The sequence below is a fragment of the Ruditapes philippinarum genome, unplaced genomic scaffold (genome assembly GCF_026571515.1).
Source record: "Ruditapes philippinarum isolate M1 unplaced genomic scaffold, ASM2657151v2 ctg3815_1_1_1_1, whole genome shotgun sequence".
In the NCBI taxonomy this organism is placed as follows: domain Eukaryota; kingdom Metazoa; phylum Mollusca; class Bivalvia; order Venerida; family Veneridae; genus Ruditapes; species Ruditapes philippinarum.
Window position 1 is genome coordinate 29,228 of NW_026867207.1, and position 72,089 is coordinate 101,316.

Here is a 72,089-nt window from a genome sequence, read left to right on the forward strand (position 1 = left end):
ACGTCTTACATCATTAGTAGGTTTATGTACATGTAGTTCTGTACTTTGCATTAAAATGTAACAAAATCAGCGGAAAGTGGAGTAATGATACGGCACAAAAATATTAGAGCAAAACACAAAGTGTTAATTTTATGTATTCATTTTCATTATATAAACTACCACATGAAAACAATATTAACAAAAGATGGTTTCAACAATGAATAACTCAAACGCAGCCAAAATTCTCTTCTTCAGATGTGGACTTATTCACTTTTAGTGTTGGAGAATTTAGCAATAAAAATTGAGAAGCTTATAGAAGAAAGACTTACCTTGTTCAGAAAGTTTTATTGTATTGTTAAGGGGAAACAATTTCGTTTGCACTTGCATTCATTATGGAACTTTAGGGTTAAAAGTTGTTATTAGAAAACCACATCATATCTTACCGCATAATCTTCATCTGGCCACTGTCTTTGACTAACACTTTTGGCGTATTGAACTTCTCTGTAAATATTGAAATGAACTTTCAATAAAGACAGGATGTTCTAGTATCGTTCTACAACAATAGTTTTCTGGATGAAAATAGTTAAGCGACATACAAAACTTGAATGGATATACATTGTTTAGTCAAAAACATTGCTCATTTCATGTTTTTATTTTGGATTTTTTTTCAGATGTATTAATGAATATTTCCCAATCTCCTGGCTAGTGCAAGGGATAGTAGGGAATTGAACTTAGTTTGTTTTTTAACCTTTTTCTTGACACTGCCGAGTCAATATGGCGTTGTTTTTTTTTTTATTATTTTTTATTTTTTTTTTATTTTTGTGCCAAAATAGCGAGGGATAAGTCAAACTTTCAGTGTGAGGAAATGCAGCAGATTTTTACTATCTGACCGTTCCCAAAGAGAACTGTGGTTCGGGTGTTTAACAAGAATTTTAATACTGAGGAAGTCAAATTTACGATCTGTTCCCCGGGGTCGGGCTGATGCGTAACTTCGAGCTAATCTATAAATGATCCGACATGTGCATTTGTATTTCTTATATTTTACTCGCAGTTAAATTGTGCTTTACAGATTATATTCAATAACTAAACAAATATGACTTAAAGTGCAATTTTGAAACTTACCTACAAGGGTTGAAACAAGTACATGGAATTTCATTCATTACAAAATCTCGTTTTAATGCTGCCATACACTTTATTTCTGCAACATAAACGTAATAATCTACCATTTTTGAGTTATATTTATAATTAACATATTTCACCAGCATATATTTTTAATGTATTTTGATTTATTGAATTTGTTTGGAAATGGCAGATTCAAATTCAAGGCGTTAATAAAACAGCTGTTATATAGTTATACTTGCCAGTATGATTTCGGCATGATCTAAGTCTGTTACTTTTACTCATTGCCAATTCCTCAAACCGTTCGTCGTAACAGCGACACATTTCCATTATTTTGTCAGTCAGACAAAGTGATTGACATGCCTAGAAAATACTATAATTTTAGTTTAATTCATTATTAAGACAGTCAAAACAACTTGATTAAATATTACAAAGATTTTCCGATACAAATTCAAAAACTGTGCAAATACAGAAACTTCTGTTTTGATATATCGAATATTTGTTCTTAGACAGCATGTCTTAATCGTGCAGTTTTCGTCTTAAAGGCTGAACAACCATCCTCAGTTTGAGAAATGGTTTGTCACCTACAATGTCACACCAAGACATTAAAGCGTCTTTGTGACCCAGGGTGGCACAATTCTAGTCACTGAAGCTTTCAAAATAATCTACCGCCAAGTTGATGTGAATCAGCTGGGTAACTAAATACATCAGTTACCTAAGAATTTTTTATAACATGATTGAAAGGAAAATAGTAGTTACAGACCAGTTCGAGCCCAACTCAGGTCACAACCACTTTTTATATCATACCAGATTCTTTGAGATCCAGGTAGCTAACTAGGGTGTGTTATAACCAAAAAAAGTTTAATTTCACAATCGAGCTTCAATAAACAATGTTTATTCTGGAGGAATAAGATTGTATTTTCGTACCGATCTTGTATATTTGTACGTTGAGGATTTTTCCAGAACCTTTCCATCGTTACAGTCACCGTAAAGACCGCCTTGTCTTGAAATAGATATCTGAACAATAAAATGACCAGTGACTTACAATTGTATTTATGAAAAGATATGCTGTCAGTCGCCGAATATTCATAATAAGTCTTTATCCAAAGATTGACGGAAAGTACCGAGAAGTTGCGACTAGATATGCTGCACGAAAATGGACAGAATGGCGTTTGCTCTTCAGATATGGAAGACATTGAAATTACATCATAGAAAAAGACTTGTTATGCAGTAAAAAGAATGCTGCCATTTATATTAATTAGTGTAATTTTTCTTCGAATGACAAGCTTTAAAACTTTTCCCATTACGGGCAAGTTTTCAGTCGAAAGAGGATAGTTTTGAAAATACTAGTAGACCCGCTTACAAATCTAAATTACCATTTTTAGTCCAATATTTGTCTCCATGGAAGCTGGAATAAACAGCCCTTCTTCTGTTGGAAAAGGATATGTACGTTGTTCTTGAATCTGAATTCTAGCACCGTGCCCTGTCGTCAGACCTTTTAGATAGTCTGCAACCTCTAGATATAACACTAAAGATAGCCCTGAAAAAGTAAATATTATCACTATGATAGTAACTTGCATAAAATGGTTGTTTCGTTAACATTACAACAACTTTGTTTCCATATGTGTACATCGGGCAACAAATTTTGAAAAAAAAGACTTACTTTTGTAACTTTTTAGGTTTAGAAAAAAAAACATTTGCTTTAATAGGTAAGAAACTGTTTCGTGATCTTTATAAACATATTCGCCGCTTTCGTTAGTTAAAAGATTAGTTTAAAGTTGTAATACAAATAATTTTCAAATTTTAAGTTATAACTAACCCATTTTTTATGATTATCACTGACATAAACGTCATTCTAAGTATGACATAATTTTATAACATATGAGCTGTTAGTAAGACAGTGAAAACAGTTGACAAATTGTAAAATGTCACTCGAAATCCATGACAAATATATATAAGGCCAACGCATTATTTTGAAGGCAAAAGTAAGGTTTTAAAAGTGTATTTTTTGAAGTTATGAAAATACTCTTCCACGCAATACAAATGTACTTTAACCAAGATATTGTTAAATGATAAAAAAAAGGCTAAGGCTATGATACACTTGGGTTCCATATCAGAGTACAGTATGGTCGACAACGACCTTCAGCTAATAAATTCGCGTGAATACCTTCCATAGTTGTGAAGATTAATCCCACATCAAAATTTTGTTCCAAGAAATTTTCAAGCCAATAAAGGGGCTACAAATCAACACAAATCAATGACAGAGTATGTAGACTTAGTAGATAATAATATAATCCATAAGTGAAATCCAGAACACATCTTTGAAGTTTCATGTGAAAAAAATCCAATAGTGGTAGAGATGGACCTTGGACGCAAACTAGGAGTTTGTAAGCTAAATAAGTCTTTGGGTGATAATTGTGGCATAGTTCATGCTAGAGTTATGGGTCTTGGAATATGAACTTCAAAACACTATGTGCTTCATGAGATATGAATGCACATGTGAAGCAAGTTATACGCCGACATCCACGCATGGTTTAGAACAGGACCACGATTCTTTGAATAGTCTAGCTTAAATATATTGCCAACACGTTCTCGTCTACAAGTCTGGCCACATTTTACCGTCAGTTCGGGTGAAATCTTAAGAATCTTTCAAACACAAGGAAACAGTCAAATTTTATTCTCAGTTGACAATGTCTAACTTTATTATAAGAAATAATTAATGATATTTCTTTTTGAATCAAATTTACCTCCAGATGGTCCTGGGTGTTTCACTTTAAATTTGTCAGAACTGATTGACCAGCAATTACCATATTCTGTCGTCTGATGAAGTTTGAACATCCTGGAAAAAAGTTTTATATGTTTCTATATATGTAAATAACAAATAAAAACTAAAATTACTAATTTATTTAATGCGCAGCATAACATGTATGTCGATGAAATGAAAATATGAAATATCAACAGAAATGTACTCGTTGTAATGAAACAAACAACACTCTGAAGTCTAGAGTAAAGTTTAGTAACACAGATAATAAGCATACGAATTATACTTTATAAGTAAAGTAACACAAACTTCAAAGAGGACATAACTCTTGAAATAAAGATGCCAAAGCTATGAACCTTATCATACAAGTCAGAGAAGATGATACGGAAAAACTGTTTCAAGTGTGTAAAAACAAGAAAGATAACGGTTGAAAATAACAATTTCAAGTAATGATTTTAATGGTACCAGAGTGATTTACCTTCACATACATGATGTGAGCGACAACAAGGAACATGTATTTGAAGGTTGAGAAGTAAAACAAGTTTAAGAAAAAAAGATTGAGATAAGTTTTAGTAAATTAAAGTAATTTCTAAGCCTTGTTTTAATTTTATTTTTTGACTTATGAAATATATCAAATTATATTTGAGAATGATAAAGAATATATGAGCCGCGCAAAACCAACCTAGTGCGTTAGCGACCAGCATGGATCCAGATAAACCTGTGTATCCACGAATCTGATCAGGATCAATGATGTTCGCTTGTAATAGGGTTTGTAAACGAACATCATGGTCTGTATCCATGCTTGTCGCATACGCACATTGTCGATTCTGTCATGGCGCGGCTCATATATGTAAAGCTACATGTCTCCAGATCAGCCAAAATATTTCAAGAAAACCAATCTTGAGAAAATGTACTAACTTAAGATTTTAAGAATCTTTAGAATAGTCATAATTCAAGAATTATTTTACATGTTATATGCAATAAATGACTGATTTTGCAGTTTATGTCAGCATATTTCTACTGCAAGGGCTTATTTGCACATTCTGGCCTAATTTGTGGTAATTTCTTTTTGTATTTTTTATGTACAATGTGTAAATAACTTTCTTCGTTCGCTTGACAAAATTGCACTTTTAAATACATTTTAAAAAGCAAAGTTTTCATGAAAAATAACATGAATCTGGATGCATGCTGCTTTAAAGTTTGAAGTAAATCCATTGAATAAGAAGGGATACCTCTCCATATATTAAATGTTACCAAAATAAAAACATGCAAAACACCACCTTCGAAGAAAACCATACTTTTTTCTGTCGCTTTACGCTGGTGTTATATATATATATAAATATATATAAATTGGTTTTATTATATATTGGTTTCCCTTAAGATTTAAGAATAATTATCACGTTAAGTTGCGAACATATCATTTTGATGGACTACGTGTCAACAAAGTCCACTTTGTCATTTCTCTCGAGCGGTACATAAAGACAGGTGTGATGTTATAGTATAAAACTAAATAGCTGAGTTATATTCATCTTTTACCTTTAAACACTGGATATGTGGAATATATCTCATTTCATATTCTTTGTTTTTATTCCATATCCTTGAATTTTATTTCATATTTACAATAGTACATCAGTAAGATCGCATAGAAACAACACATGGTTCAACTTACCAACTTTTGAACTAGAAAAAAATTAAAGTTTCTGTACTATCCATTTTAAAATACAACATAAAAAGGTTACGATAAGAAAATGTGATAACTTCTAACAGGTCTTACTTTGAAGAGCACGTCCTCCCATTAAATGTACAGCTAATCAGCATGTCTGTTATATTGTGGCCTAGTTCAGCCCTCTCCCGTCTGTTCAAATGCAAAATATATATCTCAGGAATTGTCTTTTGATTTAAACATATAAAATGCTCTTTGTGTACACATGTATAACTGTAACTGCATTTTGTCAAATTATTTACAAAACAAGAGCTGTCGGTAGGACAGCAACGCTCGACTATTCTTAGTGCTTGATAGTAAAAAAGCCTTGATTAAAAGGAAAAATTTTCTCAGTAAAGAAAAAGACATTTTTTTTTCTTTAAATCCATATTACAGTTATAGGCCTTGAAGAGAGTCCTATTATGCTCTCAAAGAATAGTATAAAATTTCAACATGTTTCAAAGCTTTATGTCAATGAACTTTGAAAATATTTGAGGTATAACAAAAACTTTAACGTAAATTCTAAGTCGAAAAGGGGCATAATTCTGTCAAAATGCTTGATAGAGTTACCTCCTCCTGTCTACAGGTTGGGGTCATGATGGTGAACAAGTGTGCAAAGTTCCAAAGCCATATGTCAATGGACTTTGAAAATATTTTAACATAAGTGGTCACGCGGACGCGGACGCGGACGCAGACGCCGACGCCGACGCTCGGGTGACTACAATAGCTCTACTTATTCTTATCGAATAGTCGAGCTAAAAAGTAGCTAATGGGTTGAACCACGATCAGTAATCAACTTTTCCGGAAAATGTCAATCATTTCTTTCATTCTGACTTTGTAGTTTCTTGCTATAGGTATTTTAACAACATGAGTTGGAATATATGTCTTTATAGGACGCCATCTTTGGAGGAAGACAGCGTTGTTTCCTTCGAATTCCCGCGCTATTTAACGCCGTTCTGAAAGGTGGGAAAGGCCAGAAATGCCAATGATATTTAATACGAAACGATGGGCAAGATAGCGGACAGACGGAGAAGATAATGGTGTCAATTTGTACAATTTTCTTACGTGTAATTTGTGCTCAATTATTTCTTATCTGAAAACACTAACATCCCAATTCGTATTTGAACATAATTATCTAGAAAATACTGAAATATGTTTAAATTAAATTACAATTATGACTTATTTTTCAACTTACTTAGGGATTGACATGAACAGCCATTTAAATAGGTCTTCAAGCTCTGTCCTAAAATCTACCTCTCCATCAAAATCATTTTGATCTTTTGGTCCTATTTCTCGAACATTTGGACGTTCTTTTCCATCAAAACGGGTTTTATTGAAGCTTTTATACTTGTCAATAAATCGCTTATGTCTCTGTTGTTGATTAATGCGGAAATATATTTACATGAACATGCACTAGACAACAGATGACACACAAATTATTTCTTAACATTTTCCGAAGAAAGTTGAAAAATAAATAAAAATAAACCAGGTACATATTAACTTAATTATGGACAAATCTCTTATGAGACAAAACGATAAAGATATAAATTAAAGTGTTAACATTATTAAAAATCTTCCGCATTCTGTGAAAATGTTTTACTTAAAAAATCTGTGTACTGTTTACTGAACTGTTTAAAATACTTAAAAAGGCTCGACAAAGATGGACAGAAAACGCAAAACAAAACATTTCATTTACAATTGCCGTTAAGGTCTTATTTCTTGAAACAATTCCGTTTAATGTTAAACATTGCTTTCATAAGTGATTTTATCCAACATAACAAATTGTAAAACATGAAAAATAAAGTTTTGTAGAATATAATTGTAAAAATATAACAATTCTACAATAAGTGGTTTTTGCGGACCAGAAATACTAACGCTTTGTTGACCCCCTTGAAAATTTGATTCGCTCGGAGGTTGGCTAGCCAGTCCCTGGTTAGCATCGCCTTGTTGTTTCCCTGTAGACGGACTTTTTGAGGCGTATAAAACATTGTTTTGAAGATACTGATTTGGTACAAGGTTTTCAGGGTGTAATTCATCAAGAAGTTCCTTTAGTTTCTCAGCCTTCTTGTAGTCGTCCAAACGCCGTTTGTTTATGATATTAACGTTACATAAAGTAACCTCAGGAAAATCAAGAGTCTGGAATCCCAACGAAATTTTTGTCTGTACAGGATAGTCTGTGTATTGGTCAATAAGATACCAAAGGTGCAAAGACATTGCGGCAATAGCAACAAGCAACATAAAACACCAAATCAATCTTGCCCACCAAAACTTTGCATTATTGATGTAAGGGACGCCTGTCATCGATGTTTTCTCGGCGAACCTGATAATAAGACGCCGGAAACTCTTCTGTTTCTCCGTAGAATCAAATGACTTTATGCTGCCTTGAGCGTTCCCGGAGTCTTGGGACTGGTTTTGGACATCCTGTACAAAAATATAGATTTTGTTAGGACTACGATATATTCTTGCACTGAAGTAAAGTAATTTCAAAACATCTTAACAACCTATTTTCGTAAGCATTGCAAAAAAAGATAACGAAGTGTTAATACGATCAAATACGAGTTTATGGTCTAAATGATTAACACGAATCAATAATAAAATATGCCACTGAATAAAAGATAATTAGTCTTAAAATATGTCAACTTTTTTTGTGTGTTTAAAAAAAAACAAACAACAACAACAACAACAACACAGCAATCAGCATTTTACCTTGACTTATATTTTTTAATTTACATCATTTAATCGGTATTAAGCATAAAATAAAGTTATTCAATACTTTAACATTTGAAGTCATTGCTAATTATTTATTTACATTTAATTTTTTAAACCAAAACGCAATACGTATCCAGTCGGTGTATTCCTGCTACATGTGGAAAGGGCCGAGACGTTTAATTGTTCTATCAATGTATAACGAAAAGTTGAATTTCGAATCCTAGAAAAAGAATTGTTTAACATCAAGCAACTCCTGTCCATTATTTAATTAATTAAAACTATAAAATAATTATTGTACCTACATTTCGGACAGTTATAAAGAGAATTGTTATTTTAAAGTCTTGTCGAAATTATATAATACAATCATGCCATTAAAATATTTGTTATATCTGCATGACAAACAGACTGTTTGTATATTAGAAAGATATAAACCAGAATAATGCCATTTGTAAAGGCAATGCGCATTATGCAAGGGTGGAAATCGAATTCCTTACAACTTGTAAGAAGTTGAAATTTCAGTTTTTTTATTGGGATAAAACAATTTAATAAAATGTCTGTTCTAATTCATTAGGTATACTTATAATTAAAGTGGTAGTCTTTTGAAAAATAATGATCGCAAATAGTGAGGATAACAGATAGATATATCTTCTGAAAACTCTTTACGCATTCTTTTCAGATATAAAACTTCCGTCTGCAGTATAACGTATAAAAACATTAAACGGAACCATTTGAGCATGATTTTACGTTTACGTCGTATCAACTGGAATGACCTTTTTATATAACACGATAAAAATTATGAAGGCTGACGTCCTAGAGCACCTATGTCATTACACAGGCGATGATACATATTTTCCATTTATGTACATTGTACATGTATATAAGCTACTTGACCGTGAAGAAACAAAATAAATATTAATATGAGAAATATTATTTATTTATTTATTTATTTATTTATTTATTTATTTATTTATTTATTTATTTATTTATTTATTTATTTATTGGTTGATTACCTTATTTTTCGTGCTGATTTCTTCCTATTTATTTATCAACTTACTTTGTGCGCTGATTTCTTTCCAGCATCTTCTTGCATGACACTTGAATTGTCGAAATTGGAACCAGTGTAAAAATGATAATCATTTATCTTGGTGCGATTATCTATGGGTGAGTTTAATCCTCCGATTTCGTTGTATCTTTCACAATTACTCCGTGGTAGAGAACTATCACTCTTACGCCCCCGGTAAAATTTAACTCCTTTCATTTCTTCCATTACTTAATTTTCTTTTTTACCTTAAAGATGTTTTAGCAAGACTCCATGAATACTAAAAGTCCCACCTTTAAACAGAAAACACGCCACAGACATTGCCGTTGAGGGACATCACAATATGATTGCGTAATTCTAAAGAAATGATATAACTTTCATACAGTATTTATGTAGTATAATAAATTTTTCAAACTGCCTGAGGTAAAACATAGTTTATATAACATAAGCGTGCTAAATGTGTTCTGTCTTCTGTTAAATTAATGTTGCAATTTTTTAGAAAATATTTTTTATCAAAGCAGATGAGTACACATCTTTTTACCCAGGAAGTACTATTCAGTATATAATTATCTTAAATAAGTATTTTTTCAGCTAATATGTATTTGCAGGGACGATAAATTGTCGACTGGCAACAGATTTTTATTTGTGCTAAACTCTAAACAAAACTTAATAAGTTATTTTAGTTCATAATAAAATGCAGACGACGTAGAATTTTTTTTTCAAACTGTTTATGACATAAACAAAAAAAAATATTTTTCGAACTTCAAAATACAGTCGAACTTGCCTGAATAGGTCATTGGATTTAACGACTTCATACCACACATAATCCTTTTTAATATAAAACCGCTAAATGCCAATTTCTATTTAAAGTCACTGCATTAAACGACTCCCTGTCTTGTACGATAAACGACCGGGATTTTACTTTCCCGTGACGATTATATGGCTGCATTTAACAACTTTATGCATTTTCTGTCAAAACTTAATGATTCAACCTTAATTGGCCAAAATGAAGTTCTTAATATAAATCATTAATCCATAAAACTGGCATAGTGATCAGTGACCTGAGGCAATAATCATCAATTAACAGCTAGATCGAGTCGACAACATCATTGATAATGATTGTAATTAGTATATTTTTCTTATTACTAACCTTAAAAATTTCTTAAACGAGTAACATGGGTAACACGGTCAGTTAACGGACAAAAATGTTTTATTGCAAACCAAATTAAAAGAAACGAATAAACCCATACACCTGCTATGGTATTATGCTTTAACCAGCATTACAAATACTTCTACTTTTTAAGATCATCTGCGAGGATGACGACCTTTTTGAGGGCGACTTTGTGTGTTTCGTCGATAATAATTTAATAAATACAAAAGCACATTTGAAGCAGTTGGTATACCTTAGACATTTGCAAAACAACTAGTGCCATATAATTCTAAAAAGAGGCAGATGAAATACAAAAGCGGGTACTTTTTGGAAGGTGATATCGCTTTAATATGCCGTCATGCTTACGCGCCAGTTCGATGCTATTTAAGTAAATCAGAAGAAAAAGAGCTTTCAGTAATATATAGAAAGTTATGAATGTTTAGATAAAATTTGATTTTTTAAGAGTTTTAAGTTTTTTAAAACTGCTATTACTAAAAGATTTATTAGTTTTCTTTTATAGTTTTACGTCTCAGTCTTTTCAAGACTATAAATGTTTATATATATCTCTTGTAAGGTTTTCAAATAATAGACACGTACACATATGATGCATTATGGATTAGATTAATAATGCAATCAAAATGAATCTTGTCTTTGATAAAATGGATTTATATAGGATAACAAAATGATTGTTCTATTAACAATTGTTGTATTGGGAACTGTGGACAAGTCGCTGCCAAGGGTAGTCCAATATATTAGACGCTACAGGCGTGTTATTGTTTATGTCGGTCAAGCCTGACGTCATATAGTTATTGCTCAAAAACGCATAGCATCATAAATCAAAGCACAGAAGGCGCTGAATTTGTTTGGGTCTCAGAATGTCAGAAAGGTGAAGGTTGTGAGATTATAACCAATTTGTTTTTGTATAGTGCCACCAATGCTTTCCAGTGTTCTAACTGTAGTAAATTGGCTATAAGACTAACTGCAACACTGATATTCAATTCAATGTTTATTTGACTTAAACAATTTGAAAAAAAATGAAATGCCTTAACTAGGATTTGAACTCAGACCTCTCGCTTCCTAAAGGAACGTGCAAACCCCTCGGCCACGGTGAAGTTATATCTTCTTTTCTTTCAATTTCATGCTCAATCATACACAAAAACTTTCAAACAATGTACTTATCAATCTAAAATAAAATATAAACATCAACCTATTTTTGTCTATCAGCCATACTGGTTAAGCAAGGTGCTTTACAGATTGATTCCAAATTTTTGAACGGAAAAATATATTCGAACACACTGACGGTGCATCGGCAATTATTTCGTTAAAAATATTCCGTTAGAAAGTTCTGACTCAGTGAAACGCTTGCATTTGAATTAGCCAATCAGATTTCGCGCACTGTATGGCCGCCATTTTTTTATCGGCTGTAAAGGAATCTAAATACATGAGAGGATTTAATCATGATTTTTCGGATGTGACAGTTTAATTATTTTAACATAAGGAATTTATTTTTTAGTTTTGTTCATAAATAGATCAAAACTTATGTAAATACACGCTGTCTTTATTCTTTTTCGTTCCGCCCGATTTTCTGGCGGAACATGCTATGGGTTTTTGAGCAATTTCGGAATGACGTTGCTTTGTCCAGAAGCAAAAATATTTCAAAGCGACGTCATATTTATAGGACTATGCCAAGGGGTGTTGTGAATCACATTGTACACTGCTAAACTGTTTCACATGTACATGGATATTTTGTAATTAAAGTCCCTTATATTAACCATACTAAAACCAAATAGATAGTGTCTAAAAAATTTAAAAAAAAATATCACAACGTTCTTTTTCTTTTGTCTTTACTCCTTAGTGTACCTTGATATGCTTACTTAGTTTTTGCCATTTATTTCAAGCAATAAGTTAAAGGCTTTATTGATTGAATATGTTTTTATCGATAAATATATTTATATCTCTTATATCTATACTTCATATTCTCATATTCTTTTTCAAATGCCCTCATATCCAATCAGCACGAAACTCGACATGTTTCATAAATAAACTTATTTGAGAACAATCTTATCAGATAAGCTTTCGTTTTAATTTGAATATATGATTTGATTTGCATTATAAATCTGTAAATGTATAATTCTATATGTGTATATGTATTCAAGTATAAATTCGGGCAATTAATAATGTTTAAAACTTTAGTTGAAAAGCAAGACTATGACGATTGTAGTTGCATGCAAATAAATTTTCAGCTTTCACAAAATAAGGTTTCTAGCTATATTTTTTATGAAAATATGACGTCAACATTCACACAAAACAAACGACTAACAACGTTTAGCTATAAAGCGATTTATCGATAAAACAAAGTAACATTTAAAAGTAATATGACGATAAAAACATTATATGTTTTGCGATTTGCTCAGATTATATACAAAACTGTATTAACAACATCTATTACTAAGAACAAAAGCGGCTTGTAAGATTGATTTTGACGTTTAAAATGTTAATAGATGATTTATGTGTCCTTTTTAAAAATGTATACACACGATCCAAATTTTTCTTTCAAATGAACTACAAAAGTAAATTGAGATGTCCATTCAAATAGAACTACAATATCATTGTCAAAGACGTGGAACGCTACTTAAGATACCATATCATCAGTGCCTTAAATATGAGTACTGTGGTTTGTTATCAATTTCCGTACGCGGACGGTCATACATGACGTCACTTCCGGTGTACGAATATTCTTTGGAGCTATCGTTTGGCTGTCTTTTTGGCAAATCGACTGGAGGTATAATTGTGTCCGGGTCAAAATTGTTTCCTGACCAATCATTTCGATGTTTTGAAGTACCGTTGGCAAGGTTTCTTTTACCTTTCCGACGTTGTCTTCTTCCTTTTCTTTTTTCCTTAATTGTTTTATGTATACCGTAATCACATAACTCAACAAATAGTTGGACAAGTTCACAAAGGCTCAGTATTGACAGACCTATCCATAAACCAATAGCTCCGCCCACGTCAGAAAGAAACTGCTGAACCTGAAAGTAAAATGGCATTTACAAAGTTTACCTCAAACATACAATGTATTATGTATAATATACAGCTCGGCAATGTTGAGCACCACCCAAAAGCTATAGGAAAATGTAAAATGTAATATCAAAAAATCAAATTCTAGTATCTTATCAAAAGCCCATTTGTTTATATTTTGCTACTTTTATGACCAAAATATTTTCATTCCGATGAAGATCATCCAATATGCTTTAAATCCGATATCAAAACATGATTTGACACGTGTCCTCCTCAAAAAAAGGAGATCTAATAAATTATTTTTATAGGCTTAATGTGCCTTTAATTAAAACACTGGAAAAAGTGTGATCCCTCCGAAGCGCATTAATTGCATAATATAACATGAAAATTCCAGACTCGGTACATGAGGGATAACGAAAAGGTGTCCCCTAGCACCGGCTTGAGCGGTACTCAATTTTCAACACTTTAAAGAGCCGGAATCAATGATTCCAAAGGACCAGAAAAATATAACAACACTGTTCAGTGAACCTAAACCTACTAATTGGAGATACAATGTATCAATATAAACACGTTTGCTGATCACAAAACCTACTTTTACATAATAGTGAACGTCTACGAATTGAAGATCCGATGCCCCGATAAAAAATATCTACGTCAATGACATCGTTCATTATCGGCTAAAGAAACATTTTAGAACATGATTCCTATGAAGTTTGATTTTTCATACACAATTCTTATTTTCTATTTTTAGTTAATAATCTTTGTTTGCCAATAAAAGTCATATCAAAGTTAAGAAATGCTTTTACACAAAGATCTAAGTTGCAAATAATGTCAAAACATTTCTTGATAAATGACGTCATCAATCTAAGTATTAGCAATAATGCTACATCATCTGTAAAAGCCAAATTTTACCTCTATTTCCGGAACTTCTGTGAGATTCTCATAGTTCAGATCTTCATAATATATATTAAGCTTCAAGAAGTTTTTACTAAAATAGAAAAATGTAGATATACATGCATCACCATACATACATACTCGTCCAAAAATCGTGAATAACGTTTTAAAAAAGCTGTTGGAATTTTGCAAATGATTTAGAAAAATGTCAACTAGTTATCTGCTCTTAAGAAATGCATTCCAATTTTGTTACTGAACAAAATTTTCAAGTTTGAATAGGTAACATTTATATAGTTGTTTAGAAATAGACATAAGCAAAAAAATTAAAAAGTGACATTTTTCGATTATCGTCCTTTTTAAAATGGTGTCATATTTTGATAGTAAACATGGCAAAGGGTGATCCTTCGGAAGCATTAATCACAACAACATCACATGAAAATTGAAAACTCGGTTTGATTGAGTCTATACATGAGGGAGAATGAAAAATGCAACATTTATCACTCCCCCTAGCATCGGCTTGAGCGGAATTCAATTTCTAACACTTGAAATTGCTGGAATCAATGATCCCGAAGGACAAGAAAAATATAACAACACTTAGGTACGGGGCAACTTTTTAGCAAATTTGCATTGGATAACTTTGATACTTTCTAAATATGATCTCTTGTGTAAAGCATTTTAATATTACACTTGACGTAAAAGTTGATTCTAGTTTCTGGAAAAAAAGCCATAAAAATGAGTTATCATTAAAATTTTATTGTCTCAATATTATTATCCATTTGCTTCGTACGGCCATGTACAAAGACATATTAAACGAAAATCTCTAGGTTTAAAAAATGATGTTTTACAGTCTATAATCAGTTAGAAAAGTATCTAGGAGTACATATACATGTTTATCAATTTGATATACTGCTATACTGGTATTTCATTAATATCTATATCATCAAATAAAAAAAGTTATTTACTTCATTTTTACTGGATTATCAACAAATGTTCTCAATAAAACGCATTCATCCGGGTCTTTGTCGCATATTCCTTGCAGTAATATCATCTGAAAAATAGCACATTGTCAATAAGAGTTTCTATAATATGCCCTATCCAAAGCCGTCACATTCCGGCAACTTCGTTAGGTACCCTTCACATTTGATATCGACTTAAACATTAGTATGTTTCTGCCGATGCTTACGGAAAGTGGCGGGTATTGCCGAGTTTTAACGAGTTAATGGAGAGTGGCGTATTAGTGAACGTCCAAGTATAATGAAAAATCTTGTTTTTTGTTTAAATTTTCAACTGAAACTACTTTGCACGGGAGCGACGAGTACCTAAAATTCTATAAGGGGGTTTTAATGAAAATGTCCAGTTATTTTTTTTTTTGAAGATTTAATTTTTTTTGCTTGTTTAAGGGAAAAGTTTTATAGTGGGCCCAAAAAACCCAGAAGTTAAATTTCTTTTGTGATCTCACCTGAACTTAAAAATGTGGCATTAATTCGTACAACCCCTTTTGGGTTTTTTTTTTTTTTTGGGTTTTTTTTTTTTTGGGTGGTTTTTTTTTTTTTTTTTTTTGTTTTGGTTTTTTTTTTTTTTTTTTTTTTTTTTTATTTTTTTTTTTTTTTTTTTTTTTTTTGGGAAATTGTGCTTCCCCCCTTTTTGTCTCTCCCCCTTTTTTAAACTTTTGTATTGCTTTTAAAAATAAAAAAAATTTTTGTTTTTTTTTTTTTTTGTTTTTATTTTTTAAAAATTTTTTTTGGGGGTTTTTTTGGGAAGACAAATTTTTCGGAAAAAAAACCCCTTTTCCCCAAAAACGCCCCCCACCTTATAGTCCCGTTTTCGGGGGGGGTTTAAAAAACTCTACGAAAAAATTCCTTCTTTTAAAAAGGGGAATATCTTTTATTTTTTTTTTTCTTTTTTTTTTCAGAAAAATTTTAAATTTTTTAAAACCAAAAAAAACGACTGCGGTAAAAAAGCCGGGAATTTTTGGGGTGGCCCTTTTAAAAAAAATTTTTTTCCCTTTTCCTGGTTTTACCTTGGGAAAATTTTTTTCCCCAAAAAAAATATAAAATTTCAACATGTTTCAAAGCCTTATTTCAATGAAATTTTGAAATATTTGAGGTATTACAAAACTTTAACGTAAATTCTAATTTCGAAAAAGGCATAATTATGTCAAAATGCTTGATAGAGTTACCTCCTCCTGTTTACAGGTTTGGGGTCATGATGGTCAACAAGTACATGCAAAGTTTTAAGGCCATATGTCAATGGACTATGAAAATATTTGAGGTATTACAAAAACTGTAACGTAAATTCTAAGTCGAAAAAGGGGCATAATTCTGTCAAAATGCTTGATCGAGTTACCTCCTTCTGTCTACAGGTTGGGGTCATGATGGTTAACAAGTGTGCAAAGTTTCAAAGCCATAAGTCAATGGACTTTGAAAATATTTGAGGTATTATAAAAACTTTAACATAAGTGGTTACGCCGACGCCGACGCAGGCGCCGACGCTCGGGTGACTACAATAACTCTACTTATTCTTATCGAATAGTCGAGCTAAAAATTAAGTAACGTTCTTGATAGAAATAACTGAGTTCATTATTATTAAGAATGATTTAAATACAATATTGAAACTTACCTACAAGGATTGAAACATGTACATGCAACTTCATTTTCAACAAAATCTTGTTTTAATTTTGCCATACACTTAAGCTCTGCAATACAAATGAAATAATCACTAAAAAAGATACATCTACTGTAAAAGTGGATTGGTCTATGTTGTGAACATTTTCCATGATTTTATACAAGTATTGATAAAAAAATTCCAAAAACAACCATATTATTTAGATATTGTAGTGAAACAATACTAAGGGAAAACTGTTGAAAGTTATAAGTGATATAGTGTGAACAATTTATACATGTAAGTAATATTTCCTTTTGGTTCTAAAACAGTTTATTATCTGCTATGTACATGTATAGACATGTAAAATAAATCATGTATCTCACACTTACCAGCAACATCCAAATATAATTCTTTCGGGGTGGGTTACTATGAATGATACTAAATACTTTTAACATGCATGTAATTAATTATGGTATAACAAACGTTCTATATATAGTGACCAATTTACTTTAAAACATTTTAAAGTGCGTATTATTTTATTATTGAATTCAATTTGGTTTAGGATCCCATATGAATAGGATATATAAATAGATTTTAAATATACTTGCCAGTCTGACTTCGACAAGGTCGGAGCTCATCATTTCTACTCAACGCCATTTCCTCCAACCTTTCGTCAAAGCAGCCGCATTTGTCAATTATTTCGTCAGTCAAACAAAGGTACTGGCATGCCTAAAATACCCGTAATTTTGGATCAATTAAATAAAATAAACCTTTTAAACTCGTTCAAACTCATTCAAACATTCGTCATGAAAATGTACAGAATTTTGTTCGATAAAGAAATCTTAACTGCAAATATAAAAATGATGAGTGACATTCTACATGGATGTTGAGAGATCTTTAACGTAGGTTATAAGGTGGATTTCATAGTCTGTATCAAATATATTTGTACTACATTAATACAATACTTTAATCTTGCAATGCTTTATATAAGGTAAAACAATTATCATTTGTTTGCAAAATATCGGCATATTTCGTCACTTTCCGTATCAAGATATTCAAACGTCTTTATACTGAAATAAACTTCATTTACCATATTGGATGTCAGAAATATACATTTACACAGTATAGCAAATTACAATGATTTTGTTTACATCTTAAAACACGTGGTATAACTACTTTCGTACTTTCGTACTTTCGTATTAAGTCTGAGGTTATTGTCAACAATAGCCGAGATGTTACAATTGCTGCCGAGCGTTTGGTCTAAAAAGCTGGATGTCTGGTCAAAGATTATCCTATACTTACCGATCTAGTATATTTATACCGTGTAGATTTCTCCAGCTCCAGCCCGTTATTACAGTTTCCATATAATCCGTTTTCTCGTGAAATTGATCTCTGTTCAATAACAAAATAATGTGTTACTTATATATTACATGTAATTGGCAAACACACGGTGCGCTGCTTTTATCCTGCATGCTCGTAATCAATTATTAAACATTATTAAACACATGTTTGACATTTCTAAAGAATTGGAAAAAATCATGATGCATAATGTGCTTTTTAATGTGTATTATCACTTTGTGTCACTTTATCAAACACTAACTTCTTTTCCAAAAGGACAAGTATTTATTTTTTCAGTTCATACACGTAGGAGGGATATCATAAAAAGATTTTCCTTTAAATAACATGTAAACAAATTTACCATTCTTAGGCCAATATTTGTCTCCATGGAAGCTGGAATAAACAGCCCTTCTTCTGCAGGGAAAGGATATGTACGTTGCTCATGTATCTGAATCTTAGCACCATATCCTGTCGTCAGACCTTTTAAATACTCCTCAGTTTCAAGATAAAACACCATTGTTAGCCCTGAAAATAACAGTTAATACGCTAATATAAATTCCATAGCTCCCGTTTATCTTTTGTAAGTATTTGTGAGGAATGGTTTTGCACTGGAATTTTCTCAATTCGCAGAAGACTGTAAAACAATCAAAATCTATGACAGTATTTATGGAACTTTGAGAGTAACTTTCACTTATCATTTGACTACAAATGATTACATATTCAGTAACAAAATGTAAACAAATCGTGATGATGCAGTCGCAATCCATGCTAGAGTTGTGGCCCTTTGACAATGGAAATAAAACCCCTACAGTGGTTAATAACATGCATGTATACATGAAGTTGCACGTGCAGTGCCCAAATATTACACCGAAATCCACGTACAAATGAGTACAAAATAGTCAAGCTTACACGCCTTTCTTCATATTATTTACATATCATGTCACATTTTATCAACAAAATGTAGAAATGCAATTTATGACAAAAACAAAGGTATACCTCCAGATGGTCCAGGATGTTTCACTTTAAATTTGTCAGAGCTAATTGACCAGCAATTACCATATTCTGTCGTCTGATGTAGTTTGAACATACTGCAAAAAAAATTGTTAAAAGAATTTATACGATAAATTCAGTATAGCTTGGCATTTTGAATATAGAGGATACTCAATGTATGTAGGTTCAATTGAACGAGTTGAATAAAATCATATGAGCCGCGTCATGACAAAACAACATAGTGCGTTTGCGACCAGCATGGGTCCAGACCAGCCTGCGCATCCGCGCAGTCTGATCAGGATCCATGCTGTTCGCTTACAAAGTCTATAACAAGAAGAGAAACTGATAGCGAACAGCATAGATCCTGATCAGACTGCGCGGATGCGCAGGCTGGTCTGGATCTATGCTGGTCTGGACCCAGGCTGGTCGCAAACCCATTATGTTGGTTTTGTCGTTACGCGGCTCATATTATGAAAGCCTCTGGCGGGCATTATATTATTTTATACAACTTGTTCAATATATCACTATTCAAGCAAATAGTAAAGAATATTATATTCTATTTATCACTAGCCGAGTAACAACTTGCTTCTTTACAGTCATTTGTAAGAACGCATAGAAGCAACATTGATTTTGCTTGTTGGAGTTTTAACGTGAAGAGTTTGGAATAATATTTTGCCAAAATAGGCAAGGATGGGGTAAGAAGAGAGGATATTTGCTTAACACATAAAAAGGTCTTACTTTGAAGAGCACATTCTTCCATTAAACGTACAGCTGATCAGCATATCTGATATATTGTGGCCTAGTTCAGCTCTCTCCTGTCTGAAAACAAAAAACATTATATTGTATTAATATCGCAGAAATTATATTTAGTTCCCTCTGGGCTTATTTTTCATTTTGTCCTCATTGACATTTCTCGCCTAGCATTTTAAGAAATTACACAAGATTACTAAATGATTACAGATATATATGACAATCAGAATTGACTTTGGGATACCCCTTGGCATGCGATTTATCAAATCTGTACCACCACCAACAGGATTGTCATTTGTAATGTCAGTTTGTAAAAAAAATGATAAAAATCTAATAAATAATGTTCTATTTACTTTTAAACGTATTTATAAATTTACTAAAAACACTTAAGGTCGTCTGGCATGCACGTGACCAATTGATCACAGAGCATGCAAATATTTAACTGAAGAGCTGGCTGGTAGAGTAATACTTTTTGTGGGGCGGTCAAAGGTTAAATCACAATACAGCGTGGTGAAATAACATCGACAGTATAAATGCAAATAAACGTTTACATTTCCACGTAATTATAGATTAATAGAACTATTAATATATACAAATTCATTTTTCTTAACTACGCTATGCTGGCAATGATATTTCTAAACGCCATGTATGAATATTGTTTATCTATGCACATAACGTTTATAAACGACTTTTTACGTGGTTATTTAAAAACTTTTTGCAACTTACTTGTTAATTGACATAAACAGCCATTTAAAGAATTCTTCAATCTCTGTCCTGTGATCAAGTTCTCCATCGAAAGCATGTTTATCTTTCGGCTCGTTTTCTCGAAGGTTAGGACGTTCTTTGCCGTCAAACAGAGTTTTATTGAACGTTTTGTACTTCTCAATAAAACGTTTGCCTCTCTGTTGAATAAAAATTGAATTGATTCTAGAATATAACAAGTTAAAAAACAAGTTAAAAAGATAACGATTACATATTTATTTTCTTTAAAGTGGACCTTGATCCATAATGGAAGGAATGCATAACAATAAATTATTTTCAAGATACATTTGAAGCATTTAGTATTACTAATATATTAGGTAAAAGGATTATCTATAGATGTTATTGGTAAGCCTAAGATACATGATCTGATTTGACAATATTTTTATAAAGCAGATTATAAATAATTCTAGAACAAATTATCATCTTCTTCGTCTTCATTATTATTGTTATAACACTCTCAAAATCATTAAACTTTAAATCACACAGCGTTGTGCATGAAGAACGGAAAGATATGTCTTGTGTGCATTCGATTTACATTGTTTGTATTTGGATAAATGAAAAACACGTGGTAGTCAAGCTTGTGTCGAACACAAAATGAAAATATAAATCATAGGAGTACACAACGACGGCAATCGATAAACGCCCAGTAAAACTGCTGGTCCACCGGTAAAGATGGCAGTAGGGCATCGAGCAGAATGAGGCAAAATGCTCAAGAGGATACGGCGGACGGTGTACGGCGGGGGAAAAGTAGATGTTTAGCAACATAATAAAGGAAAATCTTATAAGATTGAATGTGAGCAAGAAAATCAGCCACAACATGACGAGAATTAAAACACTGCATGTGCCAGTGCAGTATGGATCGTATTGCTTCACAGAATTCTAGATAATAACAGATTTGTTTATAAAATAGAGTAAAACAGAATCCCTAAAGAAAGTCCAACACAACAAAATTGAAAATGTTGCAGGCTCGGATGCAATATATGCAATGTAGTGTATTTAAAAATATGTTGATTTATGATAAAAAGATTATCTACAGATATGAAAATAAATGATTACACACTTACAGATGGTGTTTTTTGAGAATCAGAATCACTACCGCTTTGCGGACCCCCTGGTAAATTCGACCCTCCTTGTGAAGGTCCGTCCTTTCCCAGGTAATCACCGCCTTGTTCATTATCTGGAGGTGGGCTTTTCGGTGCGTGTGGATTATAGCTGGGATCATACTGATCAGGTACAAGGTTTTCTGGATGCAAGTTTTCAAGAAGCTCTTTTAACTTTTCAGCTCCGTCGTATTTGTCTAAATGCCCTTTGTGCATGACATTTGCGTTACAAAAAGTAATCTCGGGAAATTTCAGAGTCTGGAATCCTAACGAAATTTTTGTCTGTACAGGATAGTCTGTGTATTGGTTAATAAGATACCAAAGGTGCAAAGACATTGCGACAATGGCAACAAGCAACATAAAACACCAAATTAGTCTTGCCCACCAAAACTTTGCATTATTAATGTAAGGGACACCTTGCATCGATGTTTTCTCGGCAAACCTGGTAATGAGGCGTCGAAAACTCTTCTGTTTGCCGGTAGAATCAAGCGATTTTATGCTGCCGGAAGTATTTTCTACCTCTCGCTCAGTCTGTAAAAATAATTGAAGATAAGTTATTTTAGGACCGGGGTGTCATTTAAGTAAAAATTCAATAGCATCTATAGTAATTGTAATCGCATCAGAAAAAAAATCATTTCATGTTAAAACTTAAACTTTATATTCCAAGCCAAAAAAGGCATGGATATATATCTGTGAAAAGGGATACAAATTACGATTGTATAACAAATGAATTTCATTGTAACCTGTCCTACGAAATAAGATTGCATTTTGTCAGTAAATAAGCATTTTTCAAGTTTGAAGTGAATATCTTCTGCGTTTTTTTTTATAAGGAAAATATTCAAAGTAGAAATGGAAATAAACAAAAATGAAAAATGTCCTAAAATAATTTAAGTCGCCAACCAAATAGAAGAAGGGTAATGTTTTAAGTTAACGTGTATAAGAAAAAAACAAATTTAACTTACTTTGTATGCTGTTTCGTTTCCAGAATTTCCATACATGACGCTGGCATTATTAAAGTTAGAGCCATTGTAAAAATGACAATAATTTATCTTGTTATGATAATCTTTGGAGGAATTTATTTCTCCGATCTCATCATATCTCAAAGAATTATTCCGTGACCGAGAAACGTCACTCCTGTGACCGCGGTAAAATTCAACACCATCCATATTTTTGTCAAAGTGAGCCCGAAAGATAATAAATTGTTTTATTAAAACAGATATTTTTTTCAAGAACTTTGATATTTATGTAGACTAATAAAACAGTCAAGTTTTTTTTCTCTAGTAAACGTTTTTAGCAAACACTGTCACACAAAATGATAATTTTAATAATATAAGTTATCCAGTATATTCGTCTTTATCTGTTTATATTAAACTATGACGGTCACTTTAAATATGATGAAAACAAAATCGTGTTGTTTTTTCTTTATCTGACCAGAACTTATACTTCTAACTACATTGGCGTATAAAAATAGTTGATAAACCGTTCTATTGTGTAACAATCATCACTTAGTGTCGAAATAGAAATGTGTTTTCATTACCATTGTTGTATTGTTCCTTTCACATAAGCTTGTTTCGCACCTTCTTTTTAGTCCTTTTTATCGATAATTTTCACAAATACGCAAAACTGCCTTCCGGGAGTTAAACGCCGCAGACATGTAACTGTTTCTATACAAGTTACGTATTAACGTTAACTTCAACTTCAAAATTTTATTGCATTAAACAAATACATGTTTATAGCAAGTACAAAATATATAAACACAAACAACACAAGTACATGGATTTTTTCAGAAGAGCCTTACAATCATATGAATAAAATACAGATCACATTTGATAGGATTAATTTCTTAAAGTGTTAGCATGATATATAAATTTGCTTAAACCATTAATTACAGTTAACGATGATTCAGACATTAAATTGATAAACTTTTGCTTAGTCGGCCATGTGTAGTAATACCGTTTAAGATACTTTTTTCTCAAATCGGAGAACTTCGGGCAAATAAGTAAAAAATGATATTCATTCCCTATTTGATTAAATTGACAATTTTCACAAAAACGTTCATTTCTTGGAATATTACGATATCTTCCATATTCTATAGCTAAATTGTGTGACGATGTTCTGAATCTAGATAAGGCTATTCTATACTTTGGTTCTTTAATTACACTTAAGTATTTTTCTAAATTAAAGTATGTTTAAATAAACTGTATGTATCAAGACGAGGTGAATTATTTATCAAGGTATACCATTGTTCGTAATACAAACTAAGAATTCTGAATTTAATTGCTTTAAAATCTACCTGTATGCTATATTGGTTTTCCCATACAAATATTAATCCAGATTCATCTAATATTTGTTTAATAGTGTAAGCCCAATTTTTACCATTATAAGATTGTCCATTGTCAGCATCAATTATTAACATAGAATATGTTTTAAAAAGGATAGTACTTTCTTGAAGCGATAATAACTTAATCCAATATTTAATCATAATTATTTTCCGTTGAATATGCATAGGTGTTCGACCAAGTTCGCCATATAACGCTTCTCGGTTTGTGGATAATTTAGTTCCTAAAATTTTTCTACAAAATTTACAATGAATAACTTCGACAGCGGGTGTGATGTGTGATCCCCATACCTCCGCCGCGTAATTTAAAGTTGATGATACGAGAGAATCAAACAATTTTATTTGCTGTGAAACGGGTAAATCTACTTGATTAAAGATAATAAACAAATTATGAGGAGCGAAAGACGCATGTTGTGCTATACGTTCCTGCGTTCTATTCCATTGTCCGTTTTTGAATAGATGTACACCTACATATTTAAAGGATTTGACAACTTCGATTTTTGTGTTATATAAGTAAAAATCATAATTTGTGTGACGACCGTTTTCAAAAATCATTATTTTTGTTTTATTAACATTAAGTTTCAAATTGTAATTATTACAGTATAATTCTATATCGTTTAATAATGATTGTAATGTTTTAGGGATTTTAGAAAAAATCGCAGCGTCATCTGCGAACAATAATAGAAATATTTGCATATCACCAAGATTAATTATTCCGTCTAAAATATTCCGTGTACTTTCCAAAATATCATTAAGGGAAAATAGACACAATAAACTGCTTGACGGGTCTCCCTGTTTAACTCCAACGTATGAATTTATTGGAGTTGACTTGACATTATTATAACGAACGGAAGATTTAACAGAGGTATACATAGACCTTAAGGCAACAATAAATTTAGAACTTACATTAGCATTCAAAAGTTTTTGCCATAGTAGTACACGGTCAATTCTATCAAACATCTTTTCCCAGTCGAGAAAAGCAACGAACAATTTTTCTTTATTTGATATAGTTTTTGCAATAAGTGAATAGAGTACAAAAATACAATCGATAGTGGATTTATTCTGTTGAAACCCGTATTGATTGTCTATTAATTTTTCATGCTTTTTGGCCCATTTAGTTAACCTACTTACTAAGAGTTTTGAGTAAATTTTCGACAAAATGTTATTAAGTGTGATGCTCCTAAAATTTTTGACTTCTTGACTTCCGCCTTATTATGGGTATAATTAGCCCTTCAGTCCAGTTAACTGTTGCTGACATTAAGATTAAAATACATGCAGTAATTCTAAAGAAATTACCTATCATATTTATGTTAACAGACACTTAAATCTCACCAAATTACCGGGTTACAATTAAAACCATTGTTGAAATAATTTCAACCCATGATTGTTAAAGTGTATATTGCTCTGTCATTAGCGAAACAGAGTGAATTTATATTTATAGTCTCTGTATTCAATATTATTTTAGTTTTCATTGCGCAACATTGCTGTTCTTCTGTATGGAATAATAAGGCTTGTATTTTCGTTGTGCTCGTGTTGGCGATAGTTTTGGCACGCCTCTGTCAGGTATGCTGAAAAATATCTGCGATTCTGACCGTATGGCAATGTAGAAATACAACAGCATTATTGCTTGCTTCATGTATGCCTTAATTTGCAGGATAAAATCTGCTGTATTTTGTGTCATCAATTTAAATTAGGGAATAGATCTAGATATAAATAGAATGTTTTGTTAGAATAATGCACGGTTCGTGTTCAAATGCATAGGAATGTCATTACGAAGACCGATAGGTCTGGGTGATTCATTACAAAGCACATTGATGAAACGTGCATTATTATACTTAAGTGCAAGTAAAATTAATGAATAAAATAAATTAATATCTATTTTCTTTCTACCATTCTAATGTAAAGGAAAATTGATAAAAACATATTGAAGTACATTGAGCGTAGAAGTAATTTTACTGACGTCATTGGGTTCATTGACGTCCTATGACGTGTAAGCATTCCGTTTCATGCTGTACGTGTACCGTGTAATAATGTACCTGTTCGAAAGTAGGAATTTTGAAGCGTGTTAGAATGAAATATAACGCATGCAAATACTGTTACTTACTCATATGACGTTAATTGATATATATACAAATGTATATGTAACAAACTTCCCTAACATTCTGTCATAGACTAAGGGTCTTGTTCAGAGCACGGGTTAGTTTCTACGGTGATTTTCAAAAGCACCAGAATGATCTGTTTAAGTGGTAAAATGCCAAACCTGAACCAATAATTTTGCCAAATTGACCGAGCTTTTAAATGGACTGTCAGAGACGACAGACGTCAATTTTCACAAAGATTTAGTGAGATCGGTTCAAATTTTAAACAAAACAGTTAATGTTTATGCAAAAAAAAGAAACGTTCTAAATGACGTATGACCCGACAAGAGGGAGACATCAAAAGAACGGTCTGGTAGGTTAATGGATCCACCCTGTGGTTCTGATCTTGTCATGTAAACTTTTGTTGCTATTTCAAATAAAAAAAAAATCCCACACTAAGGTTTTTTGTTTGATAGGGTTTTACGTCACACCGACACAATAAAGGTCATTTGGCGACGTTTCAATCACTAAGTCAAGGACCATAACATTGTCATTAAAAAGAAAAGAAATGTGAACTCCACACGCTAGTGACCCTTTGAAGGAATGTGATTAGGCTAACAAAGCACAAATACAAATGAGCCGCGTCACGACAAAATCAACATAATGCGCTTGCGACCAGCATGGATCCAGACCAGCCTGTGCATCCGCGCATTCTGATCAGGATCCATGCTGTTCGCTTACAAACTCTATTACAAATAGAGAAACTGATAGTAAACAGCATGGATCCTGATCAGACTGCGCGAACGCGCAGGCTGCTCTGGATCCATGCTGTTCGCACACGCATTACGTTGGTTTTGTCGTGACGCGGCTAAAATGTTATTATGATAAAACGCAATACCAGGAAAAAAAAAACAACGTGTTCCGTGTCAAGTGTCATGTTTACTTGCCATTGCAAAATAGTAAAACATACATATTGAGTTATTTACTAAAAAGTCTCTCTTAAGAATTAATTTGAAAGACATTTGCATGTTCTATGGAGATTAAAAAAGAATCAGAGAAATGAAAGAACTGACATGTATTTTCAGTTTTACCGTAATACAAAGTAGTTCGTTGGAACTTGATACTGTTTACTATTTACAATAATGGGTCGTTAATATATAGTTTAAATATCAATGATAGAAAGATATTGTTCATTAAACCAAGAATTAAGTTATTCCGGTAAATTTTACGAGAACTCACAAACAAACATGTCTGCTTATTATATTTTTTTTTGATAAACATTCACGTTACGTTAACAACTTTTATTCTGCGCGTTAGTTTTTTTTTATATTTTAGTATGTTTCCTGAAATACGGGCATTTTTAGTGCATAAAATTTTCTTTTTTTCTTACCTAACTCTATATTTCTCGGGTCCTTCACTGATTATAATTCATACGTCTGCCATCAAAACCTATCAATAAATCAAATTAAAGAACGAATATTTCAATGCTTTCAGGTCAGTGTCTCGCATTGCAACATGGCCAGCGATTGGCTGGAAAAAGTGTAGGGAAAAACGTAAGATTCATTTGGACATGAGGTGACTGGATGAAAATGGGGTACATGTATTTTTAAGTATGAAAACTAATTTAGAAACTAGAAGTATATTGTTTCTGAAGAAAATGAAATATTTCAGTCTCTATGACAATTTGTGACTTGGATATTTGCATTTATAAAAAAGTATGTCAGTCCTATGATCAGCAGAAAATTTCATTGAAAAGGGGGTGATCTTCTTTGAAGTCATTTTGCCAAACATTTGGTTGGCTACCCCTATATAAAAGGATTTTTTATGTGTCAGGCATTTCATTATGCTACAAAAAATCACCTCTTTAGCACGAAACTCAGTTTTAAGGTAGGATTAGGGACCATTTTTTCTCATGTAAGTCTATGGGAAAAATCAATGTGAGTGTCTGACCTTCAGCGCTTTCATTTATACTGAAATTGTGTGTGCATGTGTGTATGCGCGCATGTATGTGCGTGCGGGGTTGTTTAGTTCTTGTCTTGTTGTTGATGTTCTTTGTTGACTATATATGTGCTTCGGAGGGGAGGTATATAATTATCCTAATTGTTTCTCAAATTCCGAAGTTGTCTCGAATTCTATAAGGAGCTAATTAACTATATAGTGACTAAAACATTTCTATTGAACTATTTTTTCAAAAAATTTATTAGTTTTCCAATTCATAGAAACATACAGATATACAATCAATGCTTTGAGCATCATAAGAGAATTTGCCAATTATATATAACCTGAATTTCATGAAAGAAAAATGTTTTCATTAACATAAATTACATTGGAAAGGGGTGTTAAGAACCTTAGTGTCAATGGGTTGTTTATTGTTTGGGCCTGTCTGGGAGATCACTCGATATGAGACCGTAGTACCGGATACTGTTTCTCAAAGTATACCGTATGGTACATACGTTTGTTAGGGGGCAGGGGACATATTCGAATGATGGCCCCGGGTCAAATTTACTCATAACTCAGACATGTTGCTTTTAAGGTTCTGAAAATTTTAATATTTCTCTGTCATTGTAATTCTTTCATGTTTGTGAATTGTAATTGAGTAGTATTTTGGTTTTTTTAACCGAAACTAAGCACTTTGGTAGCTTTTATGTATTTTTGACTCTCAGAATGGAGGTGAAAAAGTTAAAAATCAAGCTTTGACAGTTGGCGCCACACAAGTAAGAAACTTAAGATAAATTTTGTGAAAAATCTAAACGTATAACAGACACTTTATTGGTCATTTTTGAACTTGCCATCGATCGCACTGTGTGTAAGTGAATCGGGCGAATTCTAGAGTATGCTGCACCTTCATGAAGATTGCCCACATTAGTATATTTTAGGTGTGATTTTTGTTGGGTAGGGGTTAATATATATTGCTGGCAGTCATTATTTTTTAGGAACAATGCATGCAAACCATTATTTTCTTCAATGTATGTCATATCCTCGAATAATGCTGGCAACTGATTATCTGCCTAACAGATTTTGAAATATTTGGAATAGTGTTTGTTGCCACACTGAACTACAAAATTGTTATTTTAGGTCCTCTGCCCCTTACGAGTGTTCATTCAATGCGTCACTTCCGGTAAGAATATTCTCTAGCATTTCCGTTTTGGAGACCTTCTGGAAATTCGGTTTCAAATCTTTTATTGTCATAATCATTGCTAAAATATTTCCTTGGCAACTTATCTTCATCTTGTGCTATTGAAGTACTTTTTGCAGAAGTAACAGCGAGGTTTCTTCTAGCTTTCCTACGCTGTCGCCGCCCTTTTCTAGTTTCCTTAATTGTTTTATTCATACCGTAGTCACATAACTCAACAAATAGTTGAACAAGTTCACAAAGGCTCAGTATTGACAGACCTATCCATAAGCCAATAGCTCCGCCCACGTCAGACAGAAACTGCTGAATCTAAAAGGAAAATGGCGTTTCAAAGCATGTTATAGAAAACAATCATGCAGTTCTACAACGATGAGCAGCGTTTCAAAAAGCTGACAAAATAAAGACATATAATCTATAGAGCTAATATTTGTAATATCTTATTATTAGTTTTCCTAATGCATTTGAATTTGAATTTTGAGTTTTCCTTCTGCATAATCATAAAACATAAACATTGTCTAGATTTCTTTTAAGAGGCCAATCTGTTGGCGGTGTGATGATTATTCAATTCAATGCTTTATTACAAGACATTTAGTAAAATAAGAGAAAGATAAATAATCCCTAAAGAATAGCCAAAACCGCAGGTTTTTTTTACTTTAATCTTTAAATACTAGTTAAAGTCGTATAGGAAATAGATATCAATTTTGAGTGCATTGTTGTAGTTCAAGCTCAAATGTGCAGGAATATAACCACGAAGACCGATAACTTAATATAAGATGTTATAAGGCATATGAGTCGCGTCACGACAAAACCAACGTATTGCGTTTGCGACCAGCATGAATCCAGAACAGCCTGCGCACCCGCGCAGTCTGATCAGGATCCATATGCTGTTCGCTTTCAAACTCTATTACAAGTAGCGAAACTGATAGCGAACAGCATGGATCCTGATCAGACTGCGCGGATGCGCAGGCTGGTCTGGATCCATGCTGGTCGCAAACGCACTATGTTGGTTTTGTCATGACGCAGCTCAATTATTAGTTAATGTTTAGTGGTTTCAAAGCATAAACATACCTCTATTTCCGGGACCTCTGTGAGATTTTCAAAGTTCAAATCCTCATAATAAATGTTCAGCTTCAAGAAATTGTTACTGAAACAGAAACATGTACTTGTATCAAAATACACTCTTTGGTCAAAATGTACGATGTTGTTGATGTTTTTTTTAATCATAGCCTTTGCAAGTCTTGTAAGTCCTGATGTGATTTGCGCCTCACCGTTACAGATTTTGTCATTTGTAGTATATTTTCTCTATTAGAATTATATCTGTATGTGTATATTTACTAGTACATGTACTTGAAAATAATTAAAACTAATTTGTAATATAACAATGTCAAACAAATGAAGAATTACAAAAGAATATACAATATGAACTTTACTTTTGACATTTTTGACATTTTTAGCTCGACTATTCGATAAGAATAAGTAGAGCTATTGCAGTCACCCGAGCGTCGGCGTCGGCGTCGGCGTAACCACTTATGTTAAAGTTTTTGTAATAGTTCAAATATTTTCAAAGTCCATTGACATATGGCTTTGAAACTTTGCACACTTGTTCACCATCATGACCCCAACCTGTAGACAGGAGGAGGTAACTCTATCAAGCATTTTGACAGAATTATGCCCCTTTTTCGACTTAGGATTTACGTTAAAGTTTTTGTAATAGTTCAAATATTTTCAAAGTCCATTGACATATGGCTTTGAAACTTTGCACACTTGTTCAACATCATGACCCCAACCTGTAGACAGGAGGAGGTAACTCTATCAAGCATTTTGACAGAATTATGCCCCTTTTTCGACTTAGAATTTACGTTAAAGTTTTTGTAATAGTTCAAATATTTTCAAAGTTCATTGACATATGGCTTTGAAACTTTGCACACTTGTTCACCATCATGACCCCAACCTGTAGACAGGAGGAGGTAACTCTATCAAGCATTTTGACAGAATTATGCCCCTTTTTCGACTTAGAATTTTCGTTAAAGTTTTTGTAATAGTTCAAATATTTTCAAAGTCCATAGACATATGGCTTTGAAACTTTGCACACTTGTTCAACATCATGACCCCAACCTGTAGACAGCAGGAGGTAACTCTATTAAGCATTTTGACAGAATTATGCCCCTTTTTCGACTTAGAATTTTCGTTAAAGTTTTTGTAATAGTTCAAATATTTTCAAAGTCCATTGACATATGGCTTTGAAACTTTGCACACTTGTTCACCATCATGACCCAACCTGTAAACAAGAGGAGGTAACTGTATCAGGCATTTTTTTTACTATCAAGCACTAAGAATAGTCGAGCATGCTGTCCTACCGACAGCTCTTGTTTATACATGTAATAATTGCAATACATGCAGAACAATTTATCAATAAATAATTATTTAGTGCATTGATGATTTGATGTTTAAAATATTTTTATTTCATAACAGAACTCGGGACAAAAAAGACAGAATGAATCAGTACGAAAAGATAGAATGACAGAAGATTCATGAAATTGAACGAGAAATGAAGCAAAGAGTCTATGACAACCGGTGCCAGGGTGCACGCCGAAACCAGCAACAACCAAGCATACAGAGGTTTATTTATTTTGAACATGCAAAAATGATTTTTCTTTCCCATACCCGCTATGTAAGAGTATAAGCAAAACTTTATGTTATAAATTTTAGAAATGCAAGAAATAATTTAAGAAGTGCGAAAAGGCCCGTGGCGTACAAATACGCTATAAAAAAAGTAGACAAAATAATTCCATACCATGAAATTATATCTTTTTTTTTAACATTAAAGTATAAGTTTCCTTGTCATTCTTACTGAAACTCCTATTCTAATAGCATCCAACTACGCATGCATTATATCATTATAACCATATGATCCATAATGGTTATAACGATAACACATATGTATAACAAAAACTATTACTTACGCAATCACCCGGTTTCCTCTATGGAAAGAACGAAACAACAACATTAAATATATTTTTGAAAATACACTTTCAAGAAGTTTTTTTAATGTATCAAAATATCAGAGTTATTTGTAACAGAAAAAAGCATTTCCGGTTCACTTAAGTAGTATATACTCACTTCGGTGCTTCTCGTCTATTATTCAATAAAATTTCGACACTTTATTTCATATCCGAAAGATGTTTTGAATTACACGAATGTCTTAATAAATAATATGATAATTGATAAATGAATCAGTCTTAACCGAGCCGAGTTTATATTCACCAAAAGTTTTAAACTATAAAATTTAAGGGTTTAAATTTTTAATATTGTATTCGCCCTGTCTTGATCGGGGTGCTACAATTTGACAGTGCTATAAGTTATTGATAATAAGATATAATTTACTTCATTTTTCCTGTATTATCAATGAACCCTCTCAATGATGCGCAGACGTCCGGGTCTTTGTTACAAATGTCTTGTAGTAACACCATCTAAAAAAGCAAAAAAGGCAAATGAGCCGCGTCACGACAAAACCAACATGATGCGTTGGCGACCAGCATGGATCCAGACCAGCCTGCGCATCCGCACAGTCTGATCAGGATCCATGCTGTTCGCTTACCGACTCTGTTACAAGTAGAGAAACTGAAAGCGAATAGCATGGATCCTGATCAGACTGCGCGGATGCGCAGGCTGGTCTGGATCCATGCTGGTCGCAAGCCCATTATGTTGGTTTTGTCATGACGCGGCTCAAATAGATTATTTGAATAGCTCGAACCCATGATCCCTCCAGCACCACTCCAGTATTCACAGGACAAAGCACTTGAATAACTAAATGCTAAAATCTCGACTTTTCATCCACCGAAATACACTTTAATTCATCTCGTCAAATTGATTTATATGCAAAAATGAATGAAAAAATGTAAGAATCGGCAAAAGAAGACGACATTTTTCTACTTTAAGATCATGATTTCTGCAAGCGTCTAGAGGTATTGCTCCAACACTGTAGTTAGTTAAATCTTTTGATTTTTACTTATTCTGTTTTAGATATGAATCTGTTCATTGTGTAATTAAAGATGATTTCACTTTCAAATACGTACTAAAATTGTACTTCCATAACAATAAAAGCGCAACCGTGTAAAAAGACCTGTATTAAAGCACAAGGTTTGGGGTTGGGTCATTCGGAAATTTAAAGTATTATAATGTATGAGATTGAAGTAAATCAAATACGCCCAAGTCCCATCATTGAACTATTACCATATTAAGTTGTTACTATTAAAACACAATATCTTACCGCATAATCGTCGTCTGGCCACTGTCTTTGACTAACAGATTTAATGTATTGAACTTCACTGTAAATATTGAAATGAACATAGTAAAATTATAATGTATTGGTAGTATTGGTTAGCCAAAAGGTATTGTAAGATTCTAACTATCCTGATATAAACTTGAGACATGTAAAAGTCAAAAGTCAAAGTCAAAACTCCGCTATTCCCCTCCCCCCATAAAATAAATGTTATCCAAACTCGACATATGTGGTTTTTTTCTCAACATACTTTTATCATTTTAACTTCATGATGTACTTTTGCGTGCCGACCATTGAATAATTTACACGTTGCACTTTTTATCGATTTACATGTACATTGATCAAGGTTGGTTTGTACCCAAGGTTTAGTTGGGGGATACCTCACACTTGCCGAGATCCGGGATATCTCCATCAACTGGTTATTTTACTTATGCTGACAATTGTGGTAACATGTAGGACTGTATTTCTAATATTCTATTCCCAATTTAATTTCTGAATTGGAGCACGGCTTTGCAGTAATTGGAGACTCCAACAAACTCTACTACCAGTAATGAAAATAAATAAAAATCATGACAAATTCTTCTTATAATATTCCAAACATTTTGTAGACATGACATCACCGTTTAAATACTTAACAGAAACATGTTCTATTTCTAAACATACCTGCAAGGGTTGAAACATGTACATGGCACATCGTGTTTCACAAAATCGTTTTTTAATTTTGTCATACACTCTATCTCTGCAACAGAAACGTGACAAATGCTAATATTCCTCAATTTTAATAGTCGCATTTAAACATTTACTACTAAACATAATTTAAGTAAGAAAACTATTACACATGTTTCTTAAATGAAATATTTTATGTGTATACAAATGAATTTAAGGCTACTAGGCACCTTGCTCGAGGGTACTTAAAAAGGCTAAAGAATGAAGAAAAACAACAACAGCAACTGGCAAACATACTTACCAGTTTGATTTCGGCATGGTTGAAGTCCATTATTTTTACTCATCGCTAATTCTTCTAATTTTTCATCGAAACAGCGACATATTTCCATTATTTTGTTAGTCAGACAAAGCGCCTGACATGCCTAGAATATGATAACATTTTAATTTGATTAAATATCAACATCAGAAGAAATTCTAGAAGAATTATATAATTGCGTCGATAAAAATAATAAATATGGCAAATATAACAAGATGAAGATTCACAATCAGATGTAAATTTTGGTTGTGAGTTAGGTCGTGAAAAATCGGCATTATTCGTCACTTTCCGTGTCGCATCTGAAGATTTAAGGATCAGGATCAAGATCAGGATAAAATTTAAAAACTAAGATATTTTCCAGCTTTTATCCTCATTGAATTAGCATTTAATATTAACATTCGAATTGAAATTAAAATAGCATGATTATAAAATTTTAGAATAAATTTATTGTAATTTTACTTAATAGTTGATCCAAATATTGATTCTGATCCTAAAATTGATCCTTATTTTGTATTCATTCCTTTTGTATTTGTTTTGTAGTTTGTCAAAATCCTTTCAATATAGGCTTGTTTCTGTGCAAATCGGCAATTCTTTAACACTTTGACTATATACCATTAAGTTCTAGGAATTTATAAAACAATATAAAGAAAATCAGGATCATTTCTTAGTGCAAACGGGGCCAACTTTTATAAATCAGAAAAAAATGTCATATGAACGCTCGTCGAACAAGAGTTATCAGACTGAAACAGATAAAATGCGGAAAATAGCGAAACTTGGTAAAGTGCGAGGTAATGATGCCTAGAAATATTATAATACCGTTTTTACAAAAATAAACGAATCAGACACGTACCGATCTAGTATATTTATACATTGTGTATTTCTCTAGACCCTGTCCATCATTACAGTCACCATACAATCCACTTTGTCGTGATATAGATATCTGTTTCAAAATAACTTCACCTGGTTTATTATATTTTACACTTGAATATGATAAGTGCAAAAAGAATGACATTATTTTGTCCTTTAAAGACTTTTGACTAAAATTATTTCAAAGAAAAAACGAGTCAGCGGAAAGTAAATACTAATTGTAATGATAATAAAAACGACGATGATGATGATGATTATTATTATTATAAAAACAGCTGAATCTCGATTAAATTTTTCAAATGTAGATATAATTTTTAATCCACTGTATAAAAATAAATCACACACATTATGTTTCCATTACATATAAGTAGGATGCAAGATACATGTGTTAAAATTAGTCTCTCAACGCTCCATAGTAAAACAAGCATAATAAGTCAGTTTGATATGAAAAGGAAAAGTTTACGCCAACCATATCCAACTACACGGGACAACCAACCGTTAAATGCACCAAGCGGAGCAAGCAACGAACAAATATAGATAAAGGCTCATCGACAGCGCAAGGAAGGATGAGTGCGAACAAACTAATGTAAATGAGTAACATCATTATAAAGGAGATCATAGAAAATTAAATGAAAACACTAACATAGATAATTGATTGATTAAACGGGATAAAACAGGAATTTAAGGTATAAAGCAGGACAGAGAGGGGAAAGAAAACGCTCACTGCTGAGGACAAATAACACATTCAGACACAAAGATTCAACAAATGTAAACACATTTAAAACAAGACATACATTAAAGGGACAGAGAGGGGCACTGTCAGTAAAATCATGAATGAATGTTAAGACCGATTCAATATGCACCAAACCTCCTTTATAGCCTTTATATGCTGCTATAAACGACGGTGTAAATAAAATTATTCTCCGGGATTCTAAATTCAGTTATGACTTTATGTACCCATACAACAAGCATAGGCATCATGTCAAGTGGTTGCACGCTTGGTGCAAGCGATCTAAAAGGGACTGATATTTATGTTTCAGTTATTAACCGAAAGCGGTTACCCCCATAAATATCACGTGACCAATTTACCATTCTTAGACCAATATCAGTCTCCATGGAAGCTGGAATAAACAGCCCTTCTTCTGCAGGTAGAGGATATGTACGTTGCTCATGTATCTGAATCCTAGCACCGTATCCTGTCGTCAGACCTTTTAAATACTCTGTTACCTCCAGATAAAACACCAAAGAAAGCCCTGAAAAGTAAAGATTATACTTTATATCACTTCGCTATAGTTATCATCATCGGTGACTCATGCGTACTCGTTACGTAAAAACGATTGTGGAATATGTGCCAGTGGGTTCCGACGATGCATTGTTACAGATAGCTCAACTATTGCGAGGGAGGTAAATGCGTCAAAGATTTGATATAAATTATTAGATATTTCTTACCTTTTTTAAAAAACTAATTGATTTTGAAGAAGTTTTATTAAAGATAAGTCCGAAAAGGTGACTAAGGAATGTTTACCTATTTTATAACTTGGTACTTCATATTCGTGTACAGACGCTAGCGATGTGAATCGCATCATAACCGACTAAACGCCAGTCCTTTTAAAATCTAATAAAATCCATTTTCGTAAATAATAATAATCAAATAATCATAAATCAAACAAAGTATTAAAAACATTTGAGCTATTTTGAAAAAGAAGCTCCACCTGTAATAGGTTTCAAATAATACCTTGATAGTTTAAAAAAAACAACAACAAATTTTCCACTTGGATTTTAAGTCTGGACAGACATGAAATCGTAATTCACCAATCACTGTCTAGTATCATATTATTTCATAGAAAACACGCCATTGACACCTTATTTCAAGTTTTTTCTAGACAAAAATCAATATTTTGTTCAGGAAAAAAAACAACGAAACAAATGAAAACAATTGTTTAAACATAAAAACAGTCCTATATTTCTTACAGTTCTCTTAAAGAAATAATAACGAATATGCATGTGTACTCGTATATAAGTAGAAAACTGTTTAAGTCAAATGTATACCTCCAGATGGCCCTGGGTGTTTCACTTTAAATTTGTCAGAGCTAATTGACCAGCAATTACCATATTCTGTTGTCTGATGTAGGGTGAACATACTGCAATAAAAATGTACCGATCAGTTGATTTTTTTTTCATATGCCAGTGGGAGTCATTCTTACTGTTACATGTATTAATGTAAGTACACCACGTGACTTAGAAGTTTGTACTGTTATATAGGTAACAGTAAAATTTGGTCACGTGTAACATTTCCAAGGAAACAAAATTGTCGGCATTGTTTTCTCAACATTTAGGAGGTAGTTCCTACAATGTTTCGGTCGCCTGTCTATCTTTTAGCATATTCGTGTTTTTGAATTTAAACTGCCGAGCAGAAATGTTACCCAGTTCGAGATGTGCAGAACATGGGTAAAGGCTTGTTAAGTTCAAGGTCCAACTTGGTCATTATGCATGAATTTGAAATGCCTTCGTGTTCGCTCTGTCTACTATTTACATCTATAGAATATAAGAATCCCTAAAGAAAGCCCAACACGGCAAAATTAAAACTGGTGCAGGCTCGGTTTTATTGAGCCTGTTCATGGACAGTACTGTCAAGTGCAAACTACCGTCCACATCCCTTAGCACCGGCTTAAGCAGAATTCAACATTTAAACATGAAATGGTAATATTTTGCATCTAAAAACATCCGCAGGCTTGTGTAGGAAAATGTAATTTAGTTTACTGTGTGAAACTATCATGCTAAAAGGTTGGATATGTATCATTAATATGGACTTGTATGGCGATATGCAGCATGAATTTCGACTTTTACAAATGTGATATAAATCATGTCCCAGGGGTCAGTATCGGCATAACCACAGGGGTCACTTAAGTTACAATGACTTATTAAGGAAAACACATTCAAGTTCGATTCATTATTATAAAAATAACATTACACAGAAATTAGCTATTCGGCATGTATGAATCTGGTGGGTCCTTTTAACACTACAATTCGTATAAAATTATCAACCTGTTGTACAAACTGCCTTTTTGTCAGTAGGGGGGGGGGGGGTGTTAGTTGTCACTTACACAGTATGTACATAGTATATAGTAAACATGTCTGTAAAGTCTTTTCCTCCAAACCTTAATTGTGCTAAGCATAGGCATCTGGCATGTAGAATTACCTTGTTGTCCTTCATAAAAGTAGAATCATCACTTTTGAACGAATCGTGAACATAATGTTAATTGTCTGTATGGATATTGATGTTATTGGTGTAAAAGGAGGTAGTAAAATATTTGTAAACGCATATAACCCAACATTATTGTTGTTTTAAGTGAGTATTATAAATATAATATCAATAAAAGTTGCATAAAATAACCATGTACTTTGGGTTTTAAATATCCCAGCCTTTGGGGATCACTTTGTATCATGATGATAATTAATATACACATTCTCTGGGCAAGTTTAATGAACGGGACACTTCTGCAATTTATTAAATTACTGAAACACATTTGCATTCGGGCGTATTGCTCTGCCTTTGCGATGCTCTTGTTATTTCTTGTTGGCGGCTCATTTTTATTTCTCACTTTGAAGATGCAACATTGGTTGACTTAACCTAAAACAAGTTGTCGATCTTCACCATTTCAACGCTCGAGAAAAATAACAGAATGTCAATAAAGCCAGGCTCCTCAATTTCTATATTTATTTCTATGAATATGAAATAAGTGCTTAACCGTATCAAAATCAACGCATTTCGTAGAGCCGCAAAATTGGATGGGTTGTTAAAGTGAATACCAGTGACAACTTCTAAAAGGTCTTACTTTGAAGAGCACATCCTCCCGTTAAACGTACAGCTGATCAGCATATCTGTTATATTGTGGCCCAATTCAGCTCTCTCCTGCCTGAAAACAAAATCGTTTAATTGCATCGATGTTAGAACAAACCGCTGATTCAGAAATCATATAGGTTCGCTTGCAGAGATATTGGTTATTACTGGTTTGTTATCCAGAAAAAACAGTAAGGTAAATCAACCGCTGAAAGTATGACCAAATATGTGTTAAAATCTACATAAAAACCAAAACCAAATACACACAAATTAGAGAAGACGGAATCCATAAAGAACGCCAAAAAACGACAAAATTGAAAATGTTGCAGGCTCGGTTTGACTGAACCTGTTCATGGACTGGAAAGTGCAAGTTACCCTCCACGTCCTCTAACACCGGCTTAAGCAGAATTCGACATTTAAATATTAAACATTAAAAATGGCGAAATTGAATTTAGAAACATCAGCAGATGTGTTCATACGGAGTTTATCATGGAACTTTCAAATAAACAGAAACTTGTCGTGCAAGGTTAAGGAAAAAAGCCCAATAGCTTTCTAACGTGTCATTTGAGCTCACAGTATTGATTTCGATTCTAATATTCGATTCCTTTTAATTTTAAAGTGAACAAATTATATTGCATATTTTGAAATATGTTAGAATGACACAAACATAAATGTTTTATGCAACTTACTTTGGGATTGACATAAACAACCATTTAAATAGATCTTCCAGCTCTGTCCTAGAATCCAATTCTCCATCAAAATCATTTTGATCTTTTGGTCCTATTTCTCGAAAATTCGGACGATCTTTGCCACCAAATTTAGTTTTATTGAAATTTTTGTATTCGTTAAGAAAACGTTTGCGTCTCTGTCGAAAAGAATCATATTGATAAGTATACACTCTGATAATTCCAAAGAGAGACAAAATATATCCTGGCTTTATTAGAAAAGTAATATGATGTAAATAGTTTAAACAATAGTTGCAAAATTATGATGAAACTATGAATGGTTCATGTAAATGTTTGAAATATTCCAGATTTTGTTAGAACTTTTAATAAAAATAAATAAGACAATGACGACAAAGACTGTAGTGTTTCCTAACTGTTGTATTCAACATTAAACATAATCGTGTCAGCCAGTCGAAATAAATTCCTTGTGTCCCAAATCAGCGAAACTTAAAATAGCGCCGTCAATGGCCGTGAAGAACGGAAAGATACCCGGTAACAAAACTTGGACCAGTCTTGTATGTATTCGATTTATTTAGATATAATTTGTTGACAACATCCAAAGTTATTGTCAACAAGTGGCATGACATTAATAACAAGTCACGTAATCCGGAGGGCGGAGCAATATCAATGCTTGCGTAGTGTTAAATGCGTTCGATAATAACAGAAAATAAGCGAAAGTTAACAAGCGCTGTTGAAGTATCTATCTTAGTTTTAAAGAATTTCAGGTTATCTTAAAATGACTTAATCAAAGACAAGCGTACACTGAATCTATATTATTGGTTATAAAATGATAATCAAACTTACAATTGGTGGTTTTTGCGAACCAGAAGTTGACCCACTTTCTGGTAGACCTCCCGGTCCCTGTTTACCTTGACCTCCTGGAGGTGGCAGTTTTGGCCCGTGTGGATCATAATTTGGGTCAAACTGATCTGGTACAAGGTTTTCTGGATGCAAGTTTTCAAGAAGCTCCTTTAACTTTTCAGCTCCGTCGTATTTGTCCACACGTTTTTTATGCATGACATTTGCGTTGCATATTGTAATCTCGGGAAATTTCAGAGTCTCAAATCCTAACGAAATTTTTGTCTGTACAGGGTAGTCCATGTATTGGTCAACCAGATACCAAAGGTGCAAAGACATTGCGGCAATTGCAGCAAGCAACATAAAACACCAAATTAATCTTGCCCACCAAAACTTTGCATTATTTATGTAAGGAACGCCTTGCATCGATGTTTTCTCGGCGAACCTTGCGATAAGGCGCCGGAAACTCTTCTGTTTTCCGGTAGAATCAAACGATTTTATGCTGCCCGAAGTATTCCCGATGTCTTGGAACTGGTTGTTGACAGCCTTTACAAGAATAAAACATTTGATAAGGAGGAAAATTTTAGTGCTACGCTGAAGTATAACAAATTACAGAACGTATGGTTGTGTTTGCATCGCAAAATATAGCTTCACATTAAGACGGTCAAATATGTAGATCGTTGTACAATTTCTCATAATTAACAAAGCAACGTGAAAAAAGATTTCCTTGCAAATACGAATTATGACAAATATGAATTATTAAAAAACTATAATGCAGCTGAAATATACAAACAGTTGCCTTAAAGTTCTAGTTCTTTAGTGGTCAAATATGACTCGGATTACCTTCCCTAAAATGTGTCTTAGTAATAATTTTTTGTTTACTCTCTAAGATGCAATACCATGAGGAGACAATCTGTGTGTCATTATTATTAAGGGACATATGTCCCAGGTACAGAGGTGCTGATGTACGTTCGATATGTGTGTTGTTTCATTCAGTGCAGTATTTTTGTTTAACATTCATGTCTTTTCAGTAATTAAACATCTTATTATTTAAAGTCACGGAAAACAGGTGCATAATGTTTTCAGGAAAAATATTGGTTGTCTGATAAAACGCTTGATTATGGCGAACATGGGCATCTGTGTGAAGGTCTCATCTGATAAATATAAATAACGCGTGAATCAAAGTTTATTTGCATTTCAAATGATGACCAATTTAAACGCCTTATTAATCACAATCCAAATCATTTACCATGTCTATGATCAACTGATATCGAGGTTTGGCCCGGGCATGGTATCATTACACACTTTAGGTGTATTTTAGTTGTTTGATAAAAAAAAACCCATTTTTTGTCAATAATCTTTCAGTTTTCTTGATGCAATAAGTATGAACAGTCGTAGCCTAATTAATTCGGCGTGAACGGTTTGACCCATTTTACAAACTTTTTTCTTCATACTGTCAATTTCATTCCTTTCTCCTTTTGAGATGATAAACAAGTGTGTTATCTTTGGGAACACTTTGTGAAGATATTGCATTGATAGGACCAGCCTTAAATAATTTGAGTCACAAGACAAATTTCAAAGCTTTATCATGAAAAAGAAAAAATATTGTTTAAGGATCAAGTTATTACAGTGATAAATTAACTTACTTTATGTGATGGTTCCCTTCGTGCATCTCTATACATGCCGCTTGCATTGTTGAAACCAGTGTAAAAGATATAACCGTTTTCCTCAGTGCTGTTATCCTTTGTTTCTCCGATAACATCATATCTTTCAGAATACCTCCGTGACTGAGGATGATCACTTCTTGCTCCGCGGTAAAATTCAACTTCGTTCATTTTATTTTATAAAGTCCGCAAGGTCTTGAATATCTATTTTTTAATGAAGTCGTTATTCTTTAAAGACACGAATAAAAGCAATTGTTCCTGTTTTGTTTGTTATTATAGATTTATGATTATCTTTTAATTCTTTTCAGTATTCAGCAGGCACAGGCAACAAAATAAAATGTTTTATTTTGTAACCAATTTACCCAGTTTATGCGTATTTATCTTTGTATATCAAAAAATCATTGACCATTAATAATAACTGAATGTCAAGTATAAAACGAAAACACAAAATATGTTATTCTCCTTTATCAAACACGGGTGCATCTTCATTGTGGTTCGTTAAGGTCCTTCTCAACACGTTTTGAGCGCTTAAATAGCAATAAGAACATAACCCGCTCTATTGTGTATAAATCGCCATTTATCACAGTAAAATAACCTACTAGTTTATCCCTTCATGTCCGCATTGTCGAACGGTCATCAATCCATTACTATTGTTGAATTGTTACTTTAAAACCGTTTAAAGCTTAGTAGCCCTCGTTAGTGGACGAACTTGATAAATATCTCAATTAAATCAAATACGTTTTCCTATAAAAATATTGATATATATTATTCTCATCTTTGAGTAACATTCATTTAATTAAGAAAATTATTTAAAACCTTGAAAATTCTTGCTGAATATGTTTAACTTGAATAAGAGAATAAATAAACTATGTTTGGGAAGCTGTGTTTCTAATTACTGGTCAAGTTCATTTTGTCCTTACTTACATACTGTATTTCTAACGACTCTTTGTATTTATACTGTGTTTACCAATAGTGTGAAGGGTCTGTTAAATGTTAAATAATGTCTCTGTGTGTAATCAAAAGATGTTTATTTTACATTTTAAAAGAAACTGTATCGAAATTATCACTATTTTTGAAGATCAAATATGAGAATAATGTATGTAAAGAAATCAAGTTAAACATTTATTCGAAAATGCTGCTATTATAAAAGTAAAATATAAACATATTCTATAATAACATTTTGAATGCGCATTGTTATTTTTTGACAATATATTTAATCATTATTTGCGAGCTTTAAGAAAAAGGGCATTGTTGCCAAGCTCCACTTTTAAGATTGGTTGACGATTGAGAGAAGTTTGACAGCAATTAATGTGTGGATGCAATAAATTTGATTGCATGACATTTTGTTACACATATTAACAGCATCTGGCTTATCAGGATCATGCCTAAAAATGGAAATATCGGTCTGTGGATACTGTTTTAGCAGAGGTACGAAGTGAGCGTTAGTGAAATATTCGACCGATGCGCAGGAGAGAGCAAATAAGAAATAGGCAATATTGCCTGCCCCTAAGAGATTACGAATCAATGTTTTCATTAATAGTATGTTTTTATTTATAAATGCACCTTTTTTATAATTATGCAGATGATAAGACTATCCTTTTCATACTGCACATATCTAGAATCTGACTTACATGCTACAACAAAAAGTGGTGTACTTAAATATGACTTCCTTTTTAATAATATGCCAGTACACCTACATACATTCCAAGCAATTGCAGTGGGTTAGACAACAATCCAAACTTCCTGTAATAGATATTGACAGTCAGATGAATTTCAAGATTAAGCATTCATTATATGTATAAAACCAGGAAATCAGTTAAACATCTTCACAAGCAAACAGGTTAAAGGCCCATATACCGAAAAAATGTTTTAGTTGTTGTTTTCTTTTCTCAAGAGCTTTTTATTTTTTATGTTCCAATAGTTTCAATTATCTGAACCGTATTTGCTTCTTTTGCTTTTTTGCAATTAGTTTAGTTAAAAAGATTTAGTATTTTGATGGAAGACAAAATAGATCTACTACTTTGATTTTCCATTTTGCTACATTTTTGACAAAAATTCCACATTCAGTGCTACTTTCTTCAGGTAATAAGCATTTTAAAGCATTCTCTAAAATCATTATTTAAACAATAAAAAAATCAGGCTTGCCCCTTTTCAAATAAAGAAAAAAAGTCGAGAAAATGTTGAAAGGACCACAAGATTTTCTACAATGATTTTGTTTCTTTTTCTTTATAGGTATTGATGACAAAATATTCTACAAACATGAAAGACAATGCTAGTTACGTCATGAAACGGAGTAAAATGTTGATGCATTACCTGTAAGTAATTTTATCTTTTTACATTTGTTGTTGGTGGCAGTAGTAGTGGTGTTTTTGTTTTGTTTTTAATTTCTTGACAACAATTTGCTTTGGATTATACAATTTTTTACTAGATATACGCTAAAATTGCAGTATCAGAAAATTAAATGCAAACAAAATTTATAATGCTCAAACATAACATTGTTACATATGTCTTTCTGTATTTTTTATGAATGAATATGTTTCTATTATAATTAAGAATAAATGTTAGTTTGCGTGATCATTTAATTGACTTTTGAAAGTACATTGTATAAGCTTTTGGAAATTAAAGTTGTTTTTATTAATGAATGTACTATTACTTGTGTTGGTTTTATACATTACTAGTACTAGTATATTAAATACCGTTGATAACAAAATCTTATAGTGCCGTATCATGTATTGTATTAATTTTTGTTGACTTATTCGTAACAGTTTTTAATTTCTTTTCATTCTCTCATTCTCCATTGCTGTTGTATTGTTAATGCAGTTCGAAAATGTATTTGTATCATTGTATAACAATTTGCTACAAAATAATGCAAACTTTGATAATTACGTGACGTTGAATTTTTGTGTGTGACCGTGTGTATTTTTTACATGTCTTAAATGAACAGACTATTTATTTATCTACTGTAACTTTGTATCATATTCAAAATCATATGTCAATGCTTTCCATAAATACGTAAAATCGCCCGGCGTTTAATTGATGCATTGTATTGACATGTTAACCTTTGTGGACATTAAGAAATTGGTTAATTATCAGTATTTCTGAAGACAGCAAATACCTGTTTATGTGGTATATTAAACCTTTTCAAATTACCTTAGGTTAAACATGTTAGAATAAGTCAATCATGTTAAATGCTAAATAAATGTTGCATTGTATACTAACCTATATAGTTGAACACCTGAAAAGTAGCAATATACAGTTTATTTGATGTGTTATTTAACATTTTGTACCAAATTGGAACCTATTTATATAAATACACATGTATATATATTTGTTTAAGTAAAATAATAATTAGAATAACTTGTATTTGAGGGAGCATAAGATGGATTTAAAATGTTTATTTTCATTTGTGCCAGTTTCTAAAACCAACTTACTATGTTCAATGGATTAATATTAAAGGCATCTGGTATATAAATGATATTAATTCAATTCTACGAATACTAATGATATTAAAATAACTTTTATTTTCCATATTTCAATATAAAGAGGAATAGATATTATGATTTATGAAAATTTTGGAAAAGTGAGATCCTCAGAGCGCTATATATAGAAGGAAAATGGTAAACAATTTAGACTTACTTTGACTGAATCTGTTCTGAGGGGCAATGAAACAATGTGTGCAACATAACTCACACCCACTAGCACCGGCTAAAGCAGCAGTTAATCATAAGACTCAGCAAATCACTTATCACACACAAAGATACAAGAACTTATATGAAATACCAAGCAATTTCTTACAGCAACCATACACCCTACACTTAAGTCTGTTGTCGTGAGCATAAAATTCTGGTCTCGAGGTTATGATTTTATTTTCTGAGCTGTATCTCGATTCTCAAGATTAGTCATGCATATTTTTCCGTGTAGGTTTCTGACCAATCACAATCCTTTAATCTGAGAAGAGCTAGGAAAAAACATCACAGGCCCTGTTATAGGGGGGTCTCTAAATAAGCAAAGTAAATAACAAATCTGTTTGATTTGATTTGAATGTAATAAACGATTTCCTGCAGCGAAGTCAACATCACGAGACAAAACAAGAAGTATCTTTAAGAAGTCAAACTTGTTAACATGCATATGATAAGCTACTACTAACCATGGGGCGTCCGTGGCTGAGTGGTTAAGGTCGTTTAATTCAAACCACTCGCCCCTCATCGCTGTGGGTTCGAATTCCGACAGGGACATTTTCATGTGAGGAAGCTATCCAGCTAGCTTACGGAACGTCGGTGGTTAAACTCAGGTGCCTGTTCGTGCCTGAAATAATGCAGGGAAGGGCACCTAAGGTCTTCCTCCACCAGTAAAGCTGGAACGTCGCCAAATGACCTATAATGTGTCGGTGTGACGTAAACCCCAATTAAACAATTAAACAAACTACTAACCATGCTAACCCCAAACAGAACATTTTATTCGTCCTCAATAGTTTTATTTCAGTTCATTTTTACCCGCAATGTTTTTCCCCATTAATTGTCATCTTAGATTTAAACAATATTACTTACATTTTTTTTTATTTTAATCAAAATGGAATTTGATTTGAATAGGAATTTATAATAAAACAAAGATTTAGTAGATACTGTACACTAATTCCACGGAGAATTTTGCAACTGTAAATTAGTCGAAAGTTCAATTCAATCGTCTTAGGCCCGGTTCGAGAAGAGAATATTATGACAGAAACCCAAAAGCATCAAAAAGGCGATCTGTCATATTTAATTTCATATATTTATTGAAAAGCTGTTAGAAATATCTAGAAAATATCATTATAGTCTTTTAATATTTATTCTGATTCCAACACACCTTGCCATCGCGCAATCCAACAGACCTCTATCTATAACGGAAGCGCTTCTAAAGTATCAAGCGAAAAGTCTATAAGTGTTAAAATGACCAATGAAAATTTTGCCTATATTCATTTCCTTACTGCTAATTTTAGCGGTAGTCAATATTTCGGCCGAAAAAAAAAGAGAAAAAATTATAACATCTTGTTTACAAGGGGAAACAGTGCTGCTTTTTTGTACCAAATGATTGATTTTGATAAATAAACCACTTTAAGGCTGTGCCGAAGATCATGTCACAATAGCTGTTTTTATTTGATTTTATTTGCTGTTGATTAATTATATATATGTTTGTAAAAATTTAAACCATCCTGAATAGCACAAAAAGAAATTATCTTGTTCGTATGGAAGCCTTGGAGGGTCACTTTTGAGTTTCGACTTATAGATTTATTTTACTATTTTCTTATGACTTTTGATTTATGACTTTTGATTTTTGACTTATGGATTTTGTTATTTCCCACGTGCTTGCCATTATGATTATAATTTCCAAGGAAAATATGGTAGAATATGACAACGATTCAGACGAGGTAAGTTCATTTACCTAAGTTTCCTGGAGACTTATTTAAAAAAAAAAAAAATATGTTGGCTCATATGCAAGCACAGAATGTTATTCTTATATAAGCCTTTTAAATTGATTAAGAAAATAAAATACATTGCTTGCATTGCATTGCATTGCATTGCATTGAGTATCCATTTTTTATTTTGATTTCCGGAACAGGGATATATAATCTCAAATTGACATACAGCGTATGAATCTAACGCTTTATTTTTTATATGGGTTCCAGTTTTAAATCCAAACCAGTCTCGCATTGTTGTTTGCTGCAGTTACAATCGGTTTTCACCCGTAGTTTATTCTTCGTCCATCTAATATTGAATATTGACCAAATTATAGGCCTTATTTTGACAAAGAAATTTGTGGTTAAGAAGTTTTCATGAAACATGGTATTTCAAAAACAATAAATCATACAACTTTGAAACTTAACACACTTGTTTAGAACACGCTCTAAGTTAGAAATCTCTGAATTGCATTGTTATCAAATTCAAATTTTTCGATTTTGAATTCATGGTTTAGAATTTTCATGAAAAATGGTTTCTCAAACACTATTTATCGATTCCTTTGAAACTTTGAACACATATTAAGTGTTGACATCTAAGATCAATGACCAAGTTTCGTATGAGTGGCGCACAATTTGACATACTTATGCCCATTTTTAAAGCTAAAATGTTTTGTCAGATGGTTTATGAAATATTGTCCCATAAACCAGTTATGATATAATATTGAAACTTTATTCACTTGTTCAGTATCAATAGTTAACTTAGGTCACATAACAAGTACAAAGTACATGTTATTTGTATATAAACTTTTGTATACAGTTATGTATTAAGGATCTTTTTGTATTTCATTTTGTATATATATGTATTTCATTTCAATTGAGATAACACATACTTTTAATGTTTTCATTTAAATTCTAGTAAAGCTACCTGTAGGAATTAAGGACGTGCTGTCGAATGGTTTCAACTACAAAGCAGTTGCAAGAGCATCAGCAATACATAGGAGCCAGTTTAGAAGACTAAGAAGTTTCATGGCAAAACAGCGTTCGTTCCGAGTGGAAAGAAGTACAGTTTAGCAAATGCAAAATGTCCAAACACTAGTGCTTTGGTTTTCTTCGTTATTGTCTATGGAAATATTCATACATTTTTGGAATACGAGCGTTACCATTTCACACTTGTTTCAGACGCTCGATAATTTTCAAGTTTTAACCCCACCACTTATTGTTGACGCTTTATTGGAAACACGCAGTGTCACGTCCCGCCACGTTTATTTTATACTGTCCGTACCTCCAATATGGTACAAATCTTGTATCGATATACAGGTCATGGTGAGACAGAGAAAAGTGTGAAAAATCATGAATTCATAATTCTGACTTTCATAATTTTCAGTATATGCCCATTGTAAATTTTAAAACTTAAAAGAAAGGTATCGAAATCAAACTTTGCATGTTCATATAGCTTGGCGAGGCAGAAAGAAACATACTTCTTGCTATCATAGCTACATTTTAGAAAGTCCCCTTTGTTGTTGATTTTTGTTCTGCTTTTTTTCATACTTAGATTTTGTTAAACTCATAATTATCTCAAAAACTGTTGGAGGCATCAACTTGAATTTACTGGCGAGACAGAGTGCATTGTGTTGTTAACAAAACTTGTGATTATAACATTTAATCGTTCTTCTAAGTTAAACATTCCCTTTTTCGACATGCTGTGGGTTGGGGGTATGCTAATTGGGAAAGACTATGATATTTCCATTACATATAAAGTCGGCTATTCTTCGAAAAAAGAAAAAACGAACTTGTGGACGTTATTTAATATATACATTATACAAGGTAAACATTTTCTTAAAGTTAACTAGGAATTTTTTTGCTAGAGACTGTGTTTGTTTTTTCGCTCTTTTGAACAAAATAACGCTTTGACAATGATTTTAAAAATCTTGACCTCAATAATAATAATAATACAGTCACTCTAGCGTTGCTAGTTTACCTAATTTATCTTATGTTTTCAAAAGCTTCGTTAGATCACTCAAGATTGTCTTAGTTTTTCATCAGTAACGTATCAACGATATGTTGTTTTGTAGACATATTGCATGTATATATGTCTTCTGTGACGTAAATACTTGATGTTTTTGTTGATGGTAGTGTTTATTTTTAGCTGTTCTATAGTGTTAGCTTTTAAGTAAGGCATGTGTGCTATTTTAGAAAAAAAACTTACCTCTGTAATTATTATCTCTGTTTTTAAATTAAATAAAAATGAAGCTCAAATTCAGTTTGTTTTGCCTATCTAATACATTTGTTTTCTTATAAGACAACAATTTTGTTAAACAAAATAAAGCACGGTTGTAGAATAAAATTTTTTGTTATCTGTTTAAACGCATTTATTCCAAAACAATTATTGATAGCTCTGCCAACTTGTCACGGTCAAGACCGTGAGGTTAAAACCTTTGTAGTGTGGTCTCTCGGTAGAGGTATATTTAGGTAGTCTGTTTGAGGGAGTTGGCTGGTTCCACACAGTTTACTTCTATAGTGATTGCTATTTTATTTCTACTTTGCTCATTTCAACCTCTTACTTATAATTTTAATGGAACACTATCTCTACATAGATAAATAAATTCTCTGTAACATTTAAATACTGTTTATTCCGGTGGGAAATTGCAAGTTTATTTTGGTTATAACAAAGTTACAATAACACAATAATAAATTGTCAACAAATGAGGAAAATGTCTTTTTATCATTCAGGACCAGATTTAATATGATAATGTAAATAAGTACAAGTTTGAAGTAGAAATCACAAGAGTTTAAAGTCATATTTGTGTCAAACCCGTTTTCTAAATTTTATTTTATACCTATAAATTTTCTTCCAACGTATTATGTTAGTGACAAATACGGAACCATATATGTAAATGCCGGATTATTTTTGACATTGGTTCCGATCTTAGCTGTGTCTTACGTAGCATTAGAAAACGGGAACCAAAATTATATGAGGCTATGCATTTTTCTACTTGCAACATTGGACAATTGATATCACACTCAACCTTCGGTCTCACGAGATATCAATTTTCCACCACTGCTTGTAGCAAATTACAAAGCCTTAAAAAGCTACTACTACATAATATTCCGTACATATATCTTCTTTATTTTAATGTATTATAATGCCTAACGCTTGTACCCTCTTTAATAGTCAACACGGAAAAATAGCGTACCAGTCAACCGTGACTAACTTCAACAAGAAATTAAATAATCTATTTCAAGATGTAAAATGTTAATAAAAATTTGTAATAAAGCTACACATCTAGAAAATAGCTAAAAACTGTTTTATCTGAATAAAAATTCGTTATTTATCAAGAATAGTTTATTTACTTTAATACTTAATGCTGCATACGGCACTTATAAATGAATGTCCCGAATTAAAACTTCTATACATATGATTTCACACCAACAATTGATGTTGATTCTTCACGTAAAAACGATCAACTATGATAAAAACATATGAATGCAATAATTCTAATTTTAAACATCATATGACATTCAACACCACTCTCGGCTGATGTGCTCCCTTGCGTTTGGTGATTGTATCACAAATTTGCTTATTTTGCATTAATCTAAAATCAAGTAAACTAATGTTTATACCAAGGCAAAGAGTAACAGCAAATGGCAAAAGTTTATAAGTCAAAAGATAAAAGTCATAAGTAAAAAGTGATAAATTATAAGTGAGAAGTATAAGCAAAAACCTAAATAAAAACACGAGAAAATAAGTCAGCATTTATTACAAAGATTTCAATTACTGTTTTTGAAATAACAATTATATATATTCCTTTAAAATACCATAATACATCCTAGAAAGTATGATTGCTATTTGTTGCGAATGAATAAGACGTTTGAATCTAATTACACATACTTAAAATAACACGTATAACTTAAATGTTTACGAATTTATTCAGTAGATGATATGCAATCTCGGTGGGGACAGAGCTAGCCTGTAGGGGTTCCGGGTTCGAATTACCCGGTATGGCTGCATATCTTTTTCCCCCTGTGACATTTGGCATAGTGGGAAGTGTCCCTGCCAGTCACGCGGAGACCGAGCTTTTATTCCTAGCCGGGCAGCCTTTTTGTAACCAGGTCTTGATAGAAGAGATACAACCAGAAGTCGATTCATATAGTGCAGTTAATCTCGTAAATACGTATGCCAAAAACAAAAGAAATACAGCATGTATTTTACGTAAAAAGTCACAAAATTGCACATACCTATATTGTGATGTAAAAACTTTACAAATTAATATTTACAGGACTGCTGAGTTGGAAATCTTTAAAAGGACAATTAACTTGTACAATAAATGTGTTTAGATTTTTCTAGCTATATTAAAGATGGAAAAATATACACGTTTTCTATTACTATATTTTTTTTACAGATATTCATTGCCTAATTAATGGCTAAACAAATCTAAGAGCAAATTACAATTATAACATTTTCAATGCTATATATATTACAAACTAGCCGGTAAAAGCCTTCCATATTTCACAGAATGAATCAATATACTTCTTGAAAGATTTTTAGCAAACTTTGATACAAGCCCTTTGACTAAATGTAATTTTTAGTGTTTTTTTAAATTTAGAATGATATGATAATAAAATGTTCAAATTGGTGGGGTAGAGAAACATTACCATGCATATTTCAATCGTGTCGAGAATAGTCATGCATTCAACATGCATAGTTTATTACTAGAATGATATTTTTTTGCATCTAAAGAAACAACACTTGCAAAACATGTTTAAATGAGATTAAAGGATATTTTTTTAGACTTTCAATACATGTATTTCTTTTAAAAAGCCTTTTTAATGAATATGTTCTGAGTCATAATAATGCCTACAACTCCAAATCCGTACGGTAATTTTTGCTTAAATTTTGCATACAGGTGTCCTTTAGGTATACACTAAACAATGTTGTCAATTTTACAATGCATTATAATGCAAATTAGAGTGTTATAACTTAAATCATAATGTACAAATATATTGTAATTTGCTCAATATTTACAAACCAATATCTTAAAATAACTATATAATGAAAAGAAATCGTAGACTATCGTCTTTTATGATTTTAACATCAGTTTTTGGAACTTAACCTATAGTAACCTAGTATATATCAATAACACGAAAAATAAATCAGTATTAGTCGTTTCAAAGCGTATTTATATTAAATCTATTCTCAAAATTAAATCTTTTCAACTCGGTACACAGTTGTAGTGCTGAATCAGCGTCCATTTTTTTCTCGTAATGTACACCACCACTTCTCAATGCGTTGGTTTGATGTGCTTTTTTTCAGCTACAAGGCTTCGAGTACCAACTATCGGATCTGTAAAATCGTGTGTCTGAAGTATTGCTACAATAGTAAAGCAATGCAGTTTTCCGTACCGACATCACAACCTAGTAATTGGTAGGGGGACTTGATAATGTTCATAAAAGGTGTCTAAAAAAAAATCTTGCAATAAGGTGTGGGTCGTTATTTGAGTCCAAAACCTCTAACCATGTTATTTTTTCTCTTATACCCATTCACAGCACCATGGATATAAAATCCTTATGGTTTAAGTTTGTCTTAACCGTCCATATGTCATGGCGTAGTATACACGTCGACATAAGCGATGAGCTTTCCGCATCTCAATACCATCCGGATCAAGCGCTCTCATAATTTCCATGACGTCGTCTCCTTGACGTACATGTGGTAATTCAGCATTAACCTACACCATATTGAACGGTAGTCTATGCGTTGTCCATTTGTTTGTATTTCTCTGTTTATAACATCAGACACAGTCTCAAAAGGAGTATATATTCCATTACGCCGTTTTAAATATAAGCGTTTTAAAAAGTCTATTCACTGTACTAAATGACGTCGTAATGCCATGCTGTACCAGAAACTACTCTATTATCAGCAGAGTTTTGTTTGTTATAGATGTTGAGGGTAGGGTATCTTGACACGGTAGCTTTGGTAATGCTGAACAGTATAATGATGAGGACATGTGGATCAACATCAATGTTTTCATCCTCGTTAACTTTTGTCCAGTAGTTGTGTCTGAAATAAAAGTTAATCTTTTTATCTAAATCTTTATACATTCATATTATATAAAATGGGTAAAATCTCTTAGCTCCGTTTTTTAAAGATTGATAGGTGCGAAAAAAATATTTTTGCTAGTAGGATATTTTGTTCTAACTGCGTTCTATATCTACGTTTATTCTTAAGTGTTCTTTTCTCAATTGTTAAAATATACAACAAAATTATATATTGATGACTAAATGCAAATGGTGCTCGATTACAAGTTTAAGTTAAACTTTGTACTTGTGTGTATGAACATAGCACTTGCCGTTCTTTACTAATTCCGTGTTTAGCTCAATAAAATGCTGAATTGCCGATACATGTTTAATACTGTGCACCATGCACAGACGTTAAAGACGTAAAACTTGTATTCCCTGTCTACTTGTAAAACAGTTATTTGTTTGTTACTCATGGACAGATTTTGTGATGAGGACAAAAAATGTATAAGCACTAATATAATGAACATACTTGGAACATAGAAGATTGTACAAAAACACAGTCACACTTGTGGAATTTAAGTCTGTAATATGTTACCACTATGGGATTATATCAAATAATATTAAATTCCCTCCTTAACACATCCTCTCTCCATGACAAATCTGAATGAAATTATTTAAAACGTTTAAAAACATACCTGAAAACAAAGTTGTTGCTTTCAGCTTCTAGAGCACGTGTAAAATGGGTTAGCCAAAAGTCATAAGACGTAAGTCACAAATCAAAAGTCAAAAGTCGAAAGTCAAAAGTAAAATATCCGTAAGTCGAAACTCAAAAGTGACCCTCCAAGGCTTCCATATGTTCGACTAACACATTTACCCTGTAACAAAATATGCATGCACAGTGTATATCGTCTGCATATTTAGATGTATGTAAAAATGAATTCACGTTTATTCAGCTTTCTTGAGGTTGAATACATTTCGCTGTGCTCAGTTTATATTTTAAACATTATTGTATATGTCTTTAAATAGATACATTTAAAAAGGGCGTCAGGCTTTATTTTATTTTAGGAAAACAATAATGTGTTGTTTCAACTATTTCAGTAATTTTATCAAAAACGCTTCCCGAGAGCTATTTATAACGCGTCAGTGACGTTCGTGTCTAAAAATAGAAGACTGCCACTGTACTAATTTTAATATAGAGAGCTAGCCCATTGTATACAATGGAGCTAGCCAGTAAATTAGAGCTATCAAGGAGTTTCCTTATTGTTTATTTATATTATCGACGGAAAATTTAATATTTCACCTTGACAATGATATTAAAATTTTATCTAAAAATAACATATTTAAACGTTAGAAAAAGCTGAAGACCGGTTTAAAGCCTTTGGTTCACTACCTTTACATAGTGTTGATTTACATTACACATAAAAGTTAAACAAAAATATGTTGTAACCATATATGGTATTTTTACGAAAAGGGAAGCGTGTGCAAAATAATCGAGTTTGAATTAGAATCAAGACAATCTGTTGGATTTTTACTAAATAAAAGTGAATAATACAAGAGATAAATATGTGTGACGAAGATGTTGCAGCTTTGGTCATAGACAATGGATCCGGTATGTGCAAGGCTGGCTTCGCCGGTGACGACGCCCCAAGAGCCGTATTTTCCTTCTATCGTCGGCAGACCGAGACACCAGGTTGGTTTTGTGTTGGTTTTCTTGCCTGCTTTTACGTTGTAGGCTTCCCCTTAACAGAGATATATTTTGTTCTCTAAGATAGTCAACCTGTATGATATACTAGTATTACATTTGTTTCTTTGATAGTAACTTTTTATTGTTTGCGATTTTAATCTTTTTTTTTTTTTTTAAATGTTAGATCAAGATCTACATTTTATTAAACTTTACCAAAATATTTCACATATATAACCATATATATATTTGATTGTCTGTACGGTATAGTATTATGATTGGTACTGTGTTATAAACAACTTATAAACCGGAAAACGTTAATAAACAACTTATAAACCGGAAAACGACTGGAAGTGTTATATAATATATATAAACAAATGTATAATAAACGTGGCTTATCTTTTACAGGGTGTTATGGTCGGCATGGGACAAAAAGACAGCTATGTCGGCGATGAGGCACAAAGCAAGAGGAGGAAATTCTTACTTTGGGAAAAACCCAATTAAAACGGATTGTCCCAACTGGGGCGAATGGGGGAAAAAACTGGCATTACCTTTTACATGAATCCGTGTTTCACCAGAGGAAAAACCCCTTCTTCTACTGAAACCTCTAAAACCTAAGGGAAAAGAAAAAGTGCCCAAATTTATGTTTTGGGTTCAAATTTACCGCCTGTATGTTTCTATTTAGGGTGTTCTGTCACTGTACGCTTCCGGTCGTACTACTGGTATTGTGATGGACTCTGGCGACGGAGTATCGCACACTGTACCTATATATGAAGGATACGCTCTTCCCCACGCCATCATGCGTTTAGATCTGGCCGGAAGAGATCTCACGGACTATCTGATGAAGATCCTAACAGAGCGTGGTTATTCTTTTACCACTACAGCCGAAAGAGAAATCGTAAGAGACATTAAAGAAAAATTATGTTATGTTGCACTCGACTTCGAACAGGAGATGCAGACTGCTGCCTCATCTAGCAGTCTTGAGAAAAGCTATGAACTTCCCGACGGCCAAGTGATCACTATTGGAAATGAACGTTTCCGTTGTCCCGAGGCCATGTTCCAGCCATCTTTTCTGGGTATGGAATCTGCGGGTATCCACGAAACCACATACAACAGTATCATGAAGTGTGACGTTGACATCCGAAAGGATCTGTATGCCAACACTGTTTTGTCCGGCGGTTCAACTATGTACCCAGGAATTGCCGACCGTATGCAGAAAGAAATCACTGCTTTGGCTCCACAAACGATGAAGATCAAAATCATTGCTCCACCAGAGAGAAAATACTCGGTATGGATCGGTGGTTCTATTCTAGCTTCTCTTTCTACTTTCCAACAAATGTGGATCAGCAAACAGGAATACGACGAAGCTGGGCCGTCTATTGTACATAGAAAATGCTTCTAATTATACGAATCATAACACGATCTGATAACTGTGTATCATTTTAGTGCCTATTTTTAAGCTCTCTTTTTGTAACTGAAAGAAACAATAAATGTATATTTGCTACTCATAAATGCGTTTTCCGTTTTGTTCTTACGGGGGTTTTTAATGCAAAAATAGTATCATAGAATGTCATGACTGTTAAAATAGTTGTCGAATCTCCCATGATAAGAACGGCAAAACATCAAAGAAATATATATCGTTAAATTATCAGGAGCGTGATATTGCCATGCAATTTTCTCAGTCCATCTTATAACGAAAATGTGACATATATAGAAATGTGAAGAAAAACAGATATTAAGTAATAGATTAATTGTGTGAGAAAATAAAAGCGTATTCATAATTTGACATAAAATTATTTATGTTCTGTTTGAATAGTCGGTTGCCTAACTCAAGTTTTTACTTTTCAACAGATCTAGATCATTCAAAAGTATAGCTGGGCTTTTATACTGTAATCATAACGGATATACTCTTTTCGAATACATTAATATTATGCTTATTAATAAATAAGAAATTAAAGCTGCAATATGTTAAGTTCGTCGGAGTATTCATTGCATGTTTTTAAGTAAACTGTGTAATTCGAGTGCATGCAATGTTTTTTTTTTATATTTCAAAGTAAAAATATTAAAATTATTAAAATATAATATCACAGCGTCGAGCTATATTGAATGCGGATGAAAAGAATATACCATTAATCATAATTAAATCCGGATACACTCCATATGCATGTACTATGTATGTTAGGTTCATCGGTCATTTAATTTATCTTTTGTTAAGACGTAATGTTATGATATTCACCATGAGATAGCTATTTGGTGCATTTTGTATATTTTAGACTCCGTTGAGCTATATAAATACTGATCTGCTTGATAAATACAATCAGTTCCATAAAAAAACAAAGTATATATAATTAGTTATAAAGATCGTTAACAGGTCATATGGCCCTATATAAACGGCTATTTGTAAATATAACCCGAGCCGTTAGACGAGGGATATATTGCAAACAGCCGTTTATATACGGCCATATAACCTGAACGAATTTATAATACAGCAAGCATCATTTTTAGAGAAAAAGTAAGATTTCTTCATGAATCGACAACAGACGTTGTATATAAACTATATTAAACGTCAGATTATCCCTGAAAATGCGTTCGACGTTGGATATTATAAAAAATATTGATATGTTTCAGAAGTATTGACGTTTATTTCATATTCTACACTCACGTGTTTTGTCACATAGCAAGAAGGAAAAATGGTGTTAAACTGCAATAAACACGGTTCGGGATCTTGTTTGCGCTGTTTATGTTTTCACCCTCGTTGTACGTTTACAAGGATTTTAAGCCATAAAGCTTTTTATTTTATTCTTCATTCATGTATGTTTTCTTTTTCCATACGATATATTCACATACCTAGGCCCATTATTGGATCCAAATCGTTATACATATTTTGGCAAAGGCCTCCGTAGCAGCGTTGAGTATCCTAAGTAAAACTCATTCATAAGTGCGTTTTTATACTACAAGATGTAATGGGGCAGCTGATGTAACAATCCGAGTTGAAATTGATAAGAATTACGTTTTTTTCTCTATTATTTCTTTTGGTTGTAATTTTATATTTCGCACAGTAGGGTGCAAATCGAGCGTTTAGAAAATCGCCCGGGGTTTTTCCGTTTGGAATAATTTGATTTTCCTTGTTTTTGTGTTAGATCGAATAACATGGTGAGGGTGTATTTCGGCTATTTAACACGCTGTTTTGTCGTGTTTGGATGCGACAATAACCACTCTCTACGGCTTCGTGGGTCTTCTCGTCAGCTCAACCGGTGTTATGCCGATTACACCTGCTCAGGCCGAGGTTATTTCTTAAACAATATGTAAGTCCGTTAAACTTAACGTTTCACGGAGTTACTTAAAGCAAAGTTATAGCTTGGTTAAATAATACATGTTATGTTTCTCCATTTCAATGCAAACAGCACGTGTGCAACACTGACTATATAATATATGTACATAGTGAGTTGTGCATGTCATATTGTTATATGTAAGCAATGGTTCTAATCTTGAGTTGCTCAATGAAACTATAGTCTAATAAAGAAAAAAATAATGTTCGAATAAAAAAAAATTAAAAAGCATTTCATTTGAATGTATTGTAGTTAGACGAACTTTTTCAGTTCAGACCTTTAAATGGGTAATGTTTCTATTATTCTCAGGACATGGTGATCTTACTTGTTTTAGCGGTCCCCCTACATGTAAGATTGTCTTCACGATCCTTGTATATGTTTTTGTTTTGTTCGTATTACTTAGAGTTATGTGCATTTAACATGTTGAGCGATTTGTTACTTGCTATTCTTATATTATTTTCAAGTTTGTGTTTATATTGTGTTTGTGATTTATGCTTCTTCGCTATATGATGTTTTTGTATTTGTTTTTCTCATTATCTTAGTATCACTTATTTTTGACTTGGGAGTGTGTTGTAGTCGTGTGGGCTACAGTTTGTACATATTGTAAGGGCTTTATCTGTTGTCATTCGTCGCTGGTAGGGTATGAATGTGTTAAATCTTCTGATATTTTCGCTTTTGGCGTTATTGTACTTTCTTGCGATGTTAGCGATATATAATGAAAAACCAAAAGATCGATGCAGAATGGAAATATAATTGAAAGAATAACTCAACTTTGGTTATTATTATTAATTAATTTAACAATTTTTGTTTGCTTTCGGGGCGAGATATCTTGTTTTGACAAGTGAAAGTTTGCGTTTTTACTTAAGCTATTGTTAATTTTGAAAGTTCCGATTTTCTCTTTTTTGGCCCTCGACCTGCGACTTGCATTGGTTGATCATTTTAGTTGAGGTTTGGTTACTGAAGTTGTTTGATGAATCTTTATGTTGTGATCTTTATTATTTCTTTATTATATGAGTATGCTTAATGGTACCAAAGGATAGGCTCTGCTTTGAGCTCCCTTCTACGCTGATATAAAACTTGTTTTTTCCTTTAGGAGAACATATTGTTCTTTGTAACTTCATGGTTTTTTGTTGGTGACGGCGTATAGGTATTGACTAGCTGTACATTTTTAAGAAAAAAAGATCATATCGATCACTTAGGTTATTTATAGTGAACCCGGGCGCCAGCTCTTATCGTGACCAGGGATAATCGTGTTTCAACACGACTTAGAAGTTGCATTCTTGTATTTAAACTTTTGCATTGAAACGACTTCCAGAACAGTGTTATCAAGTTAGCAGATATGTTCTATATTTTATCTAACATCTGTATAACTTTTTAATAATAATTTGGAACCGAGTGTTCGACCGTCTTATTACCTCTTTTAGGTATTTACGTCAGGATGACGGGGCCATTGTATAACTTTTCGTAAGGAGAAAATCAGACAAATGTGGGCGATATACCGCGTGACTTGGGAATGATGTACTGTTACAGGCTGTCTACAGGTATTTAGCTTCTTTATGTTCTGATCATTACTTAATTGTTTAATATATTTTTTATGGTTTGTGAACGTACGTTACTTTGTTCCGAATCTTTGAGTTTTTTTGTGTTTCTGATTTTTTTGAGGTGTTCAAAACACTGAGTTGTGGCGTGATGTTAATTCGTATTTGGATTGATAGAACTTAACTTTATTTAATTATTCTTTGGATAAATTTTTAGTAATATTTAATATGTATGTATTGATATTGCTCTTTCGTGTAATTTACATTTTAAGTGTTAGTAGCTTATAATTTCTGGTTGGGAGATAACTCGCTATCAATATTTATTTTATCGGAGTCAAGTCCGGGCGCAAGCGGCCCGGCTTTGGCTTGCCCGGCTAAGATACCGTGTTATATTTTAAAGATTCAATAAACAATTAAAGGTAGGACTTAATACCAAATTGAGTGATATCCGCGGAATATACTTTAATACGAATCTGGACTTATTTTTAAGTAATATTTTTTTATATTTTTCTTGAGGTACTTATGTTTTATTAATATAATGAATTTACATGCAAATTGCGTTAAATTGGTCCTAATAAAGGTTATAGTTATATTCGATTCCGTTTAAGTAGGTACGTGGCGGACGGGGGTCGATTGACTATTTTTTATGATTTGATATTTTTTATGATTATTTCTCGTACGATTTTTTATTTATAATTATTTCTGATTAATATCGTTAATTTGGTCCATATATAATTTATAGTTGTATTTTGTTGGCGTTTTGCCATATCGTCTATCGTGAGGCGAAGTCCGTTGACTAATAATTTTACAGTTTATTTTTATATTTTTTTTTTCTGTAATAAGATGTATTAATAAAAAATACATTCAATTTCGTTAATTTGGTCTAAATAAACGTTTAGTTGATTCATTGGTTTCTTAAAAGGTATCTTTGCGGACAGAGATACTGAATACGCCTTATTTTTATAAATTGCTTATTTATTTTATTTTTTCTTGCTCGATGTTTAATAATCTAAAATGATTTACATGCAACATATCGTTAATTTGGCCAATAAGAAAAGTTATAGTATATCGAATTGTTCTATAAAGTTCTACCGTTGCGGCAGGAAGTCGATCGACTTTTTTTTTAATTTGAATTTTTTTCTCGTTACTATGGTTTATTCTATGAGTTTTTAATGCATTATGTTTATCTTGCCAATTAAATTAAAGTTTTAGTTTATATCGAATTCGTTCTATAGTCTATCGTTGCGGACGATATAGGCGTACGACTTATTTTTTTAATTGAATTATTTTATTATTTTTTTTCTCAGTCTTGGTTAATTATATTATGTTTTTACATGCAACATTTCGTTAATTTTGTCATATAAGTTTATAGTTATTTTATTGCGTTTTCTATAAGGCTGTCCGTTGCGGCGGATACGAATATGACTTACTTTTATAATTGTTGTTTTTTATTATTTTTCTCGATTGATGTTTTAATATAATGTTATGAATTCAAAATTATTTTTGTCATATAAAAGTGTTTTTATATTTCGTTGCGTTTCTATGAAAGATATCTTGCGGCAGAAGATACTGATTGACTTTATTTTTAAATTGATTGTTTTTTTATTTTTTTTCTCATATGATGGTTCTTAATAATAAAATGTTATCAAAATATCGTTATTTTATAAATAAAAGTTTTGTTCTATTCGTTGGTTTTTTTTGAAAGGCATTTCGTTTCGGACAGAGTATCTATATATATTTTACACTTATTTTTTTTTACTTTCGGTGTCGATTTTATTATAAGTGCTTTATTGCAAATTTCGTCCATAAATAAAAACGTTAAGTTATTTGTTGCGTTTTCTAACGTATAATCCGTGAAGGCAGGGAGATACAATTGGAATATGTTCTTAGTTGTTGATTTTCTTAGAACTTCTCACAGAATTAATATGCCCAATGGTTCATTGATAATATTAAAATTTGTATTCGTTGTGTTCTTTGAGTCTATCGTAGCGAAAGAGCACGATAGTGACTTTGTAAGTTAATTATTATTGCCGCTCTGTATAGAGTCATATCGTGTGTGATTGAGATTAGCGATGATGTTTATTTATTAAATTGATTTTTGTTTATGTGTTTTCTTGATACGTGTTATATTGGATATACAATGATTTCACGTTTAAATATCGTAAATTTGGTCTGGTCATATAAAACGTCTGATAGTTATGTTGTTCGTTTTTTTTAATAAAATCGTTCGTAAGACGATATTCGATATTGTTATTTTTAATTTAAGTAAGTTTCTTTTTGTCTGGTGTATATTTTTATTCATGATATACTGCAAAATGTAATGTTTATAAAGTTGAAGTTTATGCGTTGCGGTTTGATATTAGTTATTCCGTGAGGACGGGTTAGCGATATGCTTTATTTTAGAATTTTTTGTTATTTTTGTTTATGTTTATTTTTAGTAATAAAATTATTTACTGTACTGGAAATTGTAAACTTTGATTCATAATAAATGTTATAGTTTTCTTTCGTTTTAGTTATATAGTGATATCGTGGAGACAGATATATAATTTATTCAATTTGATTGAACTTTCTGTCTGCGATATAATATATATATTGTTTTTTATTAAACATATACATATATGTTAAATCCAACTATTACAAATAGAGCACAATAATAACTAGGTATTGAACTTTAAATACACTAAGGATTTGTACAGTTCATCAGGGTACATGGGACTCTGAGGGTTTACAGCTAAATGCATTTGTTTTGTAATAAAGCGGGGTCTTTAAACAGTCTGTACAAGAGTTGAATATTTAGTAATAATTGAATATGTTTTTCTTCGCCGTTTAGTGAAACGTTTTAACTTTTCATGTGGTCTTTGTTTACGTTTGAGTTTATTCTTAAGTTTGCCACAATGACCTAACTTGTATTTATGTGGAATTAAATAATTTCTACGTTGAATTGACAATAAATATTGACAACAAATTCATATATAAAACAATGCGTCATAAGATTTAAAGGTACACATATCAATACATCTAACATTACATAAACTTGAAAACATGCATAGTTTTTACACTGGAATACGAACTGGCACCGCTATTCGGACACGTGGAAATAATGTGGTTCGATCCCCGGGCAGATATAATTAAACATATACAAACAATAAATAGTGACAACAAGCTCATATATTAACAGAGCTGCATAAGTGGTACTGGTAATGCAGTATGTACTTCAGCGATTTGCAAGTACTGGAACTGATACTGAATTATTCTCACAAAACTGGTACTGGTACAGCATTACTGTCTTAAAAAGTGGTACTGCTACTGCATTTCTAGACAGTACTTTTGGTTTTGATAAAATAGCATCAATTTATCTCATGAAATAAAGCTGTAAATTACATTATTTTAATTTTGTGAAAAAGTAAGTTATCAATTCTATAGATAATTTGCGGCAATATTCCTTCAAATGTTAACGTAGTATTCATTCTAAAAAAAGCACCAAAGACTTAAAGTAAAAATTAAACTGAGATAAACAGACTTAATAACTCTACCCTAAAATATTCTAATTAAAATCTTTTATTACTTTGTATTTACTAGTAAAAGAGCAAAGTAATCACAAATTAATTGCTTCTATTCTAAATAATCCTACTTCAAGTGATATTGTTTGCACCAAAAAAAATTGTTATTTACTTTGGTATAAATGGAACAGAGGTGTGAAAGGTGTGTTTTAAATGAAAGATGATTGCATTGTATTACAGTTGACTGGTTACTAAACAATAAGATATGACATATATATATGTTCTAAATATTGTTGGTAAAAACTAAAAAGTATGTTAAAACTATAAAGTTGTAAAAATGTTATGATTTTTGATAATAATGTAAATTATAATTTTATTTCTTTGTTGGATAATATTTGCAATAATTTGTTTGACACAGCGTATTTATTTAAAATTGGATGAATATATAAAAGTAATGGTACTGATACTTAATTACTTCACCAAAAAAGTACTGGTACTGCAGAACCGAGCTTAAATCTAGTACTGGTACTGGTAATGGTGCTGCATAATTGCCAAGAACTGGAACTTAAGTATTACACCCATTAGTACTGATGCAGCTCTGTATCTAAAACAATTGTCATAATATTTACAGTTACACATATCAATACATATAACATTACATTTAATTGAAAACATGCATCGTTTTTGCACAGGAATACGGACTGGTACCGCTATTCGGACACATGGAAATAAAGTGCGGTTAAACATACAATAAATATTGACAACAAATTCATATATAAAACAATGAACATAATATTTACAGTTACACATATCGATACATATAACATTACATAAACTTGAATACATGTACATTTTGACACAGGAATACGGACTGGCACCGCTTTTCAGACACATGGAAATAAGGTGGTTCGATCCCCGGGCAGATATACATACAATAAACAGGTACATTAATCAATACAATGTTACATTATATTTAATATGAACAACTTAAGACAATTCTTTTTATATAATACATACTCGTTTTTGCATAAGGTGTTGAAAGCCGTTTACGTTTACATGATTTGGTTTTTTTCCTGCGTTTGGTGTTTTCTTAATTGTTCTTAATCCGTTAGTGGATGTCACAATGTTTGGATGTAATTTTCCTTTGTCTGATAAGAAATTTTTTTCTCTTCTATCCCTACATTCCTGTGTCATGTTTGACCACCGGTCAATGTCTACTTTATGGTGCTGAAACATATAGTCTAACTCGTAGTCACCCATACCGCGAATTGCACGACAACGTTCGATTCTTTCCCCGTTCACGATGTCATTTAACAACTCAATGAATTTAGGTATATCACTATGCTTCCATTGTGCTGCCGATTTCAATATGTGATTTGCCGACTCACAGTTGTTGTTTGTCCAGCCGCGTTCAATTTTTCCATTGTTTGAAGGATCAATCACGTATGTTTTTAAAACAGGTACCACTTTATCATTAAAATACGGTAGAAATTTTTTATCACCCAACCTCCTATCCATTGATTGGATTTTTTCTTTTAAGCGGTCAAGTCTGTAATTGTATGTGTCGACATCTACTGTATTACGTGAGGCCGTCTTGTCCGTAAATTGCCTCGGTTATTTGAAGTCTGTCGGATTTTGGATACCCAACTTGATCCTTGAGATAATTGTCTGTATTTTGCCGGAGATGACGCGTACATAGAGTATGTGTAGAGTGTGGTAGACCATCTTCAATTGTAACTTAAAGGATTTTTCTTCGTCGGATCCAATAACAAGGTTCTTTTTTTCGTTCCTACTTAAGTGAACACCAATGTCATGAAAAAAGTACGAATATGTGTCAGCCGATGAACTTGTATGAATGAAAGTTGGTCCGAATGTTATTGGGTGATGTCCATTACTTTCTCGAATCACAGATAATTTAAATTCATATAAGTCAATATCAAGCCTTTATCAAGGAGCATAAATAATAATCTTACATGTACGCCCATGTAATCTTAAATCGTTAGCCTAAGTAGATATACTATTCGCAAATGTTAAATAGTTCCTAATAAAACACGTTAAATTAACAACAATAATGCTATGATTTAATTATATTTGCTACCAACGAGTGCTTTGCCGCAAATCATATATTTTTCTATGAACTGTTTAGATCAAACTAAAAGAGTTTCTAGAAAAAAAACTAATGTAGGGAGCGTTTGTGGGCTATGCACGTGAAACATCAATGGACTTAATACATGTTAATTTACAACGAAAAAGAATGGTCATTCATAAAGTTTTTATGGCAAGCTATTTACATGGACTTAATTACAAAGGTAAACGTTCTGTTGTCGAAAAACGGTAGCTTTACCAATGTCTAAGTGCTGTAAGATATAACACGTTCCATATTAGATACAAAATAAAAAGAAGAAAGAAAAAGGAACGCAGGTATTTTCTTCTATGGCATAACTGATGCTTGTTAAATTTAGACATATAATGCCGGTAAATTTTACTTAAATTAGAAAAGAGTTATTTTCATTTCTACTTGATAATATTCGTTGCAAAAACAATGGACGGTATCTGAAAATATTAGTTGGAGTTTCTTTCTGCTATTAACAGAATGAGGGACCTATTAAGTTAAATAGTGTTGCTCCGACCTAATATTCTCCTGAGGTTAAGACGGTCAAATTGGTAAACCGAAGTCATTACATGTACGAAATCTAAATAAGGTTATGTAGCTTTCTTTTGGGAGTATATTGAAATATGTCTCGTATTCTAAAGTGTTTTTTTAAATGAGCTGTAAAGGATTTACCTCTATTCGACGCTTGTAGATCAATTATACCACTTGTGTAAAATTGATCAATTAACAAGTTTGTTATACAATTTTTTGGATATTTTTAATGCACTAAAATTTGCTGGTTTTGCCAAATATCGGTCTTCCCTACACTAAAACGCAGAGTCCCCTCTTTAATTTTACTTGTCAATTTTACATTCAGTAATCTTCCGATTTAACATGTAATTGTCCAATTTTAACGAACTTAATTTATTTTCATTTCCAAGCACTAAAACGTGACCAAAAATATCATTTAAAGCCATAAACATTAAGCATAAACATTAATATAAATCGGATGTCTTCCAAGCCACGTTGAGCATATATTTTGTAAATATAATATAATTATGCTGTTTATCTACAAAAAATAAAAATGAAAAATCTTTTGGTTTAGATTTATAATATTTAGGATAAAAAAGACAACCGATCTGCATGTAACCATCCTCTGTACATACATTTGAAATGGTGATTTTGTCGGAAGTTATCGTGTTAAGTTGTATATAATACACACTTAAATGGCTTTTTCTAACTCCACATTATCATCTTTTAACCTTTTTTTTATACAAAGTATTAATTTTCTCAATTTTCGTCCACCGTCATAAAACGGATACATATTTTGGCATGTATAAAAATGAGCGTAAACCAGTCCATCTGTTACGAGATGCACGTGCATTTCGTGCATTTCGTGCGTTTTATATCTTGTCAGTAGAAAGAGCACGTGTGGTGTGGGTGGTCCAAAGTGGGGTTTCTAATAGCATAACGTTTCAAAGTAATAAAACTGACATGTATTTGATGTCTAATTACCAATTGAATTTCCCAGGTAAGTTATATAAATTTTTACGGAATGTGACGATTGATTTTACGGGTATTGCTGGTAACAACGTGTTGATGAATGATATTTATTTTGCCCGCTATTATTTTAATGTTTTAATTGAAATATAGGGTGAATTAATATTGTGGTAAAATATTCATTGTAAAATTATTTTTTTTAAAGAGATACTAGCCAAAATACAAGTTTGGAGTAAGAAATCTTTGAAATACAGAAAACCGCATTCAAACGCTTCATATAATTTTGATCATAATCAAATATAAATTGTAAAGTATGTTATATTATATTATATAATATGACGATATAGGTGTGCGAATAAAATAAAACCTCATATAACTAATACATATAAATGAACAGAAAAAGTCATATTCGGTATCTTCTGTCCGCAACATATATGCTTTCATAGAAAACGCAACGAATATAACATATAACTTTTTTATTTATTGACAAAAATTAACAGATATTTTGCATTTAACATTTATATTATAAACCATTGTATCGAGAAAAATAAATAATAAAATAATCAATTTATTAAATATAAGTCATATTCGGTATCTCCTGTCCGCGCCACCGGACATGACTTTTATAGAAACGCAACGAAATATAACTTATAAACTTTTTCACTTTATTGACCAAATTTAAACGATATTTGCATGTAAAATCATTTTATTAATTATAGAGAACATCGTTTTGACAAACAATTCCAAAATAAACAAAATAATCAATTTATAAAATATAAGTCATATTTGGTATTCCTGTCCGCGCACGGATATGACTTTCATACAGAGCGTGCGATATATGTCACTGTAACAAAGTCATATTCGGGTAATCTCTTTTTCCCCGCTACGTATCAAATTTAACAAACCATTTTTGGCATATTATTTCATCTTTATTATGAAAAAAATAATCGTATGGAGAGAAAAACTTTAATGATCTTTAACGTCATATTCAGTACTCTTCTTGTCCGCCAACGGATATGCTTTCATAGAAAACGGCAACGAATATAACATATAACTTTTTTTATTTATTGACAGGAAAAATTAACAATATTTTGCATTTTTAACATTTTTATTATTATAAACCATTGTATCGAGAAAAATAAATAATAAAATAATCAATTTATTAAATATAAGTCATATTCGGGTATCTTCTGTCCGCAACATATATGCTTTCATAGAAAAACGCAACGAATATAACATATAACTTTTTTTATTTATTGACAAAAATTAACGATAATTTGCATTTAACATTTTATTATATAAAACATTGGTACTCGAGAAAAATAACTAATACAAATAATCAATTTATTAATATAAGTCATATTCGGTATCTTCTGTCCGCAACATTACATATATGCTTTCATAGAAAACGCAACGAATATAACATATAACTTTTTTATTTATTGACAAAAATTAACGATATTTTGCATTTAACATTTTATTATTATAAACCATTGTATCGAGAAAAATGAATAATAAAATTATCAATTTATTAAATATAAGTCATATTCGGTATCTCCTGTCCGCCACGGACATGACTTTTATAGAAAACGCAACGAATATAACTTATAACTTTTTCACTTATTGACCAAATTTAACGATATTTTGCATGTAAAACCATTTTATTATTATAAACCATCATATCTTGAAAAATAAATAATGAAATAATCAATTTATAAAATTTAAGTCATATTCGGTATCTTCTGTCCGCAACGGATATGACTTTGATAGAAAACGCAACAAGTATAACTTAAACTTTTTCACTTATTGACCAAATTTAACGAAATTTTGCATGTAAAAAACATCATATTATTATTAACTATAGTATCACGAGAAGAGAAAAAAATCAATTCATAAAAAATAAGTCGTATTCGGTAATCTTCTGTCCGCAACGGTTATGACTTTTATAGAACGTAATTCGAATATAACTTATAACTTTTTTTTTTATTGGCCAAATTTCACGATATTTTGCATGTAAAAATCATTTTATTATTATTAAACCATCGTATCAGAAAAAAATAAATAATAAAATAATCAATTGATAAAAAAATAAGTCGTATTCAGTATCTTTTGTCCGCAACGGATATGCTTTTATAGAAACGCAACGAATATAACTTATAACTTTTTTATTTATTGACCAAATTTAACGATATTTTGCATGTAAAATCATTTATTATTTTTTAAACATCGTATCAAGAAAAAATAAATAATAAAATAATCAATTTATCAAAATTAAGTCGTATTCGGTATCTTCTGTCCGCAACGGATATGCCTTTTATATAGAAAACGCAATGAATATAACTTAACTAAACTTTTTTATTTATGGACCAAATTTTTACGATATTTTGCATGTAAAAACATAATATTATTATTAACCATAGTATCGAGAAAAATAATAATAAAATAATCAATTTATAAAAAATAAGTCGTATTCGGTATCTTCTGTCCGCAACGGATATGACTTTTATAGAACGTAATTCGAATATAACTTATAACTTTTTTATTTATTGGCCAAATTTAACGATATTTTGCATGTAAAATCATTTTATTATTATTAAACATCGTATCAAGAAAAATAATAATAAAATAATCAATTTATAAAAAATAAGTCGTATTCGGTATCTTCTGTCCGCAACGGATATGCCTTTTATAGAAAACGCAATGAATATAACTTATAACTTTTTTATTTATGGACCAAATTTAACGAAATTTTGCATGTAAATTTATTTTATTATTTTAATACATCGTATTAAGAAAAAAAAAATATAAAAAATAATTACTTTGTAAAATATAGGTCATATTCGGTATCTTCTGTCCTTCACGGATATGACTGTTATAGAAAACGCAACGAATATAACTTATAACTTTTTTATTTATCGACCAAATTTAACGATATTTTGCATGTAAAATAATTATATAATTATAAAACATCGTATCGAGAAATAATCATAAAAAAATTAATCAATTTATAAAAAATAAGTCATATTCGGTATCTTCTGTCCGCAACGGTTATGACTTTTATAGAACGTAATTCGAATATAACTTATAACTTTTTTATTTATGGACCAAATTTAACGCAATTTTGCATGTAAATTCATTTTATTATTATAAAACATAGTATCAAGAAAAATTTATAAAAAAATAATTACTTTGTAAAATATAGGTCATATTCGGTATTTATAGTGATATCCGCGGATATCACTCATATTTGGTATTAAGACATACCGAATTAAAAAATATATAGAATTCTATACCTATCAATTCAATGAAATTTTCAGTGTCAGTTCTAGTTGGGCGCCGCCATTTACAATGTAACTCAATGATAAAAGGCGGTGTATTCCGATAACGGAACAAATCTCAACTTTTCGGATTATTAATAATCGTCGAGTGTTCCGAGTGAAAACGGAAGTGGGTACATATAATACCGAATCACACCTTTAAAACGGAAAAATGAAAGGATTTTTTTACCGACTTCCCCGTTCAATGGCTTTGCCTAATTTCATATTATGAAATTAGGCAAAGCCTATGAATGGGGAAGTCGTTAAAAAATTCCTTTCGTTCTTTCCGTTTTTAAATTGTCATTCGGTATTACATGCACAGCTTCCGTTTTCACTCGACGTTTATTATAATATCCGAAAAGTTGAGATTTGTTCCGTTATCGGAATACCCCGCCTATTATCATTGAGTTACATTGTAAATGGCGGCGCCCGAGTAGAACTGACACTGAAAATTTCATTGATAGGTATAGAATTCTATATATTTTTTAATTGTTTTTTATTTGATTTTCTTTTAAATATACACGTGTAGTCTATAGCCGGGCAAGCCAAAGCCCGGTCTTTGACTTCCCCGTATTATTTTTTGCAATATCTTAATTATCTTCCTGTATATTTTAAATGTTGAACCACCTAAACAAAGTTCAGTTCAAAGACTTTGCATTACACTACAAGAATTACATATGAAAATTGAAACTGTTACTTCTTTAACAGGCTGGTGAAAATGCCCGATCGGGCTTAAGGAACAAACTATCATACTTCTAGAAAAATAAATAATATGTTTCTTTCTCACTTGATTAGTTTATTAAGCATTGATATATGATACAAATCAAAATAAAAATAATTTGGTTATCTTTTATTTTCTTAGAATTATTTCCCTTTTTCCCATTTTTTAGAAACAAAATGTTTGAATTTCATAAAAATTATATTATAATGTAAAATTCTAAAAAGAAATGTGTCCAACAACTTCATTTTTCTCTAGATTATTGCGCCAGTACCTTTATTAGTCCCCTACCGGTTTAACCGGAGGGGACTTTAGGTTTACCCTCCGTCCGTCTGTCCGTCTGTC

At 32.0% G+C, this 72,089-nt stretch overlaps 4 protein-coding genes, 1 long non-coding RNA gene and 1 pseudogene across 6 annotated transcripts; 1 reads left to right on the plus strand and 5 right to left on the minus strand.

Annotated features, from left to right (window-relative positions):
• Window positions 1–3,844: 3,844 nt before the first annotated feature.
• LOC132735296 (uncharacterized) lies at window positions 3,845–6,932 on the minus strand. Its single transcript, XR_009626437.1, has 3 exons — window positions 6,757–6,932; window positions 5,634–5,714; window positions 3,845–3,937 (listed from the first exon to the last, which is right to left on the minus strand). It is a non-coding gene; the product is annotated as an uncharacterized LOC132735296 (long non-coding RNA).
• A 232-nt stretch (window positions 6,933–7,164) lies between these two features.
• On the minus strand, window positions 7,165–9,611 carry LOC132735297 (uncharacterized). Its single transcript, XM_060722235.1, has 2 exons — window positions 9,325–9,611; window positions 7,165–7,982 (listed from the first exon to the last, which is right to left on the minus strand). The coding sequence occupies exons 1-2, from the start codon at window positions 9,535–9,537 to the stop codon at window positions 7,302–7,304; spliced, it is 894 nt and encodes a 297-aa protein (XP_060578218.1). The 5' UTR covers window positions 9,538–9,611; the 3' UTR covers window positions 7,165–7,301.
• A 3,178-nt stretch (window positions 9,612–12,789) lies between these two features.
• On the minus strand, window positions 12,790–23,078 carry LOC132735299 (amiloride-sensitive sodium channel subunit alpha-like). The gene is made up of 11 exons (XM_060722239.1): window positions 22,875–23,078; window positions 21,877–22,467; window positions 20,777–20,952; window positions 20,039–20,119; window positions 19,307–19,398; window positions 18,672–18,835; window positions 18,275–18,364; window positions 17,577–17,701; window positions 15,331–15,432; window positions 14,387–14,462; window positions 12,790–13,485 (listed from the first exon to the last, which is right to left on the minus strand). The coding sequence occupies exons 1-11, from the start codon at window positions 23,076–23,078 to the stop codon at window positions 13,108–13,110; spliced, it is 2,079 nt and encodes a 692-aa protein (XP_060578222.1). The 3' UTR covers window positions 12,790–13,107.
• Window positions 23,079–28,670: 5,592 nt separating this feature from the next.
• On the minus strand, window positions 28,671–32,926 carry LOC132735298 (acid-sensing ion channel 1-like). 2 transcript variants are annotated; one of them, XM_060722238.1, is made up of 4 exons: window positions 32,846–32,926; window positions 32,425–32,442; window positions 30,530–30,605; window positions 28,671–29,770 (listed from the first exon to the last, which is right to left on the minus strand). In XM_060722238.1, the coding sequence occupies exons 1-4, from the start codon at window positions 32,848–32,850 to the stop codon at window positions 29,438–29,440; spliced, it is 432 nt and encodes a 143-aa protein (XP_060578221.1). In that variant the 5' UTR covers window positions 32,851–32,926; the 3' UTR covers window positions 28,671–29,437. The 2 variants fall into 2 exon arrangements, with proteins under 2 accessions (XP_060578221.1, XP_060578220.1); XM_060722237.1 differs by lacking the exon at window positions 32,846–32,926 and having other exon boundaries at window positions 32,425–32,548.
• Window positions 32,927–35,563: 2,637 nt separating this feature from the next.
• LOC132735300 (amiloride-sensitive sodium channel subunit beta-like) lies at window positions 35,564–42,791 on the minus strand. The gene is made up of 7 exons (XM_060722240.1): window positions 42,603–42,791; window positions 40,963–41,550; window positions 40,123–40,298; window positions 39,429–39,509; window positions 37,642–37,733; window positions 36,682–36,845; window positions 35,564–35,665 (listed from the first exon to the last, which is right to left on the minus strand). The coding sequence occupies exons 1-7, from the start codon at window positions 42,789–42,791 to the stop codon at window positions 35,564–35,566; spliced, it is 1,392 nt and encodes a 463-aa protein (XP_060578223.1).
• Window positions 42,792–55,287: 12,496 nt separating this feature from the next.
• On the plus strand, window positions 55,288–57,262 carry LOC132735302 (actin, cytoplasmic-like; annotated as a pseudogene).
• The last annotated feature ends 14,827 nt before the right edge of the window (window positions 57,263–72,089 follow it).

What these genes read in the sequence shown, in the direction of transcription:
- LOC132735297 (XM_060722235.1), bottom strand. Translation starts at nt 9,537, where the DNA reads ATGGAAGAAATGAAAGGAGTTAAATTTTACCGGGGGCGTAAGAGTGAT. An exon ending in GAAAGAAATCAGCGCACAAA is followed by an intron (nt 7,983 to 9,324) that starts GTAAGTTGATAA and finishes ATTTTTGTACAG; the next exon opens with GATGTCCAAAACCAGTCCCA.
- LOC132735299 (XM_060722239.1), bottom strand. Translation starts at nt 23,078, where the DNA reads ATGGATGGTGTTGAATTTTACCGCGGTCACAGGAGTGACGTTTCTCGG. An exon ending in CAAATATTGGCCTAAGAATG is followed by an intron (nt 18,365 to 18,671) that starts GTAAATTTGTTT and finishes GTTATTGAACAG; the next exon opens with AGATCAATTTCACGAGAAAA. An exon ending in GGTATAAATATACTAGATCG is followed by an intron (nt 17,702 to 18,274) that starts GTAAGTATAGGA and finishes CGGGTATTTTAG; the next exon opens with GCATGCCAGTACCTTTGTTT.
- LOC132735298 (XM_060722237.1), bottom strand. Translation starts at nt 32,468, where the DNA reads ATGTTGTTGTTTCGTTCTTTCCATAGAGGAAACCGGGTGATTGC. An exon ending in AGAGGAAACCGGGTGATTGC is followed by an intron (nt 30,606 to 32,424) that starts GTAAGTAATAGT and finishes TTTCTGTTTCAG; the next exon opens with TAACAATTTCTTGAAGCTGA. An exon ending in CAGAGGTCCCGGAAATAGAG is followed by an intron (nt 29,771 to 30,529) that starts GTATGTTTATGC and finishes TTTTCCTTTTAG; the next exon opens with ATTCAGCAGTTTCTGTCTGA.
- LOC132735300 (XM_060722240.1), bottom strand. Translation starts at nt 42,791, where the DNA reads ATGAACGAAGTTGAATTTTACCGCGGAGCAAGAAGTGATCATCCTCAG. An exon ending in GGGAGGATGTGCTCTTCAAA is followed by an intron (nt 37,734 to 39,428) that starts GTAAGACCTTTT and finishes TTTTTATTGCAG; the next exon opens with TATGTTCACCCTACATCAGA. An exon ending in CTGATATTGGTCTAAGAATG is followed by an intron (nt 35,666 to 36,681) that starts GTAAATTGGTCA and finishes ATTTTGAAACAG; the next exon opens with ATATCTATATCACGACAAAG.